Source organism: Quercus lobata, chromosome 6 (assembly GCF_001633185.2).
Source record: "Quercus lobata isolate SW786 chromosome 6, ValleyOak3.0 Primary Assembly, whole genome shotgun sequence".
Classification (NCBI taxonomy): domain Eukaryota; kingdom Viridiplantae; phylum Streptophyta; class Magnoliopsida; order Fagales; family Fagaceae; genus Quercus; species Quercus lobata.
The window spans coordinates 22,663,588-22,735,205 of NC_044909.1; the positions used below are offsets into that span (position 1 = coordinate 22,663,588).

Here is a 71,618-nt window from a genome sequence, read left to right on the forward strand (position 1 = left end):
GCTTTGGAAATAGTAATTTTTTTTAATTAAATAAGATATAGTACATAAGTGGCTGTAGATTTTTTTTTTGTTTGTTTCTTGTAATAATAAGTTGCCATGATGATAGGTGTTTCTTTACTCTGTTCAAAAGACATGGAGTGTGAGTTTTCAACGCTAGAGAAGACAAGGGAAAAAGCAGCGGAACTACAGAGAAGCACAAAGAAGGTCAAAAAGGACCGCTCTCCTGGCTCCACAACGGCCATCGAAGGTGGCCAAGCGAGGGAACCTCTATCCTACACTGCAAAGCTCGTGGGAGAACTCCCTAGGGCGTATGCCCAAGCCTTTGAGGTACACTCCGATCCTGAGATAGAAGTTTATTCTGATAATGAAAAAGAGGATCTATCGGAAAGGGAGGTTGCCATCAAGCTCTCTAGAGAGACAAAGATACACATCAGGGGAAGACGGGCTCACTCACTCATTGTTAAGGTTCATGGAAGGATTGTGGGCTTCCACTTCTTGCACTCTAGAATCATGCAGTTAAGGAAACCCGCAGGAAGATTTGATTATGTTGATTTGGGGGAGGATTTTTTATTGATAAAGTTTGGGTTGATTGAAGATTATGATAAGGTTTTGAAAGGGGGGCCGTGGTTTATAGGCAAGCATTACTTGACCATACGCGCATAGGAACCGTATTTCAAACCCAACGACACTACTTGCTCCAATGTGGCTATGTGGGCACACCTACCACGGCCATTGAAGGTGGGCAAGCGAAGGAACCTCTGTCCTACAAGGCAAAGCTCGTGGGAGAACTCCCTGAGGCGTATGCCCAAGCCTTTGAGGTACACTCTGATCCTGAGATAGAAGCTTATTCTGATGATGAAAAAGAGGATCTGTTGGAAGGGGAGGTTGCCATTAAGCTCTCTAGAGAGACAAAGATACACATCAGGGGAAGATGGGCTCACTCGCTCATTGTTAAGGTTCATGGAAGGATTGTGGGCTTCCACTTCTTGCACTCTAGAATCATGCAATTATGGAAACCCGCGGGAAGACTTGATTGTGTTGATTTGGGGGAGGATTTTTTCTTGATAAAGTTTGGGTTGATTGAAGACTATGATAAGGTTTTGAAAGGGGGGGCATGGTTTATAGGCAAGCATTACTTGACCATATGCGCATAGGAACCGTATTTCAAACCCAACGCCACTGCTTGCTCCAAAGTGGCTGTGTGGGCATGCCTACCACTACTACCCATAGAGTTTTATGACATAGGTGTTTTGAAAGATATAGGGAATGCTATAGGCCCAGTGTTATGGATTGATGCTATCACAGCTTATAGTACCCATGGGAGATATGCAAGGATTTGTGTACAAGTGGACCTCGTAAAACCATTGGTGAGGAAGGTCTTCATCGGAAGTTTTGGGCAAGAGGTCTTATATGAGGGTATTAGCTCCCTCTGCTTTGCCTGCGGCAAGTTGGGGCACCGAAAAGAAGCATGTCCATACCTTGTTAAGGAGGCAACGGAGGCACAGGCAGTGCTCAGGGAGCCCAAAAAAATCTGGATGACATGGAAAATCCCTAAGCTTCACCGTCAAAGGTAGCAAGTAACGTTAAGGATGAATATGGGCCTTGGATGCTAGTGGAAAGGAGGAAACAAGGCCCGAGGCAAGGTATTAGCTGACCAAATCACACTAAGCCTAGTACAACCATGTTGGAGCATTTAATGTGAAAGATTTGGGCCATCAACTACGGTCCCGTCCATCTATTGTTCCATCATCTAGCCCTCCTAACTACTCACCTGAAGGTAAGTGCAAGTCAGTGGGATTGGACACTACGAGTACTGCCAGCCTGCCCACACCTCCAAAAAAGGACCTTAACGTATACCACACTACTTCCCCAAGTGGTGTAGTCTTGTCTCAATCCAACACCAATCACAGCCGCTTCAATCATAATGCAAAAAATGGGTCTAAAGGGAAAGGGAAAGGAAAGTTGCAACAGCAGGTCCAGGGAAAGCAAAAGTCGGCAGCAATGGGCAGTAAAAATCAACAGGAAAATCATGAGCTTAGCCTCATCAACACTGGAGCAGATCCGATCAAGCCCCACCATGATATGGGGTTGGTTCGAACCGAATCTATTGGAGGCATGGAGCCACATTTTCCCTCTAACTCCCAAGAGCAAGAAAAGGGGGTTCCTACACTTGACAGACCCGGCTTGGCTGGAGTGGGAAAACCCCTGATGGAGATTCCCAACGGACATCCCATCAAGGGAGGAAGGAAGAATCTTGGGTGGAGAGCACTGTCACCAAATTCGCTGGAGCGAATCTTGCCAAAATCAAACCTTCTGGAGGGAATACAAATAAAGAAAATGTTAGGAAAAACCGATCTCAGCAACAAGTTTGATGGGGTGTTTGGAAGCCATCACTCTAATCCAAATGTGTGGGGAAAGCATCCAAACCAATCTCCTAATAATGTCCAAGGAAGTACCAATGGGGATATTGGAGCATGCGATATGCTTGTCGAAGATCGAGGGAATGGCCAAGACCAACATGAGGAATTTGAGTTGGAAGTTGCTGAATCAAGCAAGGAACCAACTTCAAGTTACTAAGGATCCTGCTTCTTTTCCTCCAGTATCAATGAATATCATATGCTAGAATTGTAAAGGGGCGTTGAACCCTCGTTTCAAACCTACACTGAACAACCTTATTAGTAAGCATAACCCACCCATGGTAATTATAACTGAAACTCGGGTTGGAGGGAACCGAGCAAAGGATATCACTGACACTCTGCCGTTTGATGAAGCAATCCACACAGACACCATTGGTTATGCTGGAGGGCTGTGGCTCCTGTGGAAGTCTGATGAGGTGGAAGTCACTCAATTGGCAAAAACTGAGCAGGAAATCTATGTTGTTATCAAGGTACTTTCCTCTGACCTCTCCTGGATTTTAACTTGCATTTATGCTAGTCCTAGATTTGTAGAGCGTAAATTGTTATGGGGCAATCTCTCTAACGTTGCTTTACTACATAACTTGCCTTGGGTGATGTTGGGTGATTTTAATGAATTACTCTCAAATGATGATAAGAGTGGTGGTAACCCAGTTAATATGAGCAGAGCTCTCCTGTTCAAAGACTGTTTGAACTCGTGGTATGATAGATTTCGGGTTTCATGGAGCTAGATACACTTGGGTTAATAAATAGGATGAAGGTTTTTTTATTCGGGAATGGTTGGATAGAGCGTTTGCTAATTGTGCTTGGTCCAATCTGTATTCGAAAGCCGTTGTGAGGCATTAAACTAGGATACACTCTGATCACTACCCAATCCTTTTGTCCTTAGAGAATCCCCCAAAGTTACAACTTCCCAGACCTTTCAGGTTTCAACCGGTGTGGATGTCTCACCTCCTTTTTGGAAAATTATTGTCGGATAATTGGACAAATCATCATGAGTTGGAAGGCAACCTGCAGAAGTTCACTGAAGCAATGAAGATATGGAATAAGGAGGTCTTTGGGAATATTTTTCAGAGAAAGGCAAGAATTGAAGCAAGGCTGAAGGGCATCCAGAAAGCATTAGCTAATGGTCCTAGTAGGTTCCTCATTAGGTTAGAAAAGCAGCTAAGTGAGGAGTACTAGGAAGTCAATTAGCAGGAAGAGGAGTTTTGGTCTATCAAATCTCGGTATAACTGGCTAATCCAAGGTGACAGGAACACAGCTTTCTTCCATACTTCCACACTAATTAGAAGGAAAAGGAATAAAATTTTCTGCCTAAGATAGGCTGGGGAATCTTGTTCACAGGAAGGAGGAGATTGCTGGCCTATTAAGGTAAGGCTTCTATGCTCTCTTTGAAACTAGCCAGTGCATAGCTCAGAAGGTACCTTGGGACATTCCAAGTTGGTCTAGCTGTTTATTGGAGGAAGAAAGAGAAGTGCTTGATGAAGATGTGACTAGGAAGGAGGACAAGATCAGTCTGTGGAGTATTAAGCCTTTCAAAGCCCCAAGTCCTGACGGGTATCATGCTGGGTTTTATCAGAGAAATTGGCATATTGTTAAAGATTCGGTTGTTAAGCTTGTTGCAAATATTTTTGAAAGTGGGTCAATGCCAAACCACTTAAACAAGACCCTTATTACTCTAATCCCCAAATGCCCTGGGGCTGACTGCTTGGGCTTATTTAGGCCCATCAGCCTATGCAATACGATTTACAAACTCATCACTAAAGTTCTAGTTAACAGAATGAGACCCATGTTGAACAACCTGGTCTCTCCTCTTCAGACTGCCTTTGTTCCGAGCTAGAAAGGTATGGATAATATGATCATCGTCCAAGAGCTCATCCACACCATGAAATAGAAGAAAGGAAAGCAAGGTTACATGGCAATCAAGGTGGATCTCAAGAAGGCTTACGATAGAATAGAATGGCACTTCATCCGTGATATGTTAAACATGTACAAGTTTCCCCTAAAAATGATTAGCCTCATCATGAGCTGCATCTCTGGTTCCTCCATCTCTGTGCTCTTCAATGGAGGATGCCTTGAGCCTTTCCTTCCATCTCGGGATATCAGACAGGAGGACCCACTCTCCCCGTATTTGTTCATCCTGTGCACGGAGTTGTTGGGCTTCTTGATTGATGATATGTGTGCAAATAATCTCTGGAACCCCTTTAAGGCATCCCTATCTGGTCCTGCCTTCTCTCACCTCTTCTTCACAGATGATCTTATCCTCTTTGAGAAGGTTGATAGAAAGAATTGCCAAAGTGTGAGGGATGTTTTGGATACTTTCTGTTACCTTTTGGGGCAGAAAGTTAATTTGAGCAAGTCTAAAGTTCTTTTTTCAGCTAATGTTGATCCGGATTCCCATGAAACCTTTAGCAATCTGCTGGGAATCTCATCTACACACAACTTTGGGAAGTACCTGAGATTCCCCATTAAGAATGGAAACTCCTCCACACATGATTTTGATTACATTCTTGACAAAGTCCAGGCAAAGCTTCAGGGATGGAAAGCCAAGCTGCTCTCCATGGCAGGGAGGCTAACTTTAACCAAAGCAGTCCTATCAGCCATCCCCTTATATGCTATGCAAGGGTGCTATCTACCTGAGAGGATTCACACCAATCTTGACAGGATTAGTAGGAACTTCTTATGGGGGTCCAGTGAAGATAAAAGGAAGATTCATTGGTGGGTTGGAAAAAAGTAACAAAACCAAAAGACAGAGGGGGTCTCGGCCTTCATGCAGCAAAGGAAAGAAACCTCACCTTAGCTGCGAAGTTGTGTTGGAGAATGAAGAATAAGGGGGAGAAACCATGGGCTAAAGTTCTAAGGCATAAATATTGTAGGAGAATGGATACTAGCAAAGCGCCAAAGTCGAGAACCTGGGCAGCAATCAATAAGAGAGCCACTTTGTGTGAGAAAGGTATGAAATGGGTTATTGGACACAATAGTCAACTCTCCTTCTGGGCAAACAAATGGCTTGATTTTGGGTCAATTAGGAGTTGTGTGGAAGGACCCCTGAACAAGGGTGAGGAGGGCCTTCTGGTCTCTGATGTACAAAATGATGGAATTTGGGATCTGCATAGTGTTTCTTTTGAGCTACCCCCCCTTTTGGTTTATTCTATCTGAGCCTCCCCATTCGGGCTGCTTCGAGAAGGGAAGATCACATCTGTTGGATTTCTAGTTCGAAAGGAGATCTTGATTCAAAGAATGCGTATATGTTAGCTACAGGATTAAACTCAAATGACACCAAGTTTGCAGGTAACTGGGTTTGGAAGCTAAAAATTCTGCCCAAAATCCAATTGTTTGTTTGGAAATGTCTTTTAAAAAGCATCCCCACAAAGTCCATATTAGCTCTGAGAGGTTTTAATGGAGGCACATCTTGTGACTAGTGTCATGAGGATCAAGAAACCATTGCACATGTTCTCAGAGACTGCCCGATTGCATCCAGATTCTGGGTAGAGGCTGACTGCCCATCCCATCTTTGGTGTTCTTTTGATCTTGATATTACAGAGTGGCTGAAGTTGAATGCTTGCTCTTCCACCCACGTGCTTGGTAAGGATCAACAATGGGCCACCTTTTTTCTCTTTGGAATATGGAATCTTTGGCTATTTCGAAATAAAAGATTATTTGCTAGGCCATTCCCCTTTAGTCTTCGTAAGGCAGTGGAGAATCAGGTAGCGGAGTACTTTTACTGTGTGTGTGTGTGTTTTTTTTTTTTTTTTTTAGGGCAATGTTGGTTTTATTGAGACAAGCCGGAGACATATCACTATTGAGAACATTTAGAACCATATTAGTAATGCTACATCCCACAATACTCCAATATTTTTGGTAGAAGACGGCAGACATACCATCAAGGCCATGTGCTTTTGTGGAGTGGATCTGTTTAAGGGCAATGGTAACCTCCTCCCTAGTGAAACACCTGTTAAGACTTTCATTCATGTCTTCCGTCACCTGTGTGGGAATAGCGGCAATTACTTCATCAATCCGTGATGGGGAAGTTGTTGTATAAATGCTGTTACAGTAGTCAATGGCCACTTGAGCAATACTATCTTTTTCATCACACCATTTGCCTTGGCTGTCCCAAATTCCCAGAATAGTGTTCTGCTTGTGCCGCTTAGAAGCTTGGGCATGGAAAAACCTAGTATTTTTGTCACCCTCCTTAAGCCAATGAGCTTTGGCTCTTTGTCCCCAATAAATTTCCTCATCGTCCAGAAGGTCATTGATTTCCCTTCTTAAACTCTTAATCTCAGTGCTAAGCGTTCCATCCTTGTCTTGTAAAGTCAGAGAGTTCAAGGCATTTCTTTTTGTCTGGATCTTCTTTGGAATCTGCCCATACACATTAGTGCTCCAACTCTTCAAGTCCGCAGCACAGTTATTAAGATTATCCATAACCCCTTCCGGAGTACTGAGATCAAACCCTATCCCCCAAGAGTTTTCAATAATAGCTCTACAATCTGTATTTTTTGTCCACATTGCTTCAAAGTGAAAACGATTTTGACAGGTTTGGTGATGGATAGTTGAATCAGATAGGAGCAAGGCACTGTGATCAGAAGTTGAGTCTACCAAATGATACACTTTCATTTCCTCAAATTTTTTAGTCCAGTCAAGGTTGGTAAAGGTTCTATCTAATCTCAAATATATTCTGCTTTCATCTCTCTACATATTACATCAAGTAAACTCAGAACCACAGTAACCCAAATCCTGAAAGCACAATAATCAATCACCTTTCTAAACCCATCCATCTGTTGTTGAGTTCGGATAGCCCCCCCAGATTTTTCAGAATTAGACAGTATTTCATTAAAATCTCCTAAGCATAACCAAGGAAGGTGTACTTGATTATTCAGAAAAGCTAAAAGGTGTCAGGATTCATACCTTCGATGCGTCTCCGGATGGCCATAGAAGCCTGTCAACCTCCATGTAATGTTTTTTCCTACATCATTGATCACAGCATCGATGTGGTTTAGCGAGTAACTTTTGATTTCCAAATCAATCTTAGTCCACAGTAAGGCAAGTCCCCCTTTTCTCCAACACAAGGAACAATAAGCCCATTTGTCAGCCCAATCCTGTTTTTTTATTCCTTCTATTCGCCTGGTTTTTGCTTTTGTCTTAGTCAGAAACACCACTTTGGGATTCCACCGTCGCACCATGTCGTGCAACGCTCGAACTGACCGAGGATTCCCAGCCCCCGGCAATTCCAACTTATAACCCTTTTTGCTCCTGCCATTATAGCTATTTTCCCATACCATACTCCATACAAAGCATATCCAAGAAAGAATAAAAATAGGGGTACAAATTGAGCATCCTGCAGCACCATATACAGGAGAAAGACCTAGAATCAGACCCTTAAGAGAAACAAAAGGAAAACCCAAAGCAAATAAAACTACTCACTGATGTCTTAGAGTAGCCGTCCCTGGCCAAAACACATTAAAACCGGAGATGCACTCACTTGCTGGAGAATTTATCCCACAAGAAAACTTCTGGAGGACTGAAAAAGAACACCCAAACTGAGGAGGCAGAGAAAATGACCCCCTTGGGGGTAGAGAAGTAACCCACGCTGGCCAAGAAAAATGTCCACTGACTAGGCAGAGAAAGCCTACGCTGGTGGGAGAAGACCCACAACTGGGCGGAGCAGCCAAATGGCACGTGACCCACTGCAAGGGGAAGACCGGCCCATCACTGAGGCAGAAAAGGCCACGCTCCGAAGCAGAGCTCGCGAACGCGACAGAGATCAACTCAAGCGTATAATAGCAAGAGCCTTTCTATCATACGCCGAGAGAGAGAACACTCCTATGAGGGAGAGAGACTTGTAGTAGCTACTTGCTGCTTTGTGTTGAAACATTGTTGGGACATTGACTTGTGACTCGGGACAAGGCGTCAAGACTTTTACTGTGTGTTGGACCATGCAAATGTCAAAAGAGCAATGCGGATATCAGTGGGATGGACCAAACCGCAGCCTTCATGGACAAAGCTGAACACTGATGGGTCAGCGCTTGGCAGCCCGGGTCTTGCAGGTGGAGGAGGCATTATCAGAGATTGTCATGGAGAATGGATTAGTGGATTCGCAAGATCTATTGGTTTTACCACCAGCTTTGCTGCAGAGTTTTGAGCACTGAGGGACGGCCTAAGGCTTTGCCTGAGTCTTGGGATCAATGCAGTGGAAGTGGAAGTGGATGCCTCATCCGTAGTCTCTTTACTTGCTAATGCAGCAGAAACTAATAGTGAGATTGCTTCTCTTGTTGATGATTGCAGGGACATGCTGAAGAGAATACCTCAAGCTCGGATTAAGCATTGCTACAGGGAAGGAAACAAGTGTGCTGACAAACTTGCAAGACTAGGAACGGATGGAGGAGAATTTTGTTGTTTTTGATGCCCCTCCCCCTGTTATTGCCTCCATTTTAATTTTGGACAAACTGGGCACGACCCAGGAACGTATTTGTAATGAAGTGGACTTTTCCACTTAAGTTTTAATTCAATATCCAAATTACCAAAAAAAAAAAAAGTTGCCATGAGTCTGAGACAGAGAATAAGTAACTAGCAAGGCACACAAAAGGAAGAAAGGCAAAATCAAATATTATTAGTTTTATTAAAAAAAATAAAAGACTTGAAATTTGAAATTTTGACTGATGGTCACGTGGGTTGCCAAGCCCACAAAAACATTAAAAAGGAAAAAGCAAGTTAAAAAGAAGCGGAAACGTCTCATTGAAATAGCAAAGGAAGCGTATCGTTTGGGTGAATGTCTGAAGAAAAAGAAGAGGAAGGTGAATAGGAGATGGTGATATACTGATATGGGTTGCTACCGAAAACACATAGACAAAGGTGGCATTGTGAGCAAGAGCAAGTAAGTTATTGCGAGAGGAAAGTGAGGGATTTAGATCTAAAACCCAATATTTTCTTTTGTTTTTTGTTTAGTCCAGTATTAATTTTTAAGCCAAAATCCAATATATGCCTCGGTATTGCTGAAACAACCTGGTATGGCCGGTATTTAAACCGATAGGAAACAAACGTGTTTCTATACCGGCATAGGTTTTAGTATGAAAAATTCCAACAGTACTAGCCAGCTAATACGATACGAAATTGACTCCCTTGATGATGGGAAACATAATTGGGATGATTTAGCAATATAAATGATAAGGTGTAAGGCAATTTTCCATTCACATGTAACTAAAAATTGTTAATAATCTTTATCAAGTCAGGGCCTGTTTGATAATCTTGTTCTAGTAACATTGTTTGTATTTTTTGAAAATATGTGTGGATGAAAAAGTGTGTGTAAATACGTGTAATGTTGTTTAAAAACTGAAAATATGTGTTTAAACACATGTACCAAACGGACTTTCAGTGTCCCAAAAATATGTACTCCTCGTTTTCTCCTATGCTTTTCTTGCTAAATCACTATGTGGTAAAAAAAATCACTATAATGTTGCCCTTTCATATATAGGATGCAAATAATCTAACAAAAACATTTCTAGAGGTTATGGCCTCGTAACTTACAACAGCTAGTGGTCAATGGAATTATATATATTTGTATATTGGATTTGGAAAAAATTGTAACCAAATTATATATTATTATATAATAAAATTTGGATAGTAAAAGTTGTGACTGTACCAAATGATTATCATATGACTTATTATATTTATTAAGATGATTTTAAAAAAATAGATTGGGCTTATCAAAAAAATAAAGGTGTGAGAGAGAGGAAAATGATCATGATAAATGTCTTATATTTTGTAAAATAATATCACATTGATAAAACATAGACAAAATTTAGGGGAAAATAGTAAAACTAATGATCCAAGCCCAATGTTCCAACTTCCAATTATTGATCCATTTGCAACCAAGATACGAAGTTAAAAAGTAAAATTAGTAACTTTTTTTTAGGTGAAGATAATGAAACATTGTTTTTTTTCATTAACAAGCAATATTTTCGTGGCACGGATTAATAAAAAATTGTATGTAAAAGAAAGAAGATATCTTATTAATATTATTGAAATTATCTTAATAAACTATATGAAAAATTAGTGAGCTACATTACAAAAGCACATGTTAAGGAGTTACAATATAATATCATGTGATTAGGGATTTGTTTATTTCTCTTTCTCTTCAGTGACTGAAATTTTCTAAGTTGATAAAAAATCTTAAGGTGATTCAACTCAAAATTCCTTATTTGATGGAATATTCTCTCTAATTTTATATATCCTCTATTTTGTTTCATGGAGCAAAACCCACCCAAGTTTGCTTGCCTCCTCCTCACTTTAATATGTGAGTTTCTTTTCGCTTAATGTTGAGAAAGTTGTATTTTTTTTTTTTTTTTAATTCTCAGAAATTTGGACCATTTCATGAATTTTTATGGTTTGGTGATTATTAAATCAAATTCTTATTTTAATATATTACAACAATTTTAAATATTTCTAGACTTATATCTTTTGAATTTGTAAAGAGAGTCTGATCATGTATATATGGTGTGGTGATTCCTGGGGCTTAAAGCAAAATACTATAGCATAAAAATTCGTGCAATGCTTGAAGCTTTTTTATCTTTATGTGCCATCCCACGATTAAAGTAAACTTATATTATTAAGTAGGAAATCTACTTCATAATTGTTTTTCTTTATTAAAATCCTTTTTTTCCCCTATAAATTTAGGGATACCATTGTTACGAGTAATAAAAATCCTATTGCTAAGGTAAGGTTCCTAAACCTAACTCTTTAATCCTATTGCATGCTTTCATTTATATAGTTTTATTTGGATGGATGAACAAAGTGGAAGATATAACCTCTTGAATGAAATCAATATTGATGAAGATGACTAAAATATTAAAGTAAGAGTTATAAGAATGTGTATTTTACTTAGGGTACGTTTAATACACTAAATGTAGATTATATTAGGAATAGTAATATTTATTACTAAGAATAGAAGACATTGTAATAGAATAACTATTACTATTCATAAATTTGGTTATTGCATATAGAAAACTTGAAAAAGATGATGTATAAGTAAATTTTATATTTTTGAAAATATATTAATTTTAAAAGCTATTATATGTACTAAGAAATAGTTATTACATCAATTTTAAAGATGAATAGTTATTCTTCAATTTAAAAAATAGTTATTCCAATGTAATAACTAATCCACGTAATAAAGATGCAACAAATGACCGAATTGCACACATAGGGATAGCAATGGGGTAGGGCGGGTTCGAAGGATGGGGTCTTCACTCTTGCCCCGCTAGATTTTGTCTTGCCCCATTCTTGCCCCGCCCCGCATGATGAGAAAAATTTTCTTGCCCCATCCCCACCCCTTGGAGCCCCGCGAAGCCCCGCTCTACCCCATAAAACTCTATTTTTTGTTAATTTACCTTACAACTAGTACAAATTTTTTAATGAAACCTATTTCATTAAGAAAAATATACTTGAAATTACAACTAAATTTATCCCATCAAATCAAATTAATTTTTAGAAAAAATTGAATAATATATCCAAGCATTTAACAAAACAATAAAAAAAAATAAAAAATAAAAACTCATAGTATAACACATGACAAAATAAAAGCAGAGAACCATATTAAGTAGAATAAAATAAGTTAATATTAATATGTTTGTTTGAATAGTAGGGTTTTAGGGTATGAGAAATTTATAATTATAACCCTTAGCAACGTGGGGCAGGGCGGGGACGGGAAGGGGCGGGGTGGAGTGGGTCTAAAAAGTCTAAACCCATCCCTGCCCCACCCTGTGATGCGAGACTAAAATCTTGCCCCATCCCCGCCCCACAAAGGTGGTGGGGCGGGGAAAACCCGCGCGGGGCATAGTAAGGAGGGGCGGGTTAAGCGAGGCAGGAAAAAATTGACATCCCTAATTACACATGAATAACTATTTCATTATAGGAGTTATTACAGCATACCAAACATACCCTTAGTATCTAGTCTAATAACAAACTTGTCATTGTGGATTTGGTGCTTGAAGAAGGCAAGTTCTGAAGTCGCAATTTAACTATTTAAAATAATAATAATAATAATAATAATAATAATAAATAGGTGCATTTTTTTTTAATTAACTATTTTACAACATTTTTACAAATTGTTGATATGGTCAACTTCTTATTGATTTTCATTTAGACTTGCCATTAACATCACTTTTTCATATATGTTAGCACAATCAAATTGTGAATTACTCTACTGGAACAATCCTCAATAGGGGAGAAGACCTCTACACATTAAAGAAAGGTCACTCTTTATAAGCACATTCCTACGATCTTTCCTACATCGCTTGGGAAAGCAGATAGGAATATGCTTATAAGGAGTGATTCCATGAATTGCAGACTCTCCTTTTGGATCTCTACAATATAGGCCAAATGGAAACTATTCTTTGAATTGAAACCTTTGAAATCAAAGAAAAAATAATCAAAAGCCACCTCCTAAGTGAGCCTCAAATAATGATACCCACACCAATAGTAATCGTTACACACACACATTAATATATATATATATATATATATATATATATTTGATAACAATCGTTACACAAATTAATAAGCTAAGCATTATGGTAGAATAAAAAGAAATTATGCACGGTAATTCTCACACTATTGATGATTTAGCCTTTTAGGGACTTCAGAAGTTCTTCTCAAATTTACTTCTAAACAATATGTGATTTTTTTTATTAAAAAAAAAAATAGAAACAACAAGATGTGATTTTTAATAATGTATTGCAGGCTTCTTTATTCAATAACACTTATTTTCTAATTTTCTTTTGAATGAGGTTGGCTTGAAATAAATCCTTAAGATCAAAGACTAAAACAGTATGCACTTTCCAAAATAGGCATATATTGGTAAGGACTACATTTCTCATCACAACCACACGTTCAAACTTAATGTTAAAAATAACAAGAATTATAGTTGTTTGGCTTGTTTTCGTTTTTAGTGTTCATGGTTGACATGCTAGATTATGCCATATTAACTAAATAAAAAAATTTAATCACATAATACTAAATACGTTATATAAAAAATAGGATCTCAAGCATAACTGATGATGATTCGACCAGAAAAATATATCTCATGAGATTGTCTTGGGGAGCATCTCCTAATATTTGACTATATCTCATGAGATTGTCTTGGGGAGCATCTCCTAATATTTGACTAGTACAACACACTTATGAGATCTACATACTAAGAGAAAGAGAGGAGTGCTTCAAGAGATAGTCTTATAAAAATAAGGGAAAAATATACTTTTTCTAATCATTTACCCAGATTACACTAACTCTGGAACTATCAAAGTGCACGATTGATCTTCTAAAATTATAATTTTGTTTCAATGTTTCCTTGTTGTCTATTTTAGTGTTAGGTATGAAAAAATGTATTTTTTTTTTTTAAAATCCAGTTTATCCCTCCCTCTAAATCATATGACAAATGGATATAAATTAGTATTTCAATGCTAAATTACATCAAATTTAATAGTAAACAAACTAGTAAGGGTTAAGTATAACATATTTTTAAAATTAGGGGGATTGATTGTGCATTTCGATAATTCAATAGGTTAAGTGTAATTGTCATGATTGAATAAAAGATTTGGGGTTCAATTCTCGCATATATTAAAAACCGATTGATGTTTTGGTCTAATGATAAAGAGGACAATCACCAGAAGCGGATGCCATAGATCAAAACTCTTTAATAATAATAATAAAAATAAAAAAAAAAGGTTAAATGTATTCGAGACAATACTTTAGTGTTATAATAAAATAAAATAAAATAAAAAAGGGTAATTAGCCCCCGAAAAAAAAATTGTACGTGGGCTTAAATGACTAAATGTGGACTTTCTAGTTTCTCTGTACGGTCCAATTAGGGGGTTTAAAAGGTCAATAATAAAGAGACCAGCTTAAACCAAGTTACGAGTTAAAAGTTAGGGTTGGACTAATGGTAAAAAAAAAAAAAAAAAGAAGCAAAATTTTTATTTATTTTGGTAAAAGGAGAAGCAAGCAAATTGATAATAATAAAAAATAAAAAATAAAAATAAAAAACACAAAAACCCTTAAACCCTAGAACCTACTCATGTGCTGTGACTTATTCTAGACCCTTCTCTTCCCTTTAAAAGACTCGTACTCTTTTCCCCACTTTCTCTCAAAACCCCATCGTTTTTTTCTTCTTCTTCTCTCTTTCTCACAGTCTCAGACTCTCTCTCTTTGTTTTCTGTTTCAGCCATGTACCGCTTTGCCTCAAGTCTCGCCTCTAAAGCTCGGTACGTCCCATTTCCTTTATTTCCCATCTGGGTTTTTCTTATTCTTCTCTTTTTCCAGAGAAAATGTTGGAAAATCGTCAGTAAAAGGCAATTAGTTTAAAAAGTTAACAACTTTGATTTCTGATTTCGTTTTTTTGTTCATGATTTATAGTTTAGACCTAGTAAAAGTTATTGCTTTTGTGGTTTTTCATTTTTTTTTTCTCTTTTTTGGGTGCCTTTTGGTTTTGCAGGCTTGCTAGGAACACAACCCAGCAGGTGAGAGAATCAGTGGTTGTATAAAGTTTGAAACTTGCTATGATTATCTGTGTTGGTTATTGTTTGTATTGATTTGTGTTGTGTTTTGTTTGTGTGTTGGTGATTTAGATTGGTAGTAGATTGAGTTCTAGTAGAAACTATGCCGCCAAAGATATAAGATTTGGGGTGGAGGCCCGGGCTCTGATGCTAAAGGGTGTGGAGGAGCTTGCTGATGCTGTTAAGGTCACCATGGGTCCTAAGGTATTTAAAAGCTACCTTCTTTTTTGCTGAATTAAACTATTAAACTACCTAATTAAACCATTCATCAATTGATCTTTCCAACACTTGCTTTCTATGCAACTCATATTTCAGTAAGAAGTTTGATTAGCATTGATGTTTCTGCTGAGTTTAGGCCCAAAAAACAATCTTTTATAATGAATGTACTTCCTTGGTGGAGCTTGATGTATAGATATCTGGGTTTGTGCTTATTATTAAATTGCTTATTGCTTGAGTGCTGAAGATATCTGTGATCTTACTTTTTGTGTGTGAGTGAGAGTGCGAGGGCAATGTTTTGAATAATTCTGACTTTTAGAAGGAGTGGGGAGGGGAACACTTGAGCATTGAAAATATACAGATCCTTTTAAAATGTACGGAAATTGCTGGAAATATCATGCTTCCTATCTAATAAAAGAAAACTAGGGAAAGAAAGTTAGAAATCTAAAGATGCAGTGTTTGAAGTTCGCTGTATTTGCTTTCTTCAATAGCTGATTTTGAATCAGCTTGTTGCTTTGTTTAAAAAAAAAAAAAAAATTCCTAATGTTGGACCAGTTTATATGGTTAATAATTGTTAATGTTGGTATTTTGCTATTTTAGGGACGTAATGTGGTAATCGAACAAAGTTGGGGTGCCCCAAAAGTGACAAAAGATGGTGTCACTGTAGCAAAGAGCATTGAATTCAAGGACAAAGTCAAGAATATTGGTGCTAGCCTTGTGAAGCAGGTTGCAAGTGCCACCAATGATGCAGCAGGGGATGGTAAGATCTTCTTTCCATGAAAGGGGTGTAATGGAACCTCAAATAATTTTACTTAGTAACTCTGACACCATGTTTAGCTGAACAACTGAGAATTTTTCAATGTGTTTGCAGGGACCACGTGTGCCACAGTACTTACACGGGCAATATTTACCGAAGGGTGCAAATCCGTTGCCGCAGGGATGAATGCAATGGACCTAAGACGTGGTATTAGCATGGCGGTTGATTCTGTTGTTAATCATTTGAAGAGTAGTGCACGAAAGATCAGCAAAAGTGACGAAATAGCACAGGTGTGTTATCTGCTTTCTTGTAATTCAGCTTGACTTGTTGCTGGGGGTTTATGATTGTTGTGGGAGTTTTAATCCAGGTCTCTGATATATATGATAATTTGACAGGTTGGGACAATATCTGCAAATGGAGAGAGAGAAATTGGTGAGTTGATTGCAAGGGCAATGGAGAGAGTTGGCAAAGAGGGAGTAATCACAATTCAAGTAAGTAACTTACCTATTGATACATTGTCTTTTCTCACTGTCACTGCCAAATCCTCCATACCCAACCCACTCCCCCTGCCTGGTGGCTGTTTCCAAAAGTTCCCTGAAACATGGATTGTACTTTCTTTAATTGTTGCAGGATGGAAAAACATTGTACAATGAGTTGGAAGTTGTTGAGGGCATGAAGCTTGAACGGGGTTACATATCCCCTTACTTCATTACTAACCAGAAAAACCAGAAATGTGTAAGTTTATTACTTTTCGGGAAACAACTACCTGGTATATATATCGTGAAAGCTCTGATGGCATGCTTTTGACTGGAAAATGTGAAACAGCTTTAAGTCACAAGTGGTCCAAGTTGTTTTTGTCTTCATATTTTTTAAAGACCTTTATGTTTGTTCAATTCACAATGTCCATGTCTATGTGCTGACAGGAACTGGAAGACCCTCTCATTCTAATCCATGAGAAGAAAATCTCAAGTTTAAATGCCATCATTAAAGTATTAGAACTGGCTTTGAAGGTGAGGCAACTATTGGTAAATCAATTTTATTTGGTTTCGCCTTTTACTGTTGTGTTCTTCTCACTTTTTTCCCCCTCTTTCCAGAGACAAAGGCCATTACTAATTGTTTCAGAAGACGTGGAAAGTGAGGCTTTGGCAACTCTCATTCTCAATAAGCTTCGTGCTGGAATCAAGGTTGACTTTCTATTTATTGTGGTTGGCAGTATTACTTGTTTCTTGTATTACTCTTTATACTATGGTGGCAGTATTTCTTTTTATACTATGATATCATTATTTACCAACTGAAGTGACTGCATTTCTACAGGTTTGTGCTATCAAAGCCCCTGGTTTTGGTGAAAACAGGAAGTCCAATCTGCAGGATCTTGCCATTCTTACAGGAGGCGAAGTAAGTGTACTGTCTTGTATAAGTTTGAACCTCTGAATTCATGCTCCTGCTTGACCCTGATATCCTGATGTATGTCACTTTTATATTTAGCTTATTACTGAAGAGCTTGGCATGAATCTTGAAAAAGTGGATCTGGATATGCTTGGCTCATGCAAAAAGGTAAGCTTGATTATCACTTGAAGTTTATTTGTATTCAGTGTTTTGAATGGATTTTTGCACTCAAAGCTCAGGGTTTCCCCCCTTTTCCTAACCCTTAGTATATAATATGATGGTTTTCAGAGCATGATTAATGGTTTTTGTTTTAGGTTACAATATCAAAGGATGACACTGTTATTCTTGATGGTGCTGGGGACAAGAAGGCTCTTGAGGAAAGATGTGAACAGGTCTGTCTTGTTACCTCCTAGATTGTGTTTAACCACCTTTTTGCATTATTTGATATTTGAACTGTCAATGATGTTGCCGTTTTCTCATTAAAACATAATTAGATCTCGTCAGATCCTAACTTGATTAATAATGCTAATAATTTTGATAATAGATCCGGTCCGCAATTGAAAATAGCACTTCTGATTATGACAAAGAAAAGTTACAAGAGAGATTGGGAAAGCTTTCTGGTGGTGTAGCAGTTTTGAAGGTCTGGTCAAACTAGCTTTATCTATATCTTTTGTTGTCCTTGCAACTTGGGGAGTTTTATGGTGAACAAAACAGTGGTTAAAATTTTCTTTATTTGCAGATTGGAGGAGCTAGTGAAACTGAAGTTAGTGAGAAGAAGGATAGAGTGACCGATGCCTTAAATGCCACAAAGGCAGCTGTTGAAGAGGGTATAGTGCCAGGTGAATCATCTATCTATTCTTTCTGGGTTATCTCGTTGAATTTGAAATAGCGTACAAATCTAACTTGAGTTTTCAATAAGCAGGTGGTGGCGTTGCTCTTCTTTATGCATCAAAAGAGTTGGAGAAGCTGGAAACTGCCAACTTTGATCAGAAGATTGGTGTTCAGATTATTCAGAATGCTTTGAAGGTTTGACTCAATACTTTTCATATACAAGTATTTAACAGCACTTATTTATGAAAAAAAAGTATATAACAGCATTTAGTTAATCCAACAAATTTTCAGCACTGGTGTAACCTATGAAAAAAAAAAAAAAAATCAGCGCTGGTGTTATTGGCTTGTTTGTTTTTTGTTTATTTATTTTTTATTATTTTTGTATTCAGAGATCCTAAGTGACCCAACCCCCCTCCTTCCAAATAAAAACCCTTTCTGAGTTTTGAAAAAATTCGTCTTGAATACTGCTTAGATCTCTTAACTTTAATAAATCTTGAACATTGTTATCTGGCTGTCTGGGCTTATCTGTTTGCATTTGTTAATAATGTCAGACACCTGTGTACACAATTGCTTGTAATGCTGGAGTTGAGGGGGCTGTTGTTGTTGGTAAGCTGTTGGAAGAAAATGACCCTGACAAAGGATATGATGCAGCCAAAGGTATCTCAATCTCCCCAGCCTTTTTTGCACACGGGTGCTCATTACCATAATGAATTGTGTATTCAATTTGTACTGATTTGGTTGGTTCTACCTTTCAATTGCATAAACAGGTGAATATGTTGATATGGTCAAAGCGGGAATAATTGATCCAGTGAAAGTGATTAGAACTGCTTTGGTTGATGCTGCAAGGTAGGCATAAAGATCCTCCTCTTTTTGTGTTTACAGTTATCCTTTGTCATTGTTATCGTGTGTTAATCATGTTGTTTGCCTTCTGTATAGTGTATCATCTTTGATGACGACCACTGAAGCTATTGTGACTGAAATACCCAAGGATGATAAAGAAGCTCCGGCGATGGGAGGTGGCATGGGTGGCATGGGTGGCATGGATTATTGAGGCTCTTTTGCTCTGGTTGAACAATCATCCCTATTTTCACTCCAAGATCCATAACTGATGCAATCATCAGGAATTTTTCTTGTATGTCTTAATTGGTTTGGTCACAAGGCATCCATGTAATCATAGAGAACAAAGTAGGTAGCTTTGGTAACTTGGGATGAAACCTGTGATTGTTGCTTCAATGAGGAATCATCATGTATCGGAACTTTTTTTTTTTTTTTTTTTCCAAATAATCCATTGGTTTCCGTCGTTTTTAAATGCAAATGATAAAGAAATCAATTTTTGGATGCTGGAAGGAATTGGACATAAATTACCAATCGTAAAGAGTTTGGTATATACATGAATGAATTAGATTTTGATGAGAAAGTCTCAAATCTTCTCGGACACCGGAATTGACATCATGAGCTAAACAACTTGGAAATTGGGTATGCATGAAACTATAGCTTTGATCATCAAGTCAAAGCGTGCATATCTCAAATCTACCCAGGGCTTAGCTAGTTAGCTTAGCGGAATGGGCAGTGTGTCAAACAAACTTGGCAATTTTGCAGGCCAAGCTTTTGGAGGTTATTCTTTAAATATGAACGGTAAAAATAGTAATTAGGATTTTGATTTTGGGGCCAAATTAAACATCAACCAAAAATTTTGATCATTTTATAGAAGAATATTAAAATTTTAAACTAAGTTAATATAATAAAAATATAATTAGAATAACAAATAAAGGATATAAAAGGCTAGTGAAAATTAATTATCCTTCAAAAACTAAATAGCATTGGTGTTTCATGCAATACGAGAACTATATTTAAACAATAGGGATGTTTATTCTACATTGGTTGTGTGTGTTAAGAGTTTTAGTTCTTATAACCTCAAGCTACTACTATAAAGATTAGGTCTTTTTGTAGTGAGACTTTGGTTATGTAATATATTATAAGCCTATTTAAAAAAAAAAAATTCCTCAAAACAAAAAAAAAAAGTTTGCCTAAGACCAAAAAAAAAAAAAGAGTTGATTTTTTAATACATCAACTCAAACTCAATCATGTATGATACATCAAAATGTACATTGACTTTTATTAAATCTAAAAAATTATTTATGATTGATTATGTTCAAAATTTTAAAATAATTTTCCTTTTAATATATAAAATTAAATTTGCCTCAATTTCTTTTTTAGTATAGAAAATCAAAGAATCTATTAGAATATCATGTTCCATTTTTTTTATGAAACGCAGTTTTTATAAAGTGTATTTTTGAAAATGTTTGTTCTATAATTGCAAAAAAAAAAAAAAAGTATAGAAGTAATAATACTTAAAACCACTTTAAAAATAAATTTATTTTCTATTTCTTATTAACCATTTATATAATTATAAAATATTTAATAATTTTTTAAAGTCTGTTGAGCTACACTATGCTCATAATGATGAAATTTCATTTTTAACAATATTTTTTCATGATTTGTGATTCTTGCAAACTCGTTGTCATACAAAAAAACCTAGTTATAATATATTAGCCATTTGTTTTTTATACTAAGCGTTTTTTTTTTTTTTTTTTTAATTTGTTAGTAAAAGGGATTTTTGTTTTGTTTTGGAAGGAGTCGTTTCGTTTGGCGGCAAATATCCTGGTCACTTCAATTTTTTTTTTATTTTTTTTTGGGTTTTTGGAGCCATATTTCAATTTTTGGGGGGAGGGGTTTAATTTTTAATGTTGGGGACAATATGAATGTTTTTAACCAAAACTTTCAAATATTAGTTCAGTAATTCAATATATACTATTAAAATATTAACTATCAGAGTCTTCTTTGGTCTCAACTTATTTGTATCAATTTAAGTGTCTGTTTATTTTAACATTTTCAACCCAAAAAGCCCGTTTTGAAGAAAGTTGAACCACAAAACCCGTTTGATTAGGTATAAAATACAACTTTTTGGAAAAAAGTTGCATTTTAGGCCAAGGCTAAGAACGCGCAAGCCATAAAGGAGCTTTGGAGGTCCATTTTAGAAAAAGTCAATGTGCAATGATCAACTATCCGTTGAACTCTTTGGGCAATTACCAAATTACCCTTCAATAAATCATGCTTATATCCTCAATTCTCACGTCTATTCCTCATTTCTCTCATCTCAGTTCTCACGCCTGTTCCTCACTCATGCCTCTCATGAAAAAGCTGAACCAAACACATCCTAAATATTGCTCCTTAAAAGCTTATGTCCATTATTATAGTAATGAATGAATTGCTATTTTTGGAATGATCAAAAGTTTCACAGTAATATCTCGTGTCTATTCTATATTTGGAATGATGAAAAGTCTAATCATATTGTCCCTAACTTATACGAGGTGATATCTTGTATAACAGTCTGTATATCTCAAGCTTGAGAGGTCTACATTCACGTGAGAGGAGTGGTGTGTGCAATGGTTACACAATATAATAAATCTGACCTTATAGCTAAGCCAACCCAAATTTGCCAAACTCCATGCCTCTAGGGAATGCAAGTACACATAGAAAGGGTTTAACGTCGTCCTGTTTCAGGTCTAGGATGGTATTTGATAGACAAGCAAATGAGAGTTAAGACAACCCAGGAAGGATTTGCACGAAGTCGTGCCCCCATAGAAATCCTTTATACATATATTCCATACATTCTAAAACAAGGTCAAAAGAAACTACAAAATGTTCTATTCCTTTGCATTTATCATGATATTATGGATGGATAAGCCATGATGAAGCGGTGCCCTAGAAGTTATAATTAGACATCTTAGATATTATTAATGTGGCGATTCTCAAGTTAGAGGCAATACAAGAATCATTGAATTAAGTAGAAGCTGTGGATACCAAAAGAAGAGAGAACAATATACTACGACTAATCACAAGGAGTTGATTAGATTAATTTTGTGGGATCACCATACCAGTAGGAAGCTAGTGCGAAGTATGATTGGACTCTAATATGGGATATTATGATGGATAATAGTTCAATTGTCTGCCTAGAATACGAAGGAAACTTCTTGAAAATCGTCAGGCCCAGAATGGAAAGGGGTTCCTGGTCAAATTAGGACCCTTTCCGTCTGTATTTTAAATGAAGAGGGACCATTTCATTGCAAAGATTTGAGTCTTTACAATCAACCCCGAGGTGTTACACTTACACAGGCATTATGCGCCTTCCCATCAAGGTACCATCATCATGAATGAAACCCATCCTCACCGGTTAATGACTTCTAACTGACATATGAATGTTGGATATGACGGACCTATGGTCCTCAACAGACCACAGTTGCTTATGAGGAAAAAATCTGGTTAAGAGTGAAAAATTACTCTATCAAAACCTTGAAAGGTTGATGAAGCTTTAGTTCACCAGAAGGAAAGATACTCGGATGTTCCTGCAATTTAACACCACGAAGTTACATTCAGATGACTAGAAAACAAAAAGATGAAAAATTAACTCAAAGAGCCTGAGTCATCATACTTCCGTAAGATCTCAAAATACATCTAAGCGGTTGAACCATTTGAAAGCTCTCTCTCTCTCTCTCTCTCTCTCTCTCTTAAAAAAAAAAAAAAAAAAAAAAAAAAAAAAGAAGGAAAAGAGAAGAAGAGCCCGCATAAGTTCTCTTAAACGAAATAATAGAAGAATGACACACTAAACAAGGCCAAAAGCATATGCTGTTATTGCTAAGATAAATAAAATAAAGTTGAATATACACAGATCCAGTGAAAAAAAGAAAAAAAAAAATAACTCTATTTCATAATATGGCAGTGCAAATGCAAAACATAGAGTGCCCAAGAATAGCTTCCCAGCATCATCTGCCTTTCCGACGATTTTTCAGCACAGCACAATCTGAGCAGTACCATTTTCCTTTTGGCTGCTCCTTCAGACCAACACAACCAAAGTGGAACCATTCTATTTTGCACTGTTGAAAGGTTAACAGGGGCTTTCATCAGATCATAAATTAAGAATGTAGAAGAGAAATTTAGAAGAAAAAAAGAAAAAGATAGAAAGGGATTACATACATCATTGTTATCGCAAGCAACCATCTCCCCATAGCTAACTTGGTTACAAAAACAGTATGTGGGTTCATTTGGATCCACTGGCAGCTCTAAATCCATACCTGTAGGATTTGCACCAGTAGTAGCTGCTTCTGTTGCTGCTGCGGCTGCTGCTGTTGCCTGGCGTGTTCTGACAAAAATGTTATTTTAATCAATGTTACACCATGTCTTCTACCAAGTGTGTTGAATATACATGCAATCACACTTCACATTCTTAAATTGGATGTGGTGAAGCTACTACTATAGTTTGAAAATTAATGGATTTTTCTCATAAAAGGGATTAGTCCACCCCTTCAGTTCTTTTTCATGTTATATTGTGAGGTCCTTGCACTATTCCCCCTTCTTGTCGCTTTTCAAATATTTTTCAATATCCAATTATATTTTAACACAGCCAATGTTTTACTTAACTTTGGGAGCATCCCGTTAATGTCATATAAATAAAGTACTTTAGCAGAAAGCCATAAAAGCAGAAGTACTTAAATAAAAATTCAACTTAAGAGCTTCCAGGAAAAAAAAATCAAAATTCAGGATCAAATGCCTAAGCTAAATAAGAAGATGTGAAGTAATCTGTCATGAAACTATCTACAAATGAGCATATATAGGCCAGATAAATACTTCTTACGCCCTCCTCTGCCACTTTCACTCATCCTTCCAGCTTTCCCACCACCATCGAGACTTGGAGAGGGCACCCCACTTGCAGCAGCATTCTCTTTCTCTGTCACAAATATTATTATTATATAAAAATAAAGAATTTCCAAATGAAGTTGGAAATACTTTAGTATTCACACACCATTAAACCTATGAAAGTGCAAGGAAGTCGATACATATTATTGACTCTGGAAATATGGACAATAAGTAGAGTACCACGTCGAAGCTCTTCATCAAATTTTTTCAAATATTGATCAAGTTGCTGTATATGTGTATCTACCTGAAGCAGAATTATGAATAGACACAATTAGCAGAGAACGTATACAACAAAAATTCCAAGCTAATTCCTTCAAAATAGAGAGAGATTTTAACCGCATACTAGGTGCAATAATAAGGATTACCTAGAATTAAGACATGCAATTTAACCTCATCAATGAGGCCATAAAATCAGAATATAAAAGAAACTCCTGTCACTACCCGATTAGCAATTAACAGATAATTCAAGAAAATTACTGATTTTGGCGGAGGGTATCATTTCCTGTATGTGGTTCAAGTGGCTAATAAATCAAATAGGAAAATCCAAACTTTAAGCCTTCAAGTGCATTGTTCTGATAGTACCAAATACTGTAACCTTTTTCTCAAAAAATGAATGTCATATCTCAATTTCCCAAAAAAAAATTGATATATTATGTGAACAAGTACTATGACCATGTGATGTACATATTAATAAAAAAATGTATGTGAATTCAAATACATACATATATATATACACACACACAATTGAAATTGAACAATAAATATATAATTTAAAAAGTTACTTCAAGTTACACTGAAAAGTATTTTTGTGTAAGATCATATAATTATGATAGATTATAAAATAATTTAAATTAAATAATGAAACTCCTTTTAAATTTTTTTCAAACCTTTTTTGTAAAATTCTTCAATTTTTGGGTGTAAGGACACGATTCGTATCAAACCACAACAGGGTTGGATTCGCACGTAAAAAGGCCCATACAATATCATTTGTAGAGCGTGGGTTTGAAAGGCTAGGCCTTGGTCACCAGGCGGTGGGTTTTCCGTGGTGTTCATACATGGTTAAGTTTTCTTCACCCCTGAAATCTTACTCCTGGAGGTGGGCTGGGAGGCTCTGGTTTTTGACCATTTTTCCCAGCCCCTTCTCTAGATTACTTACTTTTCCTTTTATACTAGCCTTCGTTCACTGTCCTTCGTCCACGTGTAGGGTCAACCTTTCCAAAACTGATAATTGTCCCATCAGCCTATACCCAAAGTCGTTGGGAGTGGTTGTAAAAGCCAAAGAATGCGGCTCTGTCAGGTGTAGAGTATTGAATGGCAGTAAGGGCAGCTTTCTCTTGATATTTTGGATTTTCTTTCAATCTTAGTCCTATATCGTTTTTGTCCCTCTATCCGATGGGACTTTGGGTTCTGCCGAGGACTGAACTGTCCTCGGCTGTATCCCAAGGCTATCTTGTGCTTCATATTATCGGGCTTAGGCCATAGCCCTCCTCGGCTTGGACCTTTGGATTCTCCACGGGTAAATGGGCCTGGCCCATAAATTACTTGGGCCTCACAATAGCCCCTCAAAACCCTGCTATCCGACCTCCTAGTTGGAAATGAGGGTTTTGGCAATACCGAGCCTTTATTACAGCTCATTTAATTCTGTCTTTCATCAATATTGGCGGTTTTCCACCTACCCAAGAGACGTACCGGTCTACGAGACGGTCCTCCTAATTCATTAAGGACGCGCTCAAGCCGTTTGACTACCCAAAGCGGGTCTTTAATAGTTTCCTTTTACGAGATCTTCCAGATTTTCTCGGTTACTGATGGCGTGGGGAGACGGAACGGGTGTACTCTTGTTTACAGATTTCCTTGGAGATCTGAACGTATTAAGTACCCTCCGTTTAGCACCTCATATAAAAAGAAAAGGCGAGAGTTGTTTCACTCGTACCTGAACCACTTTAATCCCCCCAAAATCTGAAACCCTTAGACTCTTCTCAAAGTTTTAATTTTGCCCTTTGGTTATTCCTTAAGTTGTAATACCTTCGCCATAGTAGTAATTAATGAAGGAATCGTACCCCTCTCAAAAACACCATGTTCTAATAAAGCTCGAAATGGCCCGGTCAGGGCAAGGATGGCGGAGACTCAAGATTTGTCTCACTTTCCTTTCAGCCAAAATCCGAAGCAGGGGCTCGTCACGTCAACCTTTTGGCGTGATTGAGCCGAGGACACCCCTTATCAGTACCAACCGGCTTCTCACAAGCATATCTAACATGGCACCAGTGTGTTAGGAGTCAGGACCGAGGCAGAGACTGAGTGCCCCTGCTTCTTCCTCTCTTTGTTCACTGGTGCCCCCTCTGCCTCTCTTTCTTCCTTTTCATCTCTTCTCTCTTCTTCTCCTCCATCCTTACTCATGTCCTCCATCTTCTTCATTCATCTCCTCCATCTTCTTCATTCATCTCCTCCATCTCTTCCACCTTCTTCTAAAGAAGGTTCCCCTCTCAATATGGGCGATACTGAGGTAGAATTTGGAAGGACTTCGGAGACGAGTTTAACAAGACACCTGGTTATTTGCTTATCTGTATTGCGATTTTTTTTTTTTTTTTTTTTTTTTTTTTTTTTTTTTCGACAGTTTACCTTTTGTATAGGCTTGTTTAAGCCCCTCTTTGTACATTGTAATACATTTTTATATTAATAAGAATGGTTATTATTTGACTTCGTATGTTCTATCTCTTTATTTTCGAAATGATAACACAATACATAGGCACACAATCCAGTTAAATAATATCCGGCTCCGTATTTATAAAAATAATACTGAATCAAACAAATGATATTTAGGGCTGAAACTCCCATGAGGCAGGAAAAGCAAGGGCATTATGATGAGCTTACTAAGTCGGCCTAGCACAATATTGCCGACCTTAGAGTACGATACTTGGGGCCCTAATCTTTTATCAAAAAGAAGGGCACTATTGTGAATTTGCAAGTGCTATTCGGCACAATAATATAGCATTTGAATCAATGACACTTAAGGCAAGAATGCTTACCAAGAAAAAAGATATCACCATAACTTTAATAGAGTTGCTTGGCATCACAATGCCGACCTGTGAAAAACGATACTTACCGCAAACCTAGCCGAGATGATAGCTCAATGCTCGATGCGTTGTAGGAAGTAACCATCTGAGGACGTATCATCCATAGAATGGACAGCCCCCCTAGGCTACTAAATAATGGGGCGTTTCACCATCTTCTTAACACTCCGATCGACATTGACCTTTTACAGTATTTGAGCCGAGGATTGAATATCTTAGAATTGTTATTAGGTAGCCAACCTTACAAAACTCAATCTTTTTCTCATCTAAGTAGTTGGTTTTCCCCATAGGCTTGAGTCTGAGGATCATGCAATGCCTTGGTTCTGTCCAAAACTCAATTTTTCTCATCCAAGTAGTTGGTTTCCCCATAGGCTTGGGTCCGAGGACCATGCAATGCCTTGGTTTTGTCCAAAACCTAGTTTTCCTCATCCAAGTAGTTGGTTTCCCCATAGGCTTGAGTCCGAGGACCATGCAATGCCTTGGTTCTGTCCAAAACCTAGTTTTCCTCATCCAAGTAGATGGTTTCCCCATAGGCTTGAGTCCTGCCTTGGTTCTGTCCAAAACCTAGTTTTCCTCATCCAAGTAGTTGGTTTCCCCATAGGTTTGAGTCCGAGGACCATGCAATGCCTTGGTTCTGTCCAAAACTCAGTTTTCTCTTTGCGTGGGACCTTGGCTTTAGGGGAGCTAGCTCCTCAGCCAAGCCCCTAGAGTTATCTAAGCGATTGACGCTAGCCAACGTAGCCCCTAGTCAAGAATCATAGACCTTAGCGGAACTTTACACTAAAACTCTATAACCAGTTGTTAAAAATGGCAAAGGAACTCTCTCAACCTACCGTCTATGCCAACACACAAGCCTTCCACACAAACGGCGCCAATTGTAGGGACACGATTCATATCAAACCACAACAGAGTTGGATTCGCACGTAAAAAGGCTCATACAATATCATTTGTAGAGCGTGGGTTTGAAAGGCTAGGCCTTGGTCACCAGGCGGTGGGTTTTCCGTGGTGTTCATACATGGTTAAGTTTTTTTCACCCCTGGAATCTTACTCCTGGAGGTGGGCTGGGAGGCTCTGGTTTTTGGTCATTTTTCCCAGCCCCTTCTCTAGATTACTTACTTTTCCTTTTATACTAGCCTTCGTTCACTGTCCTTCGTCCACGTGTAGAGTCAACCTTTCCAGGACTGATAATTGTCCCATCAGCCTATACCCAAAGTCGTTGGGGGTGGTTGTAAAATCCAAAGAATGCGACTCTGTCAGGTGCAGAGTATTGAATGGCAGTAAGGGCAGCTTTCCCTTGATATTTTGGATTTTCTTTCAATCTTAGTCCTATACCGTTTTTGTCCCTCTGTCCGATGGGACTTTGGGTTCTGCCGAGGACTGAACTGTCCTCGGCTGTATCCCAAGGCTATCTTGTGCTTCATATTATCGGGTTTGGACCATAGCCCTCCTCGACTTGGACCTTTGGATTCTCCACAGGTAAATGGACCTGGCCCATAAATTACTTGGGCCCCACATTGGGTAATTGATTTTTAATCAGTGGTATTTTAATTTCAATTTTTTTATTAAAAAAAAATTGTAATAGAGTTTCACTTAAAGTAAACTACGTTAAAATTTTAACATGTTTATAGTGCAAGACATAAAATATCAGTAAGAAAATGTAAAAAAAGAAAGGGCATCCTTTGGCAAAACCACTAGGTGTAGGACATAACTTTTATTATGTGGTCTGTGATATGATATCATTATTTTATTTTTATTTTTTGATTGGAATATGATATCATTAGGACATAACCTTATATGTTATGTAATTTTATTATGAATGTTTGGTGACAATAACTGAATTGAAAAGTTATAAAAAGTTCATGGAATTAATTGCAATTTTTAAAATTTAGGGTTTCATTTGAAACTACCCCAAAATTTAGGGGAATCACGTAATTTACTGAGTCTTTAATTAAGGATAGCCATTTGGGACAAAGAAGAGTGTCACAGCCTGTTATAGAGAGAATTTAACAACTTAGCTCAACCACAACTTATAGGACCCAAATACGATACTTGGTATGAAATGATTTGGACATGAACTTATACAATATGTAATTTCATTGAACATATTTTTGTCACAATACATCATAAAGGATTGATTATTATATAATTTTGAAATTCTCGTGTTGTGAAAGGATTTTTTGTTTTTAGATAAGTTTTAGTCATAAAATCTGTGAATTTCTGGTACTTTTAGCCAACCTTGTAACTCAACTAGTTGACACTTCCTGATAAATCCAACGGAGACATCTAGGGTTCAAATGCCACACCTCCAACTGATAAATTATCAGAAATTGAGACTCACTGAGGATGTGAATTGAAACAATTTCGGGGATTTAATTAAAACTTTATTAAAATTTAAGGCTTAATTTGAAACCAACCCACACTATGCAGGAATTATATAATTTATTCAAACCTTCAATAAAAGATAACTATTTAGAGCAACCATAGTTCCAGGACTGAACTTTTATTATATAGACTATGATATCAATTTTCTAAAGAAAAAATTACATCATTTACTGCTGATGTCACTTCAATCTCATGCTGCATTTATGGGATTGTGCAGCAAAGAGAAACAAAAAACCTTCACAAGATATAGCTTATAATTGGTAGTTACTGCTATTTTAACTATTGATAGAAACATATGCCCAATAAATTCTTACAAGCTACAATCAGTTCCAATAGGTCTAATTCATGACTTGGAACAGAAATTTTTTTAATAAGTATATTGGAACAGAATACAATTAAAATATATGATTTCACTCATAACAAGGGCATGGAAAGTGTGTCATCTAAAGCAAGAAAAGCAAACATTTTCATCCTAGATTTATGAGATCAAATATGAACTCTCGTAAGAAACATAGATCTAAAATTATACAGATGACATGGAAAATTAAACCAAGTATAGAATTAACATCAAATGCATGACCCATTTTAAGGAAAATATGCATTAAAGCATGCATAGCTTCATCTTTGAAGCGCGCATGCAAACACACATAATATTATTTTGTATAAAAATTTCTTTGACAACAGTCCATTCTGGATAACTTGTATAAAAACAAACTAGCAGCATCTTCATACTTATGATTTAGCCTAATAAAATAATAACTACGAAAGAAAAATCACAAATAGAACAGAAAATTTGGCAGCAACAGAATTGACAAAAACAATTGCCAAAATGGCATAACAATCACCATTGCCAATCTTGGTTAATGAAGATAAAATACAAAACAAGCAATATGCAGTGAAAAGTGCAAGGAAAGATGGAGATTTCACATACCAAATCATATGCCTGAACAGCCAAGGCAACCTTTTCGTCTGCAATCCTGATACTATGCTTTTGCTCATCAAGTGCTTCATCCGAAATTTGGGTAAGTGATGAATTAGGTGCAATATTTCCAGACCTAACTCCTCTCCTCATCTCCTCAATTTCTTGTTCACAACGCTGTTCATTCTGTCTTTGAATTTCTGTTCATATGCATAAGAAGTCCAGTACAACAAAAGCTATACATATGCACATAAAACTTAAGTCTTCTTTTTCTTCTTCTTTTTTCTCTTTTTTTTTTTTTTTTTTTTTTTTTTTTTTTTTTTTTTTAATTGATAAGTTACACATGCACCCAATGGGTCTTGAACTCACAACCTCACCCTGCACCTAGAACTTATAGGGAGGAGGTGTCCAGGCTCTCTCATGCAAGTCAAAAGCCAAAAATAAAATAAAGAGAAAACCAAAGTAGAAACAGAGTTTGCGTAAATTATAATAAAACTCTAGTAGTAATATTCTGTAATATCATTGCTTGCTCAATTACTCTTCCAAAACTAACTCAAGTTAACAACCTCATTTGAGTCTGGTTTTTGGTTTTTGGTTTTTGGTTTTTGGTTTTTGGGAATTATTACTAATTAGGCCAAAAGAGGTCGGGCTTTAAAGTGATAATAAGTCCCAAAGGGACATTTCGTGGGTTCAAGTCCAAGAATCAACTTCCCTAAAGAAATTTGGGGAAAGGCTGCCAATGACCTCTCTTGGACCTCAAAGAAGTGGGAGTTTTGCGCACTAGGTATGATCTCTAATTAGTAGTTTGGTCAAAACAAATATTTGACTCACGTCTTCTTAACAACTTCTAAGAATAAGTACACATTCATGAACATAATTATCCCACCAATGGCCTTGTACAGTAGTAGTAATTCTCCTTGCAAACACGGAGGCTTGGGATTCAAATTATCGTGGGTACAGGACATGTATATAAGTATTGCTAACCTAGTGCAAATAATCTTTGATATATTTTTTACACTACCTTGTGTTTTTTACACACATAAGTTAGTTCTTATGCAATAAAGTACATTACTTTAATACATACATACATACATATATATATATATATATTGTGACACCAAAATGATTTTTTTTTTATTTGTTATTTTAATAATTCGATTGTTACAATTTATAGAGGAACGGGAGCTCTAAACACTAGTTCTCCTCTCGTAAAGGAAACCAGTCAATGCCACTAAGCTACAAGGCTCTTGGCCATATTACACAAAACCGGAGGTGACTGAATTTTTTTGTCTTCCTCACATTTATAGCAGTTAAGTCGGGCATATTATAAATTTTAAAAATAGCCATAGTAAAATTTATAAGGATGATAATGGTGAGAATGAAAACAATGTCGCTGTTACTGATTCTGAGTCATACCTTGTAAGCTTCTATCTAGATCACGCAACAACGCATACTTCTTTTGCAGAATACCAGGCAATGACTCCAAATCTGTGTAATGTAACATAGCACATGAACATGATGTTACATATTATCATTCATTCAACAGAGAAACCGAAAAAGAAAAGAAAAAAAAAATGTAATAAAACACACACACACACAAAAGTACAAACTAGAAAAGTATTATTAATAAGAAATTAACCTTAATTGTGCAATCAAAACAGAAATACATATGTTTCAACAAATTTTATAACAGAGTATACTAGGATTGATTGCCAAAAATTGAAGAAATTTCGTAGGAAGTGAAAGATATTTAAAGAAGGAAAAAGAAATACTAAAAGAGGAATAGGGTTAGGGTTTATAGTACAATCGAAGCAGAGAGAGAGAGAGAGCTTACTGATTTGCAATTCATCGAGGAAGGACATTTTGGGGATAAAGGATTTGTTTGAGGGTGATTTAGGTTGTTGATTTCAGGTAGGAATTTGTCGGAGAATTCTTCCCGCCATTCATACAAACAAACAAACAAACGAAACGACCTTCGACCCCCCTAGAAAGATCAGATTCAGATCGATTTGAAATGACAAATTTAGCCTTTTGGTTTCCACATTATTCCCAATCACGACACACGATTGCCGCCGAACTTGTTACGCACAATAACAATTTACAAAGACGCTAAGCCGGGTCGTATCGTATAGGTTCGATTCAGCTAGACCTCACAAAATTGAATCCGGAACGTTAGCCCGACTTGAAGCCGACTTGAAGCCATGAATATATATAGAGGTTAAGTTTAAGTTACACTAATTTTAAGCAACGTTATACCACCCAATTCCTTTTAATAGAATTCATATTTTGAAAATGTCACAGTTGAATTATATGTTCTATATATTCTTAACATTCATACTAATTTTCATGTCAATTGGTTGTTATTTATCATTCGATCTATAGACTCATTTTTTATGCATTATTTTAAATTACAAAAATTTGAATTTAAATAATTGATTGATATAATAACTATTAATCTTTGATCACCTTGAAGCATAGAGAATATATGAATATAATGTAATTTAACATTGAATTTTTCAAAATTCACGTCCAATTAAAAAATATTGAATTATGTAACTTTATGTAAATATATATATAACTTGTTACACCACCCAATAACTTGTTATAGAATTTATAATTTGAAAATCTCATTATTGAATTACATGTTCTATATGTTCTTAACAATCATACCAATTTTCACGTCACTTGGATATTATTTACCATTTGATCCATAAACTTATCTTTTGTGCATTATTTTAAACTACAAAAACTTGAATTTAAAAAATTGATTGATGACATGATTATTAATCTTTAATCACCTTGAAATATTGCAAGTATGGAGAATATACGAAGATAATGTAATCAGACGGTAGATTTGTCAAAATTTGTATCCAATTAAAAAATATTGAATAATGTAATATTATTTAGAATTACATCAGGTGTAACTTGAACCTAATACACACACACACACACATATATATATATATATATCACAAATTGCTTAAAAATCTGGAGTCAACCCTCTTTTTAATTTGTTATTTTAAACAATTTAATTAACCACATCTTTTATATATAAAAATAAATATATAGAGAAAGAAGTTAAAATAATAATGAAGTAATAATTGGGTTGTGTCACTTTTATTATGTGTCAAATTATTTCGTATATATTTTCTCTCTAGGAAATTTTTTTTTTTTTCTAATATACTTTTATTTAAAAAAATATTTCTCATATATAATAGGAGTATAAGAGTAAATTCATACAAACTACACTTTCTATCCTCACATTTATCTTCTCAACCAAACAAATGAGTGTTTCATTCCTCTATTTTTCCACTCCTTTAACCAAACATGAGACAATTAAATCTCTTTCTATCACCCTCCCCCCCCCCCCCCAACACACACACTTTTCCATCCCTCCCCATTTTTCTATCTCCCCAATCAAACGAAGCCTGAAACCCAACAAAATCTTGACTCAGTTCAAACTTGAAATTGCATGACATGATTATTCCCTAGGGCTGAAAGATTAGGAAACTAAGAACTAAGCTTGGTTAGTTGTTTTTAGTAATTATAGACAAATTTTAGTCATCAATAGTTGCATCTCAGATAAGAGAGCTCGAATAAATACAAAGTAACATTTTTTTTTATACAAAATAAAAATTCTATTCTAACATAATCTAAGTGTATGTGTGTGTGTGAAATTCTTTCTTGGAGACTTAAACCCCGCCTCTTACCCCCCACACCCCACAAGCACTTATACATGTAGAGTGACCATTGCACCAATGGTGTACAACGGTAAATATAAAGTAACATGAATACAAATTGAAATACAAAAAGTGGGATAAAGAATATCTAGTCATGGGAACTCAATTCGGACCTAAATAGTAAGTTGTAACTCCCAACCATAATCGTTGATGATATGTAGTTTGTGCATTGTAGCAGGCAACTAATGCTCTCCCAAGGCCTAACTGCACAACTTTCTATATGAAGTTCTGCCATTATAAACTAAATGGGAAAATGCATACAACAGTTGACAAATATTCAAAGTGATGCAGTTCATTTTTTAAAGCTAGTTGTTACTAGCTTATATTATATAATAAGTAGTTTCCTTTTACTTTTAATTGCCTTTATCACTTGTAACAGAAAGTTAGTTAGCTGATAGGTTGTTAGTGATAAGGGCAATAGCCTATTAGTTAGTTAGAGAAGTTAGTTAGGCTTTGGCCAATCACATGGCAGCCACATGGTAGGTTCTTGTAACTAACTTAGCAACTTGCTTATGTAACTATAAATAAGTGAGGCTGTCTTCATTGTAACTAGTTCAATTTGAATCAAAGAAATCTACTTATGAGGTATTATTCCAAGAGTGTGTCTCTCGAAAAGCTAGTTCATTCTTTCTTTTCTCTAAACAACTTAGCTTTCTAAAACATTTTTCCTCCATCATTGTATTAGACCTTGAGATCCTTAGGATTCAAGTTGGTTTGTAATTTGTTTCTTCATTTTTAGTCATCAAGAACTTGTCAAGATCCTATCTTGATTTCATTTTCTTATTCTCTACTAGTGAGCCTGAGGATTTGTGTAGATGGCACCAATAGTATACAATAGAAGGGACAAGAAAGCTTCTGCAACACATGAACCTGTGGTGCAGGTTCATCCTAGGCAACAATCGCAACCATACCAGGAAGGAGAACCCCAGGTGACATTGGAGCAGACTATGGAGCTGCTAAGGGGGGCAGCTTGTTTCCTTGACTGAGGAAGTAAGAAGAAATTGGCATTATCATCTTAGAAATGAACCTGCTAAAGATACTGAAACTGATAATCACAACAACTGTAGTAACCCAATTGGTTAACCTAGAGAAGGTGTTCTAAGACAAGTACCTAGTCCTCCAAGGGGAGAACCAAAATGGGAATCAAACTTCAAGATTGAGTTTGATTCACTTGCAACCTTGACACAAAGCAACAATAGACCTTAATCTCTAGCATGATGCAACAACTTAATACATCAACTAATGAGAATGCAGATCATTGGAACTACCAAATCATGTGCATATCTCCAATAGCATCAATGTGCATCACTTACCACCCTATCATGCACCAAATCATCTTACAACTAGCCACACTTGAGAACAAGTGTGTTCCAAAGAGGGACAGTCTTGCTGCAATTCATTTTTAAAGCTAATTGTTACTAGCTTATGTTGTATAATTAGTTTTCTTTTACTTTTAATAGCCTTTATTACTTACGATAGAAAGCAAGTTAACTGATAGGTTGTTAGTGATAAGTGCAATAGCCTATTAGTTGGGTAGAGAAGTTGGTTAGGCTTTGGCCAATCACATGGCAGCCACTTGGTGGGTTCTTGTAACTAACTCATCAACTTGCTTATGTAACTATAAATAAGCAAGACTGCCCTTATTGTAACTAGTTGAATTTGAATCCAAAAAATCTACCTATGAGGTATTATTCCAAGAGTATGTCTTGAAGAGTTAGTTCCTTCTTTCTTTTCTCTAGACAAGTTAGCTTTTTAAACCATCTTTCCCTTTCACCATTTTTTCTCTATTACAAAGTTCATTCTATTTGTAAACTTGCAGTACCTAAGCCAAGTAATGAAAATTACCAACATGAAAAGAACGAGGTGGAAATAATAAACTGAATGATTTTTTCCATTAGATAATGTTTAGAATTACCCCCTTTATTGAGTCATTTCAAGCATCAGACTAAAGAAGAGAGAGAGTTCCATCTTCAAATGACAGAACATAAATTATCTATTTAACTAAACCTGTGAAATGTTTCTTTCTTCGATGATAAAATTACAAGTTATCAATGGTGATCGACAACAAAATCGTTTATACATTCTCTTTCCCCTTACCCCCCCGGGGCAGGGGATGTCTGGGATGGGGACAACCAAAATACATAAACTAAAGTACGCTTTGTATTTTCCACTGAACATTGCCTATACTAACAAACCTCCTGTAGCAAAACTTTAACTGTGCTTGCATGGCTTTGAACAAATCAATACTTCGCAGGGATAGCCAATGACTGCATACAGATGGCAAGAATATGAGCTTTCCTCTGTTTTTGAATTTCATAGTATGCCATTTGCCAGAGGTGATCAAAACTTGTATATCAGACTGAAGAGGCATAAAATGATCAAGAAGACATTTTAACTTGGATTTCCCGGTGGACATGGACTAGAAATTCAACATATGAAGGGCCGCTTGGACTCTTATCTTCTACCAAATAGGAGAAGAACAATGTTCCTGGGGGCAATAAATAGTGAAAAGCTTGAGTAAAAAGAATGTCATGAAATAATTTCTTAAATGAAAAAATCCCTTTACTGCATTTAATGACAACACAAAAAGTGACAGTAATTTGTTTAAAAGATAAAATTAAGATTATATATAAACTATGTTCTGCATCTCATAAAATAGCCCTAGAAAGAGAATAATGAAACAAAAAAAAAAAAAAAAAAAAAAAAAAAAAAAAACAGTGATATGAAATATTCAAATTAAGCACATGCCTGACTAGTTGATAGTATATTAGTGACAAAACCAGGGATAATTTAATATGTTACCCTGTCTCTGTCTCACAACCCTAGCACTTGAGAAGGGACAGTGCATACTATGAATAGTGACGTGGCAGTAAACAAATAGAGTATATTAACATAGAAACAAGATAAATAAACAAGATCATTTGCCATTTTAAATACATAAGATTATATAACTACAGCATAAAGCTATGTGATCTATGGATATAACTGAGTGACCTTTTTCATTCAAAAGAAATGATTTCTTTGTCTAGTAGTCTGTAAAATCAACTATGAAAGTAAGGGTTGTTCCAATGCACATGAAATCATAAAAAAATGGTCCATTTCCCATCCCAATCTTAAGATGAAAAGATCATCTGTTCCAGCAGAATAGAATTATTGGATCATAAACTAGGAATCTTAGATTGAAATGAAATCATAAACTAGGAATCTATCTTAGATTCCAAGTTATCTCATGAGGTTTCAACTGCACTGACCTGACGGATCTCCTTTCTTACACAACTTCATCCTGAAAAAAAAAAGTCACAAAGACAATCAACAACCGCATTAAATAAAGAAATCATAAATTGAATTAGGTAAATATACTAAAAGATACTGTAATAATTTCTCTCAAGAACAAAGAAAAAGTAACAGAAACAAGAAAATCATACCTGAGGTAGGAACATCTTTGACGCCTAATCTCATTTACCAAATCATTTAGCTTCTTTGATAGTGGATTGTCATACTGCTGCAGCACGAACTGAATCACAAAGTCATAAGTTAGAAGATGCAACGTTGCAGAGCTGGAAATGTATCCCAGCAAATGATTTCTAGAGATATACATCAATGATAAATGCCCTCATTTGTCGCAATCCAAAACGCATATCCCCCAAAGTCCAAACACCAAAGGAAACTTTTTACTCCTTTTCCTTGATGTCAACAAAACCTAACCATGACCTCACCCCATACCCCTTGTTTATTGAGGGGAGAAATTTCCTTTTGATCCAAAAACCATAGGCAAAACAACAGAGAACCACACCACGGGCCACAGCATCATTAATAAAAAATGAATTGAGTGATCAGTCTTTTTATGCACACCCTTGCCCATGTCACGTTTTACATCAAAACAAAAGGTAGGTGCACCCCATTATAAAAATCTTGAAGCACATAACAAAAAAAAACTTAGATTGCATTCCTTTCATGTGTCAAGAGCTTGCTCACTATTTCCACACTCCCACTGAAGTTTTTGAAAAAGAAAAAGGCTAAGCAAGGTTTCAAGATTAAATGGTTCAATGCCATCCGGTCCTCAAGATCATTTTGCAGAGAATGTCCTACATTGGCCTATTTTGAGACAGTAAGCCTAATTATGCTTCAAGAATCGAGTTTGGGTGCTTAACATTCTTGTGTCTCAGACTTAATTATGCTTCAAGAATTGAGTTTGGGTGCTTAACATCCTTGAGACTCAGACACAAACTGTCATGCTTAACATTCTTGAGTCTGAGACAAGTTGTCACCATATAATGCCGACATTACATATTTCGAAAGGATAAGACAAAAACTACCTGAGTAGGAATTTCATCAGATGGGGAGATGTTGAACAGTTGTTGCAAGATATTTGAATCCACCAAGTTCCCAATATAGATCAAGCAGTCCTCACCATTCTCAAGAAGATAAATTCCCTCGTCACTAACATGCTCACTAGAAAGCGGAATCACAGGAGGAACAAGTGATTCATCCTCATCCTGTCAATTAAGAGAAGGTCACAGAATGGTTGAGATCATATTAAAATATGTAACGCATAACTTTGTATGACATAATTCACACCTTCGAACCAAGGTTATGAATAGCCACCATTCTGGGATACACCAGTGGAATTGCCAAAGGAGTAGAGAGAGCAGAAACATAATTGATCCAAATAGACCGCTCATCTATTCTCCCATCATTCCGCAGCCCTGTACTTTTCATTAATGCTGAAAAGAAACAAAAGAATTAAATATATCAACCAACAATACTTAATATAGAAAAGATCGCTGATATCACATATTATTTGTGCAATGTTGTCAAAAGTGCCAGCGCACTTGAGTACAAAGGTCACATAGAGCCTAGCCTGCCTAGGTGCAAAGCAGAGTGTGAAGTGCAATCATGCACCACCACACCTGATTGAAGCAAATATAATTCAGTATAACTTTTAATAGAAAGATTCATAAGATACCATATTAAAAAACAATAATAATAATAATAATCAAAATGGTAATATGTTTAGCCTATTGCATTTGATCTCCACAATGTATAAAAGATCCCCTCAAGACTTTTAAAAAGGATATCCTCAATTTTAACATAAGTATTGCCAATGAGCTCTAATTCAAATGTCATCTCCTCCCCTTACAAGAGCAAGGCGGAGGATGAGGTCATGGGTTAAACACCCATAGGGTGCATGTCTCTAACTTGCCTATAAAAAAAGGAATTAACATAAATATTATGTCATAATTAAAGTTACTAATTTGTTCAATTACTAAATAATTTAAAAAAATAAAAATATATTAAATGGACGAGGGAAGCAAGTTGAGGGGAAAAAAAGAAGAAGATTAGAAAAAATAGAGTTAAGAGAATCTTGCCTGGTTTTTAATTGTACAATACCATAAAAGAGTGTTCATATAGCAAATTAGCAATCCATATTAATTCTTGTAAGATCCAACAATTAAATTTAGAGATTCTTATATATTTTTCAACAAAACAGATAAATGAACTTCCTTGTGATTTTCCAAAAAAAACAAATGAAAAAGAAGCAATGAGCTTCACTTCAGGCAAGTGAAACGCTTCAGCCCTCGGGCTTTGCAATTTGAACTTTTGTAACTGTATATGTGGCTCCAAATTTTCCAAGCAGAAGTGACATGTTTGATGACAACCATGTGTCATTATCAATAAAATCAGGAATTATCATTAACCATAAAATATAAAGAAAATTCTCAAATGTATGAAAGACTCAAGTTATATAAAGCAAAATGAGAGGTAAGAGAAAATAAAAGAAAACAATGGTAAAACTCCACAACAATTTACCAATCATCATATGCATGGGTTGGTACATACTTTTAAAAGTATAACACTTAAAAGTATCATGTCATCTTTTAAAAAAGAAGACAAGACACTCAAAAAACAGAAACCTCTACACACCAAGAAGATTATAAATATTTTGAAATTCAGTTGGGGAAACTAGCGAACTTGTAATTTCAAGTTTGACTTAAATTGAGTCTTTTGTGTATTTGAAGTTATAATGATGCTGGAACCTTTTTAAAGTTTTGAATAAATTTAGTAGTCAGGGTTATTTTGGTTGTGGTGTAAGGGTCTTACTTTTGGGACCACTTGTGTAATTGAGATTTGTGTGCAGTCTTTTCTTGAATTTTTATTGTCCCTGATTTGGATTTCTAACTTCTATTAAAATAAGAATTAGGAAGTTGCAATCAGCTTTCAAGCTATTTCTAACATAGTTTTGTTGCTTTCTTGCTAAATGTGATCACTCAGAATGCCCAGGTGTAATCTTCATTGCCCTCCTTATTTCCCCAGGAAATGGATGTGCTTTGCTGCCTGCAGCAAAACACTCCTTAAACCCACCAAATTTGTTAAATCTTCCTAGTTCCATGCCAAAAATCACCAAACTATGATCTCCAATAGGCTGGCATTTAACCACAAGGGTATCCTTAATATGGTGTACTAAGATCCTTCTTGTAATATCTTGTTGAAGAATGGAAGTTCTATCACCATGCACAGAAAAGTATGCACACATAAAAGGGAAAAAATAAACATTAGGTCTACAGAATAAATGTTAGCCATACAAAGTTTCATCAGAAGTTAGCTGCTTAAACTTAATACATCCATATGAGCAGATAAATTAGAAGATAAGAATATACCGAGGGTGTATAGAGGCAGAAGCTTAAGTGCCTCTGGAAGAATAAGCTGTCCAGATGATGTGACTGTGGCACAAAATTTACGATAAGAAAGCAGAACGCTGATGCAAAGATTTGTCACTTGTTCCCGGACTTGCAGGAGAGGAGTGGAAGGAATTTTACTTGCCGCTACAAAGAGTAATCAAAATAATAATAAACATACAATTAATAAATTCAAAAGATGATGAAATTGTGAATCATGATGTTTCTAGAAATGCAGAACACTACCAAGAGGAGGCAGTGCAACCACCACCGAATTCCCCACCCTCCAGGGAGAAGCATTTATATTCTGACTTAAGGCCATTTATTTATTATAATTATTAGTTGTTGGTAAGTTACACGTGCATCCAGGGGTTTTGAACCCAAAATTTAACCATCCAAATTAGAATTTTAAGGCCATTATTATGGGTAATTAACTTTTTTATAAGTATTATTATGGGGTATAAAAAATTGGGGGTAAGGCTGCTGCCTACCATGACCTCTCCCAGACCCCGCAAAAAGTGAAAATTTTGTGCACTGGATAAGACTTTTTACTGTCATGGGTTTTAAATATTAATAGTTACAAATACATTGACAAAAGAACATTACAAACTAACAAAATTGCATGTTAGGAGGTAAAAAACAGATCAAATACCTTGTTTCAAGAAACAAGCAAATTGAGTGTCCAAGTCAGCTGAGCGGAAAAGATTACTTAGCATATTGGTGCACGGTAGAGATAAAGTTGTAACTCGAATTCTTCTTTGGCCATAAACAGTGGTGTAAAGAAGGGCACACTACACAAAAATAAAATAAAATTATAATAAGAAACTAATTTTCTGCACCAACAGATAACACAAACACTCCATGAACTATAAGAGAAGTATAATCATTACTAACTCCATACTGCAGAGAAATTCATTGTTACCTGAAAAGCACATTCTGAGCCATCCTGCAACTTATCATCATGTTTTAAGCTTACCATTATAGTTTTGTCACAGTCAATCTGCAAAGCACAAAGATATAGTAGGATTAAAAAAACATGGTAAAAGAACTAAAGAATCTGCCTCAAGCAAAAAGCAACCACAATTGTAGAAAGAAAAACCAGAGAACAGACCACAGATCTATGGCAAATAAGAAGAATAAGCATGATTTCCTCTAGCAAGATTGATACACACAACACAAAAGGAAAAGGAAAGCCTACTAAAAAAATGTGTGTGTGTGTGTATAGCTCTCTCCAGTAGATGTGATTGCAGAGAGAATTATCAACCTCTTTGTTTTCCTTAGTCTTTCTTTGTAGTAAAAAAATAACCTTGTGAATATAAATTGAATTCGGTCTGATACTCGAATTTAAATTAAGAAAACCAATTATAAAATCATCTCTATAAGAATAACACTCACTTATACAGCTCAAAGTTTCAATGCCAAAACCTTTCAGACTATTGCTAGACAATGATTAAAAATTTCAAACTTCAATGTTACTGCTGGTCAACATAAGTTGTGCTACTGTAAAATGAAAATGTCATGGAAAACAAAAACAAATGTGATAACACAATGATTGACAAGCATTATGTAAATGTACAGACCCCAGGTAGGTCAACATCAGTTGGGATGCGTTTGCAAAAGTTTCCATGGTAATCTTGAACTTGAATACCCTATACATGATGAAAACAATACCAACACGTTAGAATAGAGCAAATATCAAGAAAACAAAACCTATTATTACATATAAAGTAACTTCAGTATACCAAAAAGACTACCTGACTGCATCTCACACGCATCACTGCCTCAAAACCTTGAGGCCTTGTGACATTCCATCTAAGATCATTGTACAGCTTTGCAGGATCCGAAAGAGCCGAGAATGGGTAATAGTAATAAACCTGGAAGATAGTAAATGACATTTAAAATTGAATTATGAAAGGTCAACATATAGGAGAAAAACAAAATTTAATCTGTATATTAGACCCGAACATGCATAAAAGGTCTACAATTGCATCATTTACATTATTTTGATATCTGCTTCGTAACTTTACTAAGCAGGAAGAAGAGTTGAAAAATCCTTCAACCAGCTTGAAACAGGGAGTTTGCAAGGAAGCAGGTATCATTGATGATTTTTGACATTGGTGATTTCAAGATAACAAGGAAGATTCACTATCCAATAATTTAAACCATTCCAGGTGGTGCACTTGCCCTTTGGCAAAGGGTTGAAGCAGGAATTTGAAATAGGAACACTTGAATTCCTAATTTTAGTTGATACTATACATAAAAGCTGTAAATTTTGTTTGGATGAGTCATAAGACTGTTATTAAAAAAACTAAACATCATGTTCACAATGGTGAACAATCTGAACAAGAAACAAATACAACAAAATCAGGAGCTAAAGTGAACAGAGAAAGAATTCAGAAATTGAAATACAATTCGTACAACCCAAAATACAAGCCCACTGAAACAAAGTACCAAAGAGAAGAGATTTTAAGAGGTCAAAATTGTGCCTTCAGCAACAAGGGTTCTTGGGATGCATATGAACTTGCATAATCAGTCTTATGACCAGAGCATATCAATCCATTGAACCATAAGATCAAAGCATCATCCCATGTTTCAGCTAGGTTGAAATTTAGTTATAACACCAATGCAGTTCATGTCGAAACAAAATAGTTACACACACTTGTAACCCATTTTTTCCTTTTTTGATTTTCTCTAATATTTAGTGACATTCAGTGTCAACTGTCAAAAACTTATGAATTTTTTTTTTTTTTTTTTTTTTTTTTTTTTTTTTTTTTTTTGTTTAGAGGGGGGGGGGGGGGGGGGGGGGGGGGAGGATAAAACAAGTTTTACCCTTCAGAACCAAGCCCTATGCAAGAGACCCTTTAATGGGTAAACAACAAAGGTTTCCTAAGCAGCAGTTAGAATCTTTGAAGTTTGACCCATTATTAGGAATTCTACATAAATGGGATAAGAGAGGTCTTAGGTCTCTCTCTCTCTCTCTCTCTCTCAATGTCAGGCACCTCCATATCTTGTGAAGAAGAGTAGAAGTTGAGCTAATCTTCTATTTTATATTTAGAATTACATTGACCAATTGAGTGCATAACTTATCCAAGAAGATGAAGAAGAGAGCAGATGGAGGTAATGCATAGCAATTAGGAGTTGCAGAAGAAGGAAATTTAAAGGTTGCAAAACGTCCAAACCAACAGGGACTTTTTGCCTCAAGGCAACTATCAAATTGGAAGACAAGAGACTGCTGGGTTCTTTCACAATTCCCCTGCTAGCATAATACTAAAGAATTCATGGAACAGAATGGGTTTGGTTCAAGTTTTACTGTTAACCAAAGAAAGAATTTATTTGAGGATTGAATAAAACATGTGCAGATATTGATCTAATATGCTTGTTATTTTACCATACCCACAAGAGGAGGGGAAAGAAATACTTAAAGATTGCAATGCACACACCCAGCAGAAATGCACACACCCAGCAGGGGTCAAGTTTTGATCATGGAGTTCAAGCAACCCAAGATCAAATGAAATACTGGCAAAATTCGATCACAAATGCAACCGGAGAACTATTGTTATGTAACTTATATTACAGGTGCCACGGGCTTAGGCTCAAATGATGCTGGCATCATAGGAGGGGAAGAAAACCAGAATATAAAAAACTGCCAATTTGTCGATCAACAATTGAGACTTGATATTTGATGTCAATATATGATTTAAAACAAAAGGTGAACTAGAAGGGCATGCCTGCTTCCTGAGAAAAAGGGGGGACTAAGCTTACTTCAACCTAGCTTTGCAGGTTTTAACAATATACAAGGAAGATCACATTGATCATTGCACTATACACTACTTACCAGCAGGCAATTTAAAATTTTGCTAGTCATCCTTTACACATAGGCGGGCTCATTTTAACATTGGTAAGGAAAAAAAAAAATACACTTCAACTGCAATAATGATAATTTGCCACAGAAAGTGCTCCTAAATTTCTGTTAGGGCAGAAAATCAAGGGCTAACAGTTCACATCAACCTCCCTCTCTCTCTCTCACACGCACATAAAGAGAAACACAGGGATCTGAAATACTTTGATACCTGTCCTCCAGTAGTTCTTGGGATAACAGAGATAGAAGCTACGTCTAGATAACTCTGGGTAGTTATAAATACATCAACGCAGACCTGGAATATATCATGACAAGAACGTTAGCCCTGATATTTATGCTCACTAGCTACTATGCCCAATAATACTTGTCTGTTGGCAGATATTATCATAAAACCTTTATCACATTTAAGTGAGATGAAATTAGAGTAAACCTGATATTCAGCAAATTCAATCGCCATTGTCCTTAAAGTTTTGTCTGCTGGTTGGAGTAATTTATGGGCTTCCTGAAATCCAGTGGGAAAATATTCAAATCAAAAGCACACCACTAAAGTCTTCTCTTGAACTGATTAATACCAGCAGCTCACTACAAATAATTGTAGTTTTACATATAATGAACAAACACAATGAGACAAGATGGAAAACAAAGTGAATGGTACATATAATGAACCAACCAACATAACATACACAAGTTGGTTTATTCCTTTTTTCTGGAGGGCAGTAACCTGTCCTCATCTCTATAAATGAAAGTTTAATGCGGGAAAAGCAAGAACAACACCCATACTATTTAAATTTATCCAAACATGACACAGATGGTGAAACAAAACATATTTATAAAATATTCATACCTTCTCCCCTGCAGAAATATTAGTTCGCCCTTCAGCCTCTCTAACAGAAAGTGCCCCAATGCCAGTTGATGGCAATACTGCACACAACATACTACAATCATCAGCATCCCCCAATACAATAAATTTTTAGTACTTTTTTTTTATGAGTTTCAAAGGACTAAAGCTCTTGGAAAAGAAAATGACCAAGTTAAACGCAGAAATGGCTTTGAATATCAAGTTAAAAGCTCTACGACTAGTGAGGAATAACAGATGAGAAAGAACACAATACACAGGAGAGAATTAGTAAGTTATATGATAGCTAAATCTATAAAGCTGGAGCATCTCATTAATTCTGTGGGATGACAAACACCAATGGCACAAATCTACTGTCATACCTCGAGGATTGAGATGCAAACATGCTTCAGACTTTATGCTGTGGGCTGTCTACATTTAGCAAGAAAAAATAAATAGGGACGGACTCAAACAGCTAATCCATTCAAATAAAGACATTATTTATGTCAGCCCTATGAGATCCTTCAGAATTGCCTCTAATGCTAAAATCCCAATCCGCAAATTTTCCATGAAAGTAGGATGGACTTTTGTACCACCCAGGGGGCATTTAATGCACATACAACTATATATCCCACATTTTTTTTGGACAAGTTACGAGAAATTTTATTGAAAAAAACAAATAAACAAACCAAGTACACCCCCAGTGTACTTGGGAAGAAGTATAATCAAACTGTTAAATCATAATGCTCAAACATATCTAAAAATGAAAAACAGGGAGCAGAATGAAAAGCAACACTCCAGTCCACATGATGCAATGTACAAACATCTATCAAAAACTATATATCCCACACTAGCAGACACATTCCATCTAAGGCCATATCTATGTACAATATTCTGTGGAAATAGTGCTCATTAAGTTGTGCTATCATTGCTGTTAAGGAAAAGAACCAATAATTGCAAGTTTGCTAGCTTCTAGTTATCAATGATGAGCACGTTTCAAATTATGTTGGATATTTCCCAACAGTAATTGTCAGACTCAGTCATCAATGGACTTTTTTTTATAGGTAATAGAAGTTTTATTGAATAGAAAAGTACAATGTGTTTACGATAGTAAACCCACTGCACTTGAGATGAGTACAAACAAATCAAATAGAAGAGCTAACAGATAATAAGAAATCAGACATGGTAAGACAGTGCGTAAAACCCCAAATACGAGACCATTCAAACAAAGTCCCAGCTGGCAAAGACTTCAATACATCTACAGGTCTCTCAATGTCTTCAAAAGTACAAGAATTGTGTTCCCGCCAAACAAGCCACATAAGACAGCCGGTACCATATTCCAAACCTTTGAAGAAAAATTCCCCAACCAATTCCTCCATGCAAAGTGCAAAGAGGCAACTATATTCGGCATCACCCATTGAAGCCCAAACATCAGAAAAACTTCACTCCACAGCACATGAGCAAACTTACAATGAAGTAGAAGATGATCCACAGTTTGCTTACCACAACAACAAAAACAACACCAATTCACAAGGAGTAAGTTCTTAACAAATAGAATCTGACCCCTAGCTGCTATCCATAAAAAGTAAGACACCCTTTTAGGTACCTTTACACACCAAATGCTCTTCCAAGGGAAAGAACCAGAAGGGGTGTCCAAAATTTAGTACTGGGGTAGCTTTTTCAAATAAGGGTGTTATTAAAGCAAATTTGTGCTTTCTCACCGCAGGTTTCTAGAGTGAACTTTACCAAAAATACCCTCATTAAATTCAAAATGAAAAAATACCAACTCAAAAACTGATCCCCTCTCTCATTCTTCTCTCTCTAGTCTCTTCTCAGTCTCACAGCTGCTACTCTGCTGGCTGTCCTCTCCATTTTCCACCGGGCCTAGTTGAGTGGCTCAATCCAATCTCCACTCTCAGATTTAAGTATTTCTGAATGGGCTTGTAGATCTGAATTTTTATGAAAACAAGTATTTGGGAGAAAGTGAGAAAAGAAGGGTGAGCAGGAGTGTGGAAAAGGTCAATAAGGTGAGACTTCCATGCTTGAGCCGATAAGGAACACCTGACACTAGTGAAGTTATTAATCATCTGAACTGCTTTTTCATAGGAATGCTACAGCCTTGTGTGCTTGTGAGACAAATAAGAAAGGGTCCATGATTATTTTGAAATTGAACTTTTTCTATGCTATTTGTAAAAAATAAATAAATAAATCTCAAAATAATACATATTTTATTTTATTTCATAAGTGAATGCCCTCATATTACAGAACCAAATATTGTTGTAATTATATATATGTTATTTGTTTATATTTATGTATTAGTCTATTAATATATAGAAATATATGTGAACACACAAGTGTGTGCATGTGCATATGAGTTATTTCATGCTCCATGAAAAGAGAAATTAAAAAATGAATACTAAATCATAACAAAAATAAATAAATAATAATATTGCATTATTAACATCATCATTGTTATTACAATCATTGTCAATCATTAACATTGAATGCCTCAAAAAAAAAAAATCCAAAACCTTAAAGTTTAATGTGCTTTTTTGTAAACAACACTTTTATAGCAATGTTAGCCAAATGCTTAACTAACAAAAGCAACCTTTCTCACAAAATTAACCAAATGCTCAACTGATTTTTCAAAAATGCAGCACTTAGATATGATTAACATAACCCTGAGCACTATTTCTCATAAAGTCTCAAAGAGTCCCTATGTTATGTTCTAAGGTCATCCCTCTTTCAACTTCTTCTACTTAGGTACAAGCCCAAATATTAACACCCTAGTAATATGTTAATTTCCTTATTTATTCAGCATGAGATTTCCTCATTGACTTGGCTGTACAGGTGACCAATTGCATCATCATTAATCATTGTTGTACACGAATCTCCAAATTTTGCATTTGCATAGCTACATTAGAGTGTCACAGAATCACAGCCACATGAATCAAACTAGAAGCAGTGTTGCCTTTTTTTTTCTTTTTTGTATGTGTAATCTTATATAGACATCTTTAAGAAGAAAACTGCAGAATGGGGGAACCGCATAATTGACTGCATATGAAATGTGAAACATAAACTACAATGTAACAAATATTGTGTTATAACAGGACAATTAGGACAAAATTTGTTGTATAGAAAATTATGAGCTTACCTGATTGAAACACCAAAAGTTTCCCTCCAGTACTCTTTATTGCCAAGAAAGCAGCCTACAATGAGAACAAAATCTTTAAAATGTTGTAATGTACAATAACAAAATACCTTCATTTTTTTTGTGAAAAAATATAATATATTTATATATATGCACTAAAAAGATTAATGGACAAATAATCAAATATCTGTCAAAGTATATACATATACTTTTCAGTAAATCATACAACATTTAAAGTTCTCAATCTGCATACATATGACAACAGCAGAAAGAAGTATATTTCTGAACAATCAGTGAGACTATAATATAATGAAATAAAGCAAAAGGCTTCATATGCAGCAAAGAATTCATATACTGCACCAAGTAATGTCCTAAGTTTGAGGATACTTGACATTTATTTCATTATGAACCCAACAAAATGCTAACACCTAACATTCATCCCCAATAAAAACATGTCTTCTTGTAGTATATCAATAAGACTTGTTGGATTGAGCATGTTGAATACATCTATCATTGCTATTCAAAGCTGAAACCAGACTTCAAGCTCATAGATTTTATCTTTCTTTTTTATATAAGTCACTCATGATACAATGCAAAGCATATTCACAAACCACTACACTATAACATGATTTAACACTTCCAACTGAAATAGCATAGACCACACACAACAAATTGACAGAATTGCCTTATATGGAAGCATACCTGGACTGCAGCACCAAAGGCTGATTCAGCAGTTCTGTTATTCTGAAACATGGTTGGAATGCTTTCCAGTAATAGCTCTAAATGTTGACGGCACTAAGTACATAAAACAAACAATTAAAATAACAAAGTCATTTGAAATTTGTTAAACTAACAAAAACTAAATAAACGTGTTAGAGATCAACTTTTTTTTTCAATAGAAAAAATTTCACAGTTTAAACTAACCTCAGAAAGCTGAACAACAACATCAGTCTGCAGAGGAGTATAAACATCTTGTACATCAGGAACAATGAGCATTAATGGCTGCAAACATGTCAAAAAATGAAATCAGTGTCAAACAAATTCCAAAAATTGACAGAAAAACTAAAAGTCAAAGCTAATTTGAGTTAACAAATAACTAAAAAGCCCATTCCATCCATAATCAGTTGGAGAAGAGTTTGACAATCTCCATAGCATATTTTTTTACGAGTAAGAGAATAATTTATTTGAAAGAATGATCACTAAAGTGCAGTGCTCCCTTAAAGAATAACAAGCAAACACTCATGAGGTCCAAAAAATCAGCAATAGAACAAGACACCCCCCATCAAAATACAATATTCAAACAAAGATCTCAAAAGGCTGTTTTTAAATTTTAATATCTTGCATAAATTATTATTCATTCTCAAAAGTCCATATGGTTCACATAATGCAATCCGTAATAGCTTGCCACACAACCCTATTACAGTGACGTCCACACACCCCTCTCCAGATAGTCAACAAATATACCAGGCCAGACATTACCAAAGGTACCTTTAAAAACAAAATACCACAACTACAAGTGCTCAACTGCTTCACTATTGCCTTTACGCATCTATTAACAACCACTTGCCTCCGTTTAACAAATTTATCTATGGTCAGTATGGAATTCAAAGCTACTGTCCATAAAAATAAAAATAAAAAACCTTACGTTAAGTAACCTTTCTACCCCAAACACCTTTATAGGGGAACACGGAGTTGCATGAATGTCACAAACAAGTGCAAAAGGACCAAACACTGAACTACTCTTTCAGTAAAGTAAATCCATTTGCTCATTCACCCCTTCTAGCTCCCAACCATGGAAATCCCTGAGGAATCTAAGATTCCAACACCTCTGCTCCTACCATTCTCTGCAAAGATTAATCTCCACACCAAACATCATGCCAAAACCTGATTCTCTTGCAATTCCCCACCCTAATAGACACAAAACAAAAAAAATCTATCACAACCGACCCGGATGCCTTTCTGTAAACTACAACCATGAGGTCTCCTCACTACCGCCGTAGACCAATCACGCCACTGCTCCCCATGTTTTGCCTTAATAACACCACACCATATTTGCTCATGTTCAACCCCACATCTCCATAAACACTTACCCAACCAAACTTTATTAAGAGTGGTCACTCTCCAAACTCCTAATTTCCCATTTTCAATTGGAGATCAAACCTTATCCCAGCCCACTAAATGAAATTTATCCTATAGCATCTTCTCCCACCTCTTTGTTATGTGTATCTATCCCCACTTTTAATTAAGGGGAAATTTTTTTAAAGGTTTTTTTATGGGAAAATAATAAGTCCAAAGATCCTTGTACATTTTCTCATCTTTTACATGCTACACATATTCACTCAAACTTGATTATTTTATGTAACACCAAATTCCATGCTTATCAATTAAGAAAGTAACAGAGATTTTTGACTTCAATACAAAAGAATGGAGAGCAAAAATGCATGTGGCTGACCCTAACTAATCTGTTTAGGATCCATAGCCGACCCCATAAATTTGGGATTAAGGCTTCTTCTTGTTGTTATCTTCATTCAAAAAACTTTAAATCATTCAAGAATCCAAAATTTATACACCAGTCAAAGTCCCCCATCAACCATTCTTATGTTTTCAATAAAGAACGATGTTTGCTTGGCATTTGACATATATCCAATATGTCTCTAATGAGTTGCCTAGGCTAAAAAGGAAGGAAAAAAAAGTATATATTTCTGATAAGTAATCAATCAATCCAAGAAGTAACCTATATATATATATATATATATATATATATTATGTTTATTTTTTATAAGGTAAAATAATAATAATAATAAAATTTGTCCAAATCTGCAAGAAAGATGAGCCACATGACTTTTTTCCCTAAGATATGCAAAGACAAAGCAACTATGGACATTGGCTCAAATGCTTTTTATGCAATGCCAAGTATTATGTTTTATGAAAAATCATTTACATATTGGTGAGTTCCAGCTGGTGTTTGATATGCATGTGAACCATTTTAGTCAAAGGTGAGCCAAACACTCGTCTAGATGCTTGGGCAAATTGAGGCCCTCGCCTATGTCTGATATGCATATGAAACAGTGTAGTCAAAGGCAAGCTGGGCAATCGCCTAGGTGCTTGGACCAGGCAAGGTGCCTTTAGTGAGGCACTTGAGCCTATGTACAGCACTTAAGGCAAGAGCCTCAATGAAATTCAACCCAAAAAAAAAAAGCAGTTTTATAATTGGACACAAATACGCACTTCTATACTTTAATTCAAGTTAGGAAGTGTCTCTTTCTCCTCCTGTATTCTCTCTCTCACTTCTCTTTTTGAATCAATTTAGAAGTAGTTTTTTTTTAAATTATAAAATAAAATTTAAAAAAAAAAAAACAAAAAAAACCTTCAATAATTTTTTTTTTATAGGTAATAGAGAATTTATTGATAAAAAAAAGAACTAAAAGAAAGCAAAAAAGCATGAATGGAAGTACATTGTGTATGACCCCATACTCAGGACCACTGAAACAAAGTACCAAAAATAAGAGATTTTAAAAGATTCAAAGATCTTTCTTTATCCTCAAAAATACGGGTATTGCGTTCCTGCCAAACTAACCACAACAGACACCCCGGAACCATATTACAGATCTTTGACTAGTGCCTTCCCTGCCAATTCCTCCATGAAAAAAGAAGAGACCCAACCGACTTCAGCATCACCCACTGGATCCCAAATACCAAAAAAATGTCACACCATAGAGAATGAGCACACTGACAGTGTAGCAACAGATGGTCTACAGATTCCCCATCACAACAACATAAACAACACCAACTAACAAGGGGCTGGCCTCTCTTAATCTTTTAGAATTGTAGCTGTTCTCCTTTTGTGTTTTAAAACTTTAGATAAGATTTTTGTAAGGTCTATTTTTAGATTAATTAAAAGAGCCTCCTACCAATTTGAAAAATTCAAATTGCGCCTAATAAGCATTAGATACATATGATTTGAGTTAATAATATGTATAATAACTATATTTAGAGATCAGCACCTCGCTTCATTTGAGTGAGTTCATTTTTGGTGCCTCACACCTCAAGTGATACAAGGACTTGGCACCTTAACATGGACATATGGCAAACCCTTTAGAAGTACCCTTAATATATAGCTACAAACTCCTACACAGTATTGTGTGTTCTCAAGAAAAGGCAATCGACACATTGTATATCTCTTTTGCATCACTTAAATGACATATCAAGCCAATAAATGGATCTATTACTAGACCAGGCATCAACCCATATGATATACGTCCCATATTCAAGGTTCTGAATGATGCCTCAACTAAACAAAGTCAGCATTTTCCAGGTCGACCTCATTTCATGCAAGATAGTTTCAACCAAAGTAGTGACAGCTAGCTTGCCCACCTCGCCAACTTCCAAGTTTTTCTTTTTCTTTTTTCTTTTTTTTTCTTTTCTAATCTTTTTTAGCGAGTACCTCTCCCATTCCAAGTTAAGCTACTGCATTCCATCTTAAGACCAATGGACTCGTTTTTCCTTGAGAGAGAGAGAGAGAGCTAAACATATCATCCCACCTTTTTTTTTTATAAGTAACATATCATCCCACCTTAAGCATTACTTGTTTCCAAATTTCCCTGGTAATGACTAAAGATGTGACAAAGTTTGTATAACCAGTTTGCATGATGACATTAATGCAGTTAAGGATAACATTGTGACATTTTTAGATCTTCAAGGACTAAATTAAAAAATAAAATAAAATCATCACTTCAGGGACAAAATTGAAATTTGATATGCAGTTCATAACAAAATCATGTAGAAACCTTTCTATTACCAGAACTCTCATAGAATCTTCTTCTTCTCCATCCATTACATACATCAAGTAAACTCCAAGCCCTAGCAAAGCTTCAACCTTGAAACCAACAGCCTAGCCCAACAAAACATGAATCTACAAAACTTATATCTATCTCAAACAGTGATTCTAATTTCAGCTCTGAGTCAGCCATGTCATGAAGCCTATATTGTCCTTCCAACAGTAGGATATCAATAATCCTCAAGTTTAATTAGACAACATGACCATGCTGGATATAACAAAAATAAAATTCCATATCACAGACCAGGACTAATAAGCACACAGATGAAGATGCATATAATTTTCTTTACAGATCTAACCAGAAGAAACCCTTTATCCCTTTCACAGATTATCCAAAAATCATCCTAAACAACCAATTCAAGCATATTTTTATGAAACAAAAAAAAAAAAAAAAAAAAAAGATTTTGTTAAACTAGAGTCAATATTTATTCAGAATTCAATTGTTAAGATTTTTGAAGAAGGGAAAATTTGTTGCAAACTAATAGTAACCTGCTGCAATGCACGTTTTAAATTGTAAAAATGGATCGTGGAGTCAAATGTCGCAATTCCAACCATCGTCCGAGGGCCTTCCTGAAACAATAAAATTATTATGTCATTAACATGTACAAATGAAAGCACATGTAGCCTAGGCCTCAAGACATATCCAACCAAAAAAGGAAGAATATGTTATTATACAAGTAACAAACAAACTGCAACAGGCCTTAGATAATGAGCAGATAAATGCAGGGAAAAAAGCAATAAAGAGAATTTTTTTGTAAACAGGCACAATCAAGTACCATGCCGATATGCAAATAGACATAAACTTACAGGAAGATCAGAAATAACTTGACTAATTGCACTGCAAGCTGCAGCGGTTGCACCAGTTTGTATGGCATTCATCGATACATCAATGAGGAAGAAATAAACAGCTGGCATGGGATCACGCACCTGTTTGTATAAATCCAACAAGCAATATAAGGTGGATTTTTACACAGATATCCTAAAATGACACAACATGTGCCCTAAAAGCGAGCACCCAACATGCTAATTATTGAAAGTAAATATCTTATTTGTCATTAAACAGAACTAAACTAACCAATAGAAAATAAATAAATAAATAAACTACAGCTCACATAACATGTTTGTCAATTAACTAACCATATACTCTTTGGTGGCCGCAAATTCAACTGTTCCTCTACATAGCTCAGGCCTTTCATCAGCATCTCTACGCCTACCATCTGGACCCAGGTTGCAGTGGTAGTCACGGGGGGTCTCATCAGTAAATCCTGCAAGAAATGCCCATGTGTAAAGCCACCACCTTATTGACCACTAGTACATGGGCAAGACATGGAATGGACTAAAGAGAAATCAAAAAGATGCAATAATGAATACTGAGAAATATTTAAACTGTAGGCGCTATTTTGAATACCAATAACTATGACAAGAATGTTAAGTTACACAGCTTCCAATAACATATCTTGGTTGTGTATGCCATTCTAAAATCTTGACAAAATTGAAACCCAGGAGTAGTACACATCACATAACATTTGATCTATGCAATGTCCAATCACCACAACATACAAACAAGCTATCAAATACTAGATATATGTTAAGGCCCTAGTACATATGCACCTAGTGATTGAGCTACTATGTCAAGGGATGCATCACTGGAGTATTGTTACAGGTGGGAGCTGCATAATATGCAAGCTGTAGCTGCTGTACAAGATGTAGCTGCTATGAAATAGTGTAGGATACATTGCAATCTGTATTGTTATCTGTAATATAGTGATGACTAATAGATAGATAAGCATTCTATGATTAGGATTTAGCACATGATGAATAGAGGGCATGTGATTGCTTAGGGGTAGTTAAGTCAGTTGGTATACAGTTAAGAGTATTTAACCTACTGTAACTACCAGCAGGCATTAGAAGAGACTATTAAAGAGGAATGTACTCTGTTTGGAGGATCATAACAGAAATGACAATTGTTTTAGTCTTTGATTCAATCTCTTATCTCTTCTATCTTCTCGAAGGAGTACTGGTTCCCTCAAAGTAACCAGAACAAAGTACACTAACCTACTGTTTCTATCATCTTATCCCTAATATCAGTAAAGAGCTAAACAATAAGGGTCTGTTTGGATTGAGGGGGGAGGGAGGAGGGAGTGGAGGAGAGTAGAGTAGAGTTGGCTGAAAATAGGCTAATCTTGGGCCAATTCTACCCTACTCTACTCTACTCCCCCTCCCTTCTCCTCAATCCAATCGGGCCATAAATAATAAAATTAAAATTTAAAATAAAATAAAAAACACAAATATACAGGAATTTTTTAAACTGACCACAGAAGTTACAGATGAACCGCCTTCCCTGATCAATGAACTTCATGAAAGGATTTATGTAGGCTTTGCAGCGAGAACATCGAACAGGACCAATTTCCCCAAAATCTACAACCTATAAGAACAAAAACACATAACATGCTAATATGAAAATTGATTAAGAATTAGATGCAATCATTTGTTCAATCTCAGCCCAAAGACAAGATAGAGAACATAATGACAGAGCTAATCCCAAACCTTCTTGATATATGAGATTTTAAATCTTTTATAAGAGAGGAAACTTATAGTAGGAAAAGAGAATGTAACAAGACAACGAATGAGGAAAAACCATAAAGAGCTAACAACCAGAAAAAGAAATATTAAAGGCACTTCTCAATCAGAAAATGGAAAGAAATGAGCTCCTCTTTGAGCAAGCTATAAGGCTCACTGATCTACAGGTATCCACATAATTCAAGCATCCACAAGGACCTACTGACTCTTCAATCAATCCTAGAAATCAGAAAGACACCAAGTTTATAAGTAAAAAAGTACTGTAGTGTCAATTGTGTGAACTAATCCAATAATTCAATCATATTCTCCCTACTTAGTAGTCCACCATTTATTCCAATTGTATACGCTTTAGTAATTGTCATCATCAAAGTCATATTTTATTCAAAAACTTCAATTGTATGCAAACGCTTATAGCAAACAACTCTTTAATTGTTCTTTCATCATTTATTTTGAAATTATCAAAGTCATATTGAAAAAATTATTTTGTGAAAAGAACAGGGAAGGGGAAATACCCTAAGTTTGCACCAAAATTCGAAAGGAAATACACATTAGGAGGCAGGGACAGATAGGGCTCAAAAAAAAAACCTTGGAAATTTTTTGAAAATAAAATCACCCCAATTAACTTTGAGAAATTATTTTACCAAAACCTTGCAAATCCCCCCCCCCCCCCCCCCCCCACCGGGCACTCAAACCCTTCTCAGTGGATTTTTCTTAATTTCCTTCTCTAAAGGATTAGACCATCATGGATTTTACTAAAGCAATGAGAATATTGTAGTAAGGAGGCATAGGACAATTCATTTTATTTTATATTTTGACACTCTGTACATCTCAGCCAAACCTCATTTATTTATCATTTAGATATATATTCTTTAATCTTTTTTAATTACTAGATAAAAAAGCCTAAATTCTGACCACCATTGCAAGAGCAGAAACACCTTACTGAAACCAGTTTTTCCTCATCCAAGTTCCCAAACACTAGCAAAGGGAGAATTTTTTTTAATCATATTGCCCCCATTGCCCAAGGCAAAATGCCATACCCTTCCAAATTAACTTTTTTTTTTCTTCTTTTTGAATGACTCATATACCACAAGCAAGAAGCCATGTCCAGCCGTTCATAACAAGGAACCAAGCTTCTCTGTTTCAAGGAATTTCAAAGAAAATAAAGGTCAAAACCCTTTTTCTTGGACTGCATCATTAGATACATAAAATATATTTTTATCTGAAAATAAATTGGCAAATGCTTAGGCTTTGTGTGGCCGCAACAAAGGCACTCCTGATACCAATATAAGTACCATTGTTGTCTAAGACAATATAAACAATAAAGATTCATTCCACAGAATCCCCACAAGATAGATAAAGTAAATTAACCAGTAATGAAATTTTGACACCCTAACAGAACCAGGAGCCAAATAGAGTTATTTTATGTTTAAACAAGTCAGGTTCTTTCCTCTGAACCCAAAATTTATTTGCTACACTTGAAGATTTCATATCTCAAAAAGGGAAAAAAAAAAGATGATAAGAAACAAACAAAAGGAAAACTACATACAATTATAGTGACCAAAAAAGTGTAGTACACAACAATTAGGGAACAAATAAAACTAATGCATTACTTGGATAGGCTCCTCAGATGGATGAGGAAGGGCCAAAGGTTGGACCAACAAAGCTAACTGCATCCCTGATGTTGTCAAAAGGTCACCAGTGCATGGAATCTGTCCAATCATCAAAAGAAATCAATGTAATATCAATAAATGCGGGACATTAAGATCCACGTGTTTGTAAAATTATTACAAAATGAGGAAAATACTGCCAACCAATGCATTATAAATTCTGGATCATGACCTGACTGATGGTGCACCTCATGTAGCGTGGACTACAATTCCCTGTGTCTCTGACAATGTAATCACTTGTAGCAGGCTTAAAAAGTACAATGAAGAAGTTAACAAACAACAAAGGTAAATAGCCAAAGCTGGTAGTTAAATCACTACATCATTCACACAAACAATGTTAATAGAAGTGAAAATGCAGACCAGAAAGGAAAAAACTAACTTAAGGGAAAAGGTACAAGACAATATAGCTAAATGTTAAACAAAAAATTAAAATCAAATCAAATAGTTATCTTCAACTTAAAAAGTATAGATCAAGAAAGACATACCGGAGGAGGATTGGCCTGATTGCCCTGACGAGTTTCATACATAATGGCAGAAGAACTTGGAATAGGCCGTGGAATTTGATTGGGATCAATCTTTGATGTCGCTGATGCAGGGGCTCCAGTTTGACCCATTGGAGGTATGGAAGTCATAGATTGATTTGGTAAAGGATGTGGTGGCATTCCAAACATTCTAGGCGGTTGTGCAGAACCAGGCATTGGTAGAGGTGGAGTTGCCTATAGGAATTCAAAATTTCAAAATTCAGGCTGCTGAATAGACTTAGAGGAATGCACATGATGATTTATGCGTTATTTCTATCTTCTAATTAAATAATCATTCAGCAAACATGTTCACTATTAACAAGTGGCATTTTTATGCAATATAAGTTCAATAGTTACAACGGGAGTGGGGGATTTGAACCCTGGATGACTCCGTTAGAAACATCAAGAGGTGTCAGTTGAGTTACAAGGCTCTTGGCAAGAATTTTTATGCAATATAAGTACTCTGAATTTTTTAAAAGTTCCAGATTTATCAATGACCTGCAATGTGTATGTCAGTTTAATACACTCCATGCATAAAAATAACCTCCTCAGTATTTGATGATATTATGCTTACCACATTGTCTCACAACTCTGCTATTCAAACTTCTAATAAGTGCTAATCCACTACTAACAAACATAAATTCCACATTTAATCAAACCAAAAAATTGCTTTGCATATAAAATAAGAGGAAGGAGCAGAAAAACTTAAATTTTATGCATAGATGCTTCATGCATATTACTCTTATCAGTCAGCTTAACAACAATACAATCCTCATGCTTTACTAGTAATTTAAATGTGATCAAAATTCACAATGAAAACACTCATTGCTTACCTGACCGGGTTGCATCTGCCATGCCGGTGCCCCATAAGAACCTAGCGGTGGAGGTACACCTTGAACTGGAGCTGAAAATGGTGATGCTGGTTGTACAGGAGGACCAGGCTGAGCAAGTGCTGGACTACCCAAAAGAGAGCGCATGCTTGGAGCCTGAGGAGGAGCCCCAGCAAACCCCATTGTCGATGGAGGTCCAACAGGTGGTTGTTGTACATTACCAGCAGGAGGAAACCGAGGCCCACCTGGCAAAACCCCTGAGGAGAATGCCGGTGGCCCATTACTCACAAAACCAGTCGGTGCACTTGAACGAGGCTGAGGCATGACCGGACTAGTAGCAAAAGGTGGAGAGGCATAATTTGGGCGAGAACCCGGTGGTGGTGACTGTGAAGAAATAACCGGACCACTAGGTGCCCCATAAGCAGGCGGTACATTACCAGCCATGGAGGATGGGAAAGAACCAGGAGGGGGTCTGGATGCAAAAGGTGAGGAGGGGTGGCCAATGGGTGGGCCAGTGGGTCTAACCGGGGCCGCATTAGGGGGCAATGTGGGTTGTTGGGGTTGTGGGGGTGGTCGAGCAAAGGCAGCAGGTGGTGGGCCAGGCCGAGAAAAGGGTGGGGACCCGGATGGGACCCCCGGGGGTGGGGCCGATGAAGGGAAATGGGGTGCTTGGCCAAAAGGGGAAGGCCTAGGAGCCGAATTTGGAGGAGGTCGATTGAGATTCAAATTATTGAAATTAGCAGCTAACGAATTTGGATTCAAATTGGGGTTGTAATTATGGGGTGGTTGTTGTGATGGGTCATTGTTATTGCTGTTGGGCCTAGGTGCCCCAGGAGGGGCAAAAGCTGCCATTGATCTAAAATCAAAATCAAAATCAAAATTCCAGAAAAACTCAGATCAGATCCCCCTTTTTTCTTCAAAAAAAATCACTGTAATATCAACGAAATGATCCTAATCTACAGCAGCAAGAATCAAAGAAAACATGCAAACACAATCACAAATCACAGGTAAAAATGAGAATTCAAATCCGGAAATTGTTTATGATAATAGATTCATCGGTACATATTGGATTCAAAATTCACATAACAATTGAATATGAAGCACGAACTGCCAAGAAAGATCGAAGATCTGGGGTTTTTTATATCAATTGAATTGAATTGTGAGAATTTCGAACAATAAAATTTTTAAATCAAAAGAAAAGAGAGAGAGAGAGTTAGAGCACCTGAAATGAAAAGAAGGGAGTGAGTGAGTGACAGGTCGCTGCAGCAATTGCGCTATTATGCTACTTCTGCTTCTCTCTCTCTCTCTCTCTCGCGCTCGCCCGGGGATCCTCTCTGAGTCGTGATAGTGCGAAGGCTAGAAAACCGAAGTAAGTAAAACTAAAAATGCGCTTTTCACATGTTATTATTAAGGAAAAAACTAAAACTAATTACATTTTCTTTCCTACAATTACAAAGCAATTACTCCACTACTTTCTTTTCTTTTTAAGTAGCTAACGTCATTTGTCCAATAATATATTTACATGCCAACATTGTTTTTTCTTTTATTAATTTACTTGTCACGTTTTACGTAAACACGTCATTCTCTCTTTTTTTCTTCTTTTTTTCTTTTTTTTTCTCTTTTTTTTTTTTTTTTTTTTTTTTAACAAACGGTATACTGGTCATAAATATGGTTGTCTTTTATATTGGCTTAAAAAGTCAGTTTTTTTAATTATATAGTTCATTTTTACTACGATTTATTTTATTTTTGCTACTCTTTATTAGTTATATTGCATTTTTTAGTACTATTTATGAGTCTCATTATATTATTTCAGCTATCTTTTAGCTTTATCTATAGTACTTTCAACAAAAAATTTCAATTTCAGCTAAATAAACTTTTCTCAAACGGACTTTATAGCCACTCTTAGAGTATTCACATTACTATGTGTAAAATATTTCGCCTATTTAGTATAAGAATCTACTCTTTTTTTTCTATTTTATACAATCACTTTTACAAAACACTCATATTAATCTATCTATTTTAAAAGACATTTCAATAAAATATTTATTCTTCATTAATTTTTTATTATTCTCTCTAATGGTCATACTTTTTTAATTTGAACTTATATTTCAAGTAAACTACCAAGACTAGTACTCAGCTAGTCGAGCTGCTTGTGTCGGAGGTCGATGGCTAAACTGCAGGAATACTGGCTCCAACGACCACTATCAAATCGGTGTCTTCACCCCCCGTACTGCCAACACCAATGGTCAAACTGCCAGAATAGTGGCTCCAGCAACTATCGTCGGATCGATGTCTCCACCCCCATACCGCCAACACTGGTGGCCGAACTGCCATAGTAATGGCTTTAGCGACCACCAGCGGATCAATGTCTTTGACCATCCGTACTGCCATCACCAATGAATGAACTATCAAAATTGTGGCTTCGGCGACCACCGCTGAATCGATGTCTCCAACCACTGAACCGCTAGAATAGTGGCTCTAATGACCACCGTCAAAATAGTGGCTCTGGCAACTACCGCAAGATCGGTGTCAAATAACCCAACGGTAAATCCAAACCTAACGGTCATACTTTTAAAATTTAAACCCAATAGTAAATTCAAACCTAACATTTTTTTAATTAACCCAATGGTCATAACTTTTAAATTTATACCCACTGGACATAATTTTGAAATTCAAGCGCAACAGTAAATTCAAACCTAAAGGTCATATTTTTTAAATTCAAACCCAACGATAAATTCAAACCTAATGGTCATATTTTTAAAATTCAAACTCAAGTCACATTCTTGCTCTATAAATAAGAGCATTTTCTCTCTAATTTCTATCCACTTCTACCAAATCATCTCTTCCATTCAATATTTGTTTTCTCTTAATAGATTTCCATTATGAACTTGATTTTATTTTTTCAAATGATAAGCTTCAATTTGACTCATCTTCTTCTGATAATGATTTGGAACTTACTCTAGCTATTGCCATAGAAGAATTAAACAATGAAGGAGCGTTAATATCACGTCATCATTCTGTTCAACCCAGCATGTTTATCTGGCGCAATCCTCTGCAAGGTCATGAAAGGCTTTACCACAATTATTTTGCTGAAACACTAGTGTATCCTCCTAATGTATTTCGAATGAATGAGTCATTTTCTTTTTCTATGTATCCATTCGAGAGTTGAAGCTAATGAACATACTTTGTTAAAAAAAAGAAATGCAACTAACACACTCGAGTTGTCTTCCCTATAAAAGATGATCACTGCAATCAAAATGCTTGCTTATGGAGTGTTGGCTGATTTCATGGATGAATACTTGAAGATTGGAGAAAGTACTACAATAAAAAGCTTTAAAAAATTTGTTAAATCAGTAGCTTTAATCTTTTCTAAAGAGTATTTAAGGTTACCAAACGACAATGACATTGGAAGATTGTTAGCAATCGGCCAACACCATAGATTTCTAGGAATGTTAGGGAGTATTGACTATATGCATTAGAAATGGAAGAATTGTCCAAGTAAGTGGAAAGGTCAATATACTAGTCATTCCCATGCTCCAACAATAATTTTGGAAATCGTGGTGTCATATGACTTTTAGATACGACATGCATTTTTTGGGTTATTGGGGTCTCACAATGACATCAATATCCTAGGGCGGTCTTTTGTATTTTCCAAGCTTGCTAGAGGGCGTGCTCTTCCATTTAATTACTCAATAAATGGTAATGACTATTTGATAGGGTAATATCTTGCAAATGGTATATATCCATTATGGGCAACATTTGTCAAAACAATTCCAGCGTCATAAGGAAGTAAAAGACAACATTTTGCTACTGCACAAAAGGCGGCAAGGAAGGATATCAAGCGTGCATTTGGAGTGCTTCAAGCATGATTTGCGATTGTAATATAGTATAATGCACAAATACAAGACAAAGAAAAGAACCAACTTCAACCAAAACACAACTACAAAAATAGAGACATAATGAGACACACTACAAACAGACTATCATTTTATACCCACTCATCAACTGACCTTGCTTCCCATGACAGGTAACAACAAAGGCAACTTTCCCATTGATACCTTTTGAATGAACAATGAAAGCAATAACAAATGCAAAAGTGCTATCAAATCACATAAATGCTATTAAATTATTTTTTATAACCAAGTGCTATTATCCTTGCACATTACGAAAATTACAACATTTTTATTATCCTTGCACAAGTAAAAACTACAAAAAATATACCTAACATGATTAGATATTGAACAATCATGTTCCCTGTACAAGTAAATACTACAAAAGAAATATCTAACATCAAATTATCTATGTCAACCATATGCTAGTATCTTTGCACTATACACAAATTACTTGATTAGACATTATCAATAATAATAATAATAATAATTAAATTATGATGAAAATTTAGACTCTCCAAGATTTCCAAACGACATAGACGAATATATTCTTTTTGCTCGAGATACATGTTGCTTGTATATTTCATCATAATTTCATCTTCCACTTCATATATTCTACATTATTCTCTTTCTTGATATGAATCAACTATCTTTGTTCTTTTAATACAATGTGCATTAACTCTCTTCGTTCTACTGATGCAATGCACATACATTCCTTTTTCTCATAATGCATTTTCCTCTTTTATTCCTTGATTTCATCCAATTGGGAGGAAAAATATTGGGACCACATCATCGCTAGTCTTTCTTTTCTTTAATTTCTCATTTTCAGTCTTCCTGCCTATAGGTCTCTCCAAGGTTTTGCTGGAAATCATCTCATCATTATTTTCATCTAAATTTATTGAACCTGAAAAAGTAGGATAAAATGGTGTGATTGGCTATCTTGCACAAGCCTTCACATTATCTCTTAGATTCAACCATTTAGCTTCATTCCTCAAATTATTCCAACAATGTTCCAATTGAAATGAGTTTTTGCTCTTACTTTTATATATAATTTTTGCACCATCGATCTACAAAAGTAACAAATTGAAAATAATGAGTATTATAAAACTTTCAGTGCATTGATGTATAATACATATTAGATGTTGAGAAGATATACCTTGACATGCTTAGTTTTACCACTTTCATTTTGGTTCTCAATTTGGGACAAGAATCCCAAAACTTGTTAGTCTCCTATTGAATTGTTGACCACCGACTACTTAAAGAGTCCTTGGAGTTGTTAAATTTCTTGTCGTTGTGGAAGGAGGACCAAATTCTATCCCAAAATATTGTGTACTTTTGGTCAGTTAAGGTCACGGCATTTAAGCTAACATTGAGCCAGGCCGACATTAGGTTAATGTCTCCATCTATGGTGAAGTTATTTCCCCATTGATCTTTCTTTAGTAGTTGATTTTATTTCAATGGAAGGGTGTAGATTGTCATATTTCAACTTGGGGTGGAGATTGATGGGCATTCATGTCTGAATGTGGAATGGCCATCAAAATACTATTGTTGCCAAAACCTTGTTTCTCCTCTTGTAAAATGTCAAGGAATAAGGGATTTTATGAGTCTATCGTCTAAAAAAAATTAGTACAATCAGTAATACATCTCTTACAGTAACAAAAACCAATTACACTATCAACTATTAATAGTACCAAATACTATATACCATATGATATCCATTTCATAAGAAACCAAAATATTTCAGTCTATCTAATGCTAAAACTGAAAGTGCAAAAAATAAGGAACCATAATTTTAGGTGGTTGACAATCAATAGGATTCAATCGCCTACCATATCCAGCTACTCCTTCACCAATGGAAAGTCAAAAAATTAAATTTCTTCTATTCTTTCTCTCTTTCACGTTTTATTTTACTCATACCCATTTTTTTGAGAAACTTGCACATACTCATCTAAATAGGAAATGCTCATCATATAATATTTTTTATATAAACTAAAGAAATTTTTTTCTCTCTCAACCCGTGAGATAGATTTCTCAAGAAATTATATATGGTTCCAACCAAAAAAAAAAAAAAATCTATAAAAATAAGGAAGCGTGATTTTAGGTGGTTGACAATCAATAGGATTCAATCACCTACCATATCCAATTACTCCTTCACCAATGGAAAGTTAGAAAGTTAAGCATGATTCTCTGATAACGCCTTAAAATGCATACTTATTATATATTAATGTGGATGTTATCTCCTTATTACTATGATTAATTTGTATAATTAAACCATGATTTGCTTTAGTCCCTATTATTTATCTTTACACAATTTCTTGAATAAGATGTCATTCATTGCGTGTAATTTTCTACTTTTAGAAAATCATGTGAAAAAAATGAGTTTACAAGAGTTTGTGAGAAAATGCCAAACTAAAATTAAAGAGGAGCTAAAGGACCATGCTTAAATGTCTAAGAAGGTGTAGTTGGAATGCTTGGGTCATCTACCATGTTTGAAAGCTTCAAATATGGAAAGAAATTGAAGAGTCGGAATCTAAAAAGGAAAAATTAGATTTGAATAATGATTAGTATTTTGGGCGTATCTCTCTCCTTAAAAATCCAATTGACACAAGGCCAGATAGGTTGGAACCATGACTTAATATCTACAACATTCCAATTCTGAGTTTTTCAAATTTCACAATTTTTTAAGGCCGAAATTAATTCACAAGTTACTACTATAAATCTAGACAAAAATTAAAATAGTAAAATTTTTATTTTCTTTGGAAACTTTGACGTGAGGGTTTTGAATGGAGGTTAAGCAGAACAAATTTTGGAGAGAAAACTTAGTATTTTCCTTTATCTAATGGCAGCCTAAACTCTTTGCTAGGGTTAGGGATTATGATTCTTCTATATGGTATGAATATTCAATGTGATTTTTTTTAAGATTTTAGACAATAACATATTTGATTGTTCAATTAGATTTGTAGACATCAAAATTTTATGATGTATTCATAACCGTCCAATTCTTCATGATAAAATATTTGTGATCGAATTAATCTCAAATTGATGATGTAGACAATCGGCGAATGAAATCAAGTCACGTGGCTGCATCAAATGAAGAAAGCCATATGGCAACGTTAGAAGAAAATACCTATATGGAAAGTTTTTATTAATTGAAATACTAAATTAAATTCATAATTAACTCTCAATAAATATTGAAAGAAGATTCTCAAATTAAATACTATTGAGTTGCCTATAAATAGAAACTTCTCGTATGAGAAAGGGACGAACACTTAGAGAGAAAACTCAATTGACACTCTGCCAAAATAGAGAGTCATCTCTAAAGTTCACAAGAATTCCATTGTTCATCAAGGCCTATTCCTACTTCCTCAAATCAAAGTGGGGATTCTCCTTTAATCTAGTTCTAGATCAAGCCAACGGCCCTCGCATCAAATCAAGTACATTCAACTATTCATTCAACTTGGAGACATCAAAGTACGATTCAAGATCTAGCTTCATAGCCCCTTTGGATCGTAAAGTCTCTTGGAGATCGAATCAGAGGAATTTATTGTACTCTTTCATTGTAAAGATTTATACAGAAGATTGTACTTACATATACACAAATCAATACAAATTGATTATTTGTTACACTATTTCATGACTGTGTGATTTATTTTTTCCGAAAATTATGTGTACAAGATTTCTTTTGATATATTAATTCTTTCATACTTTCAATAAGTTCAATCATGTTTTTCTTATTTTTTAGATGAATTTTTAATAGTTTCAAATAGAAATCAGGTTTTAAAGTGAATGGGTTTTTTTGAAAACTATTCTAACCGCATTATTAATCTAGGCTATCATCAATTCTTAAATTGTCTCAGTTCAACCGAATCATAAGTTTTTAATTGCTTAAAAACAATCAATTATGAAATATATATTTTCTTAGATCACAAAAAATTTCATATCGATATAGGAAAACACCCCGATACCCTGGTATATACATTATTGATTTAAATCGGCTTTTATTATTATTCTTGTTAACAATCACTAAGCAAAAGTACTTTTCTTCTTCACCCAAATTGTTGTTTAATTATATTGTCTTTAAATTTACCCTGCTCCTTATGGTTCGACCTTGGTACTCCGAGAATTATATTGCTACGATCTCCTGCATTTGGGAGTGAGCAAGCATTCTATCATGTTGTTTCTCTCTTTTCATGTTTTTATTTTGCATATACCCATCTAAACCAATGAAATCTCTCTCTCTATCTCAACCCATGAGATAGATTTCTCAAGAAATTCTATATGGTTTCGGCATAAATAAAAATAAAAAATAAATTCTATATAGTATCTGTAGGGGGCGCAATTTGTAACAACTCCAAGATAAAATTGGACTCGTAAGTAAAAGGGCCTCCCACAATATCATTTGTAGAGAGTAGGCTTGAAAGGTATGACCTGGGCATAAGTGAGTGGTTTTAGTCGTAGTTCCTACGGGAAACACTACATGGGCAGGCTTGGCCTGACTCGCCAAACTCCTTTTTGGCCATCCCCCCTTTTTATCTTTGTTTGTTTCGCCTTTTATACTAGTGTTCCATTTCCTTTTTTGTGTCCACGTGTTGATTTCTACTTTTGGGGTGTAGGCATGTCCAGTCGACCCATACCTAGAGTGGTTGGGGATTGTTGGAAAGGCGTGTGGGCATGGGCATGGGTTTGTCAGACGCCGAATTCCGTATTACTGTGTGGACTGCTTTTTTCCTGGCCCTGCCCGTTACACTCGGCTTGTTCCTTTCTTTAGGCATTTAATGAAGTGCCGAGGAGGAAGTCGTCCTCGGCAATGGCCCTCTTCGGCTTGGGCTGCGGTCCTTAAGATGAACTGGGCTTGAGCCGAGGCTACACTTTCTTTGGCCCCACAATAGCCCCTCAAAAGCCTGCTGCCCGACTTTTAGTTGGGAAGGAGGGTTTTGATAATGATGGGCCTACATCATAGCCTATTCTGATTCTGCACTCCATAAATATTTGCATTTTTCCATTTACTCGGGAGTCGTGTCAAAACAAGGGACGCGCCTTTATTTTTCATTCGCGCGGAGTCCGTTGATATTTCGGTATTCGAGGCGCGCCTTCACGAGGATCTTCAGATCTTACGACTGAGGATGAGGTTGGAAATTGAGTCCAGTCTGCTTTGTCTGTAACGTTCCTTGGAAATTTGCACAAGTTAAATGCCACCGGTCTACTCTGTGCATAAATAGGATAGGGGGTCACTCCCCTTGCATACAAACCCTTCTGCTTCCTTCAGAAACATAATCCGTCCGCCATACTCAGTCTCCATTTTTAGTGTCATTTAGCCTCAGGTTAATATGCTTGAGGCATCGGTGGGGGTGAAGGATCTTTACCCGCTTCAGAGGCACCGGATCCTCAAGGTGATATGGTACGGACAAGGATGGCACAGATTCAAGCCGGTCCTCCGCTTTGATAGGGGGAAGATGGTCTTCCTCTCTCTTTTAGTCAAAATCCGAAGCATGTTCTGGTCATGCCAGATTTTTGGCATATCAGAAGAAGGAATTTCCGCCATCAGCGCCGTCTGCCTTGTCGCAGGCAAATTTTCGCGGGGGCTCCCCAACTTCCGACTTCCTGCACCTTTTCTTCAACGGTGCAGGCCCCAAGTTGGGTTCTCTGCACCTTTTCTTCAGCGGCGCTGGCCCAAAGCCAGGTGCTCTCTGCACCTTTTCTTCGAAAGTGCAGGCCCCTCGTCGGGTTCTTTTGCTGCCTGAGTTATGGGCATGTAAAAGTATTGAGGAGTGGTTCTCTTACTCAACATCTCGGCGCAGCAGCCAACCTCTCCTCTGTGCTTCTCCTTCGGCTTTATCTTTACTCTCTTGTATTTTTCTTTTACTTACGTAGTTAGCTTTAATGTAAGCTTATTTCAGCTTTTTATTGTACACTGTACTATTCCTTTGTCTTAATAAAAGATGAGTTTATTTCTTTCTAAATACTTTTCTTTTTTGCAACAACTACTTTGTGCATGAATATTAAATATAAGCTTGCCTCTAATGATACTCGGAGCAAAAAAATGCCTTAACACAGATTCCTATTAGTTCAATCTTACGAACATTATCAAGTATAACAATGGTAATCCTCAATAAATTAAACTCTTGGAACTAACCAGGATAACGGCTGAGTGCTGCACGATGCATGCTAGACCAATGTCCGAGAACGATAAACTCTAAATAATTCATCCGAAAGGGTAGCCGAGCAGTGAGGGGCCTCAATTGTGTTTTTTGGCAGCATACTACTCTAAATTGCATCAATCCCTTTGGTACTGAGGGTCTGAGGGTAGGCTGGGCAATCCCTTCAGTGTAGAGATTAACCCAACTGTTAATAGGGGAATTCCCCTCGGATAGATCCTAAGGCCCATGTAACGTAGTTTTTCTTTTAAGTATTTGGTTTCCCCATAGGCTTGAGTCCGAGAACCATATAAGGCCTTAGTTCTATCCAAAACTTGTAATTTTGCTTTTAAGTAGTTGGTTTCCCCAGAGGCTTGAGTCCGAGGACCATGCAAGGCCTTGGTTCTGTCCAAAACTTGTAATTTTTCTTCTAAGTAGTTGGTTTCCCCAGAGGCTTGAGTCCGAGGACCATGCAAGGCCTTGGTTCTGTCCAAAACTTGTAATTTTTCTTCTAAGTAGTTGGTTTCCCTAGAGGCTTGAGTCCAAGGACCATGCAAGGCCTTGGTTCTGTCCAAAACTTGTAATTTTTCTTCTAAGTAGTTGGTTTCCCTAGAGGCTTGAGTCCGAGGACCATGCAAGGCCCTGGTTCTGTCCAAAACTTGTAATTTTTCTTCTAAGTAGTTGGTTTCCCCAGAGGCTTGAGTCCGAGGACCATGCAAGGCCTTAGTTCTGTCCAAAACTTGTAATTTTTAATTAATTTTTTTTTTAAGGGGCTTTGGCTTTAGGGGAATTAAATCCTCGGCCGAGCCCCTTGACCCGTCTGCGTGGCTGACGCTATAAAGTGTAGCCCCTAGTCAAGAATCATGGCCCCCAACGAAGCTCTACGTTAGCACGCTGTAGTTGGCTGGTAGAAAATGACAAGGGTATTGCCCCACACCATCGCCTATACCAAGACACAAACCTTCCCACAGACGGCGCCAATTGTAGGGGGTGCAATTTGTAACAACTCCAAGATAAAATTGGACTCGTAAGTAAAAGGGCCTCCCACAATATCATTTGTAGAGAGTGGACTTGAAAGGTATAACCTGGGCATAAGTGAGTGGTTTTAGTCGTAGTTCCTACGGGAAACACTACATGGGCGGGCTTGGCCTGACTCGCCAAACTCCTTTTTGGCCATCCCCCCTTTTTATCTTTGTTTGTTTCGCCTTTTATACTGGTGTTCCATTTCCTTTTTTGTGTCCACGTGTTGATTTCTACTTTTGGGGTGCAGGCCTGTCCAGTCGACCCATACCTAGAGTGGTTGGGGATTGTTGGAAAGGCGTGTGGGCATGGGCATGGGTTTGTCAGACGCCGAATTCCGTATTACTGTGTGGACTGCTTTTTTCCTGGCCCTGCCCGTTACACTCGGCTTGTTCCTTTCTTTAGGCATTTAATGAAGTGCCGAGGAGGAAGTCATCCTCGGCAATGGCCCTCCTCGGCTTGGGCTGCGGTCTTTAAGATGAACTGGGCCTGGACCGAGGCTACACTTTTTTTGGCCCCACAGTATTAGTAAACCAGTAAACCCTAAAAAATTAGTTGAGAGAAACTAATTATATTCATGCTTTAAACCAAAGAAAACAAAACCCAAAACCTCCATTAGAAAACTCATACCTTTTTTGAGAGATTTGCCCCAAAATTTGCCAATAAAGATAAGCTTATCCACCCTCCTCACCAGGCTGCAAAACCCCTAAGCCAATCACATTCTTGCTTTGTGGTGAAGAGAATGAGTAAGAGCTGAGATGGGAGAGAGGTGGAACGAAGAGGGAGAAGAGGATTTTGAGTTCAGAAATGAAGAGGGAGAAGATGAGTCTGAGCTCAGGTTAGAAAAGAGAGAAAAAAACGAGTAAAAGATTCCCTATGAGTTTTAATAACTTAATATAGATATATAGGATAATATTAAAATAATAGGATAGAAAGCTAAAGTAACTGTATAAATATACATGGTTACTATTGCATCCTTCTATATTTACAAAGGTTTAGAAATACTGATATTGGTTTTTTTTGTGTCATATTGTGTAAATTTCTTCACTTTTTGTATTTTACTATGACTAATGCAATTGCTCTTAGGTTGCCATTTCGAGTGTCATGTTTGTGCATGTCGAGATAGGGAAATTTGGCTAAATAACTTAACTTGAAATCGACCAATTTAATAATCGTGTCATGACTCTTCTACCCTAACACAACCTCTTAATGAAGGTTTATACAATACAACCCATTAGATAAACTTCATAAACGAGTCGTGTTAGGTTGACACAAGTGTGATACCCATTTCAACCCGCTTAATATTAAATAGGTTGGGTTGACACAAATTCAATCTATTTAACCCATTTCAAAGCACCTTATTAATATTGTTATAAATTTAATAAACCATAAATTTAATATGAACTTAAAATATCAAAACACCTATTATGCATGCAAATAGAAAGTTAATAATAACATCAAATTCTTAAAACACATTGTCAAAAAATTCAAAATAACATCAAAACATTTAATAAAATATTAAGTTCATAATGTTGTACCATATATCTAGAAATAAATTCTTTAATTACATCCCAAAAGAAGTGCATACTCTTCAACCCATTCAAA

The 71,618-nt window shown here is 36.1% G+C and overlaps 3 protein-coding genes across 7 annotated transcripts; 1 reads left to right on the forward strand and 2 right to left on the reverse strand.

Annotated features, from left to right (window-relative positions):
- Positions 1–14,493: 14,493 nt before the first annotated feature.
- LOC115995356 (chaperonin CPN60-2, mitochondrial) lies at positions 14,494–19,464 on the forward strand. The gene is made up of 18 exons (XM_031119880.1): positions 14,494–14,668; positions 14,899–14,923; positions 15,032–15,163; positions 15,776–15,935; positions 16,047–16,222; positions 16,328–16,423; positions 16,563–16,667; positions 16,856–16,942; positions 17,027–17,116; positions 17,247–17,327; positions 17,418–17,486; positions 17,633–17,710; positions 17,863–17,958; positions 18,058–18,157; positions 18,241–18,344; positions 18,701–18,806; positions 18,917–18,995; positions 19,086–19,464. Exons 1-18 carry the CDS (start codon positions 14,631–14,633, stop codon positions 19,198–19,200), a joined length of 1,737 nt encoding a protein of 578 aa, XP_030975740.1. The 5' UTR covers positions 14,494–14,630; the 3' UTR covers positions 19,201–19,464.
- A 3,355-nt stretch (positions 19,465–22,819) lies between these two features.
- On the reverse strand, positions 22,820–32,483 carry LOC115994998 (PHD finger protein ING1). Of its 4 annotated transcripts, none has more exons than XM_031119383.1 (7): positions 32,107–32,483; positions 31,689–31,760; positions 30,285–30,472; positions 24,084–24,147; positions 23,835–23,934; positions 23,184–23,349; positions 22,820–23,083 (listed from the first exon to the last, which is right to left on the reverse strand). In XM_031119383.1, the coding sequence occupies exons 1-7, from the start codon at positions 32,132–32,134 to the stop codon at positions 22,973–22,975; spliced, it is 729 nt and encodes a 242-aa protein (XP_030975243.1). In that variant the 5' UTR covers positions 32,135–32,483; the 3' UTR covers positions 22,820–22,972. The 4 variants fall into 4 exon arrangements, with proteins under 4 accessions (XP_030975243.1, XP_030975242.1, XP_030975245.1 ...); XM_031119382.1 differs by having other exon boundaries at positions 24,018–24,147; positions 32,107–32,440; XM_031119385.1 differs by lacking the exon at positions 32,107–32,483 and adding an exon at positions 31,912–32,021 and having other exon boundaries at positions 24,018–24,147; positions 30,285–30,458.
- Positions 32,484–35,916: 3,433 nt separating this feature from the next.
- LOC115993966 (protein transport protein Sec24-like At4g32640) lies at positions 35,917–60,351 on the reverse strand. 2 transcript variants are annotated; one of them, XM_031117965.1, is made up of 25 exons: positions 60,192–60,351; positions 58,973–59,925; positions 58,104–58,334; positions 57,791–57,865; positions 57,562–57,660; positions 55,685–55,796; positions 54,509–54,636; positions 54,179–54,298; positions 53,861–53,941; positions 49,459–49,536; positions 49,237–49,329; positions 48,538–48,592; positions 45,393–45,469; positions 44,979–45,050; positions 44,760–44,843; positions 42,444–42,563; positions 42,270–42,338; positions 41,612–41,689; positions 41,342–41,480; positions 40,672–40,836; positions 38,591–38,736; positions 38,329–38,508; positions 37,438–37,526; positions 37,264–37,295; positions 35,917–36,500 (listed from the first exon to the last, which is right to left on the reverse strand). In XM_031117965.1, exons 2-25 carry the CDS (start codon positions 59,819–59,821, stop codon positions 36,391–36,393), a joined length of 3,282 nt encoding a protein of 1,093 aa, XP_030973825.1. In that variant the 5' UTR covers positions 59,822–59,925; positions 60,192–60,351; the 3' UTR covers positions 35,917–36,390. The 2 variants fall into 2 exon arrangements, with proteins under 2 accessions (XP_030973825.1, XP_030973824.1); XM_031117964.1 differs by having other exon boundaries at positions 35,959–36,500; positions 58,973–59,825.
- Between the last annotated feature and the right edge of the window lie 11,267 nt (positions 60,352–71,618).

Bases quoted from the DNA above. Each gene is read 5' to 3' on its own strand.
- LOC115994998 (XM_031119382.1), bottom strand. From the start codon at position 32,134: ATGTCCTTCCTCGATGAATTGCAAATCA. The intron at 30,473-31,688 runs GTATGACTCAGA...GCATATGAACAG, and splicing joins TCTAGATAGAAGCTTACAAG to AAATTCAAAGACAGAATGAA. The intron at 23,084-23,183 runs GTATGTAATCCC...ACCTTTCAACAG, and splicing joins TTGCTTGCGATAACAATGAT to TGCAAAATAGAATGGTTCCA.
- LOC115993966 (XM_031117965.1), bottom strand. From the start codon at position 59,821: ATGGCAGCTTTTGCCCCTCCTGGGGCACCTAGGCCCAACAGCAATAAC. The intron at 49,330-49,458 runs GTTAGTTTAAAC...TTATGTACTTAG, and splicing joins TTGTTGTTCAGCTTTCTGAG to TGCCGTCAACATTTAGAGCT. The intron at 41,481-41,611 runs GTAACAATGAAT...ATTTTTGTGTAG, and splicing joins GCTCAGAATGTGCTTTTCAG to TGTGCCCTTCTTTACACCAC.
- LOC115995356 (XM_031119880.1), top strand. From the start codon at position 14,631: ATGTACCGCTTTGCCTCAAGTCTCGCCTCTAAAGCTCG. The intron at 17,959-18,057 runs GTCTGGTCAAAC...CTTTATTTGCAG, and splicing joins GTGGTGTAGCAGTTTTGAAG to ATTGGAGGAGCTAGTGAAAC. The intron at 18,158-18,240 runs GTGAATCATCTA...TTCAATAAGCAG, and splicing joins TGAAGAGGGTATAGTGCCAG to GTGGTGGCGTTGCTCTTCTT.